Raw genomic sequence first — 71,225 nt, 5'->3', positions numbered from 1 at the left:
ATCTGCATCAGTCCCACCCCCCCCAAGCTCCACCCAGTAACCAAACCGCCACACTTTGCTTTATAAAATCCTTAAACTCCTGTAACTCCGAGTCTGCCGCTCTGTGAGGAGATGAAGCAGCTGATTGATGAAGAACCTGAACCTGAATGTCACAACGGTCCCTCGCTGGATCACGAGTTCAGGATAGATTTTTATGAAATGTCTTTTTTTTTTTTTTTTTTTTTTTTTTTTTTTTTTTTCTTGCTGCTGTTGTTGGTTTTAACCAAATAAATACGGGATGTTTCCACAGCTCCCCATTGTGGCCATTGTTTTGCCTCCCTTCATGTTGGTGCATTTTAAAGGGAGGGAAAGTGGCACAGGTGGAAGTGACTCTTAATTTATTCCTGCTTGTTTCTGTTTGGTTTTGGTTTCCATATTAGGCCAGGATTACACTTTACCCCGGTGTGTTCCTCTGGTTTCTGTTTCATCACTGAATGGTTGCACTGCGGTGGAGACATCACTGCTTTGATTATGTGTCAGTTTAAAAAGTTCCACTCCTGATGTCTGCAGGAGATTTTGCTTTGTGAACAAACTCGATGCCTTCTTGTGTTCTGGATCGAGTTCCTGAGCGTCGACATCCTGAAGTGCTTTAAAGTTTTCTTTAGTGGCACCAAAACTATTAGAAGTTAATTCATGGTGTTAGAGTGATCGCAGGAACCACTTCTGACCGTTCTTCTCTCTGTAAAACTCATTCCTGTGCTAAAGGCTTCAGAAAGCCACAAATGCAGCTCTGCTAGATCTTGTACTTTTAAAATCACTTAAAGCAGTGGGAGCGGTGAGGGAGAAGATCTGTAATTTTTAAAATGCACCAATTAACACAGCTTTAACCTGAAATTAATCCGCCTTTATTTACTCTTATTTACACTAAAATTAAGAACCGTAAAAGTGTAAATATAAACATGGATGGATCTAAAGGTACTTTTTGTATGATCCTCTGAACTTTTGGTCCTGCAAATCCTTAAAGCTTAAAAAGCCTTAAAACTTTCACCACCAGGGGGCAGCATTACACCAGCAGGTGTACTACTGTTTAACGTTTCCTTTAGTCCTGCCCCCTCATCCTGAAGAGGCTTTGCCTTTTTTCAGCCAGGTGTTCTTATCACAGTGTTCTTGATGACTTACCTGGTTAAAGGTTAAATTGACTCACTGCTCCACCCTGTGGTATTATACAAAAGTGCAGCCTACCGCTAACGAGCCGAAGTCGACTTACTCGCTTTGTCTCTTCAACGCGACACATTTTGAACATTTTACTAAAAGCTTTCAGGTAATTTTGGGACTTTCTAGCACAAGAATTTGCAAAAAGTATCCGAAATCATTACACTAACATTTTGTAATTATGTTTTAATGTGTTTAAATTACGTTATTTCTACATTCCTACAGTTTTGCTGCACTTTTTTCAGAAAATTGGAAAATATGGCATTAATATTTTTCAGAATGTTTTAAAGTTGTCTGTAATATTATAACCAAATAAAATGACCCCAAAAATGTAAACTGATTAAAGCCAGGAAACCAAAAGAAATGATAAATGACCCTGTTTTTATTTTTTTGTATTTATGTTAATTATTTGCATTTTTACCACACATTTAACATCAGTTTAGTTTACTTTCAACTCTGCAGCTCATTTAACTGGTGACCTTCGTTTCCTCTGGGATGCTGTACTGTCATGATGTAGTTTAGGATTTAAAGGGGGCGCAGTTGGTCATTTACCACTCGCGACAGTGACACCGTGGTTTAGATTCAGGTCCCGCTGAGGCCACGTGTACATATCAAGTAGAAACGTCAGTGTTTGAGGACTTCAAAGCCAGAGGTCCTCGCAGAGTTTCACCTCAGCTTCTGGGTTTGATGCATCCACATCTGTCTGAATAGGGAGCGAGCGATCGGTGTGACGTCACTCTTCACTGCCCTCTGATTGGTGGAAAGCAGCATTCTTTGACTATAATGCTTGATTTATGAATGAAGCCCCTTTCACAAGTGCACAAAGCCTTTCAGTTCTGCTTTTCGATCAACTTGCAGTTGCTGTAAAAATTAAAAACCTGAAGTTCGTTCTTTACTGTGAACAATTCACAGCAACCGAAGAGAAAGCCAACAAGGAGTCACAGAATTCCCTGGAGTTCTGTTCTCCAGCTTTCCTCGCTAAAGCATTTCCAAAAGTCTTAGTTAAACTGAAGGCGTACGGCTGCCAGCAGGCAGCAGAAATCTGGTGTTTAAAATGGGGAAAAATAATTTAGGATGGACTCCATCGTTACGCTGTTCACGAATTCCAAAGTTTTATGTAAAAATGAGCTGAGAAGGTGCTGCAACAGAAACCATTCATCTTACAGCAAACAACTTCATAAGATACAATTTTTTTAAGACATAAATGCAGTACATAAACAAGTTACTGATTTTTTAATTGTTCCGTGTGCTTGTAGCAAACTCATTAGCCTGATCAGCCTGAGGGGGGCGCTGTGTATAACTTAAACAGTCAGTAAATCGAATAAGGATCGCTATGGAAAGTTGGCGGCTCGCTTGGATTGTTTTCCTGTAACGTCTGTTCATTTTTTTTTAATCTGAAAGTAAAGCTTCTTTGATTGTTTATATCCTCAACCTGAATGATTTTCTCATTGTGCAACCATGGAGACTCAGTAATTTGTAAATAAAGTATAAATATGCTGTACATATGCCCACGACTGCTTCCTCTGTCTGCCTGTAGAGGGCACTGCTTTCTTTCAACTGTCTTTTCTCAGTTCACATTAAATCTAATTATTACTAAAATTTCACTACATTCAAACTGCATTAGATTTTTTTTCTAAGTGTGACTCAAAGCAGGAAGTCCGTTTTTACTGCAAACACAAAAAACACTCGCAGGTCTGGAAATAGGATTTATTCACGTCCATCATCTCTGCGTTAATGTGAACTGGAAAGTCAGAACAATGGCAGTAAAGTCACTTTGGGCAGTTCCTCGGATCATATCGTGTCCCGTCTGCATTCAGACATCAGTTTATGCTCCATTTTCTGCTCCTATAAACAAAAAGCGACAGTTCCTCGCAGATTGATCAAAGAGGAACAAATCCATCGTTTGCATTTTCTGAAGTTTCAGCTTCTGAAACGAGAACTTTTGTTTTAACTTTTGATAGACATAAAATTGAATCTGATAAACATGTTTTAAATTGTTTTGGCTGATTATTAAAGGCAGAATAATCGATATTTCCATCGGTGATCTGATCTGACGTCCTTCGTTGCTGGTCACGTGACTTTCAGCCGAGGGAAACACGGCGCGCCACGTTAAACAGGAACAGAACAACTTATTGGACAAACCCCCTCGGCTGTTGCATGTTGCCATGGCGACAGGGTGAGTGTGTGAGGGGGCGTGTTCTCAGCAGTCCGGGTTTGATTGACAGCTGACGGCGTGGCGTCACTACGTGGTTCTGCTCTTGGAGGCAGGTTCTGTCTCCTGCTCGTACTCGATCTCCACGTAGGATCGCTTCTTCCTCACTGCTGCGCCTTTCGCTGGAGATTTGCCCTTAGACCTCGAAGCCTTCATCTGCACCTCCATCTCCTCCTCCTCCTCACTGGACTCGTCCTGCTCCTCCTCATCACTGCTCGTCTTCAGCTTGTTCATGTCCTGTGAAGATGAAGTCGAGTTATTTCAGTATTTTCTTTTGGAGTTTTATTCTATTTTATGTTCTTAAATCATTCTATTTTGTAAATGCGTAACTGCACAGCTTTCTGTTCGGGAAAAAGGTAACGAAGCTTTTTGAATCCTTTGAGCCAATAATTAGGTTTAAGGTCACATACCATCGAGGAGCTGCAACCACCCACATATGAAAGAATAAAACACATTTCCATGTGTTTGGTTTTATCTTAAATTGTCCCCTGCTTCCTGCTCAAAAATAGCAACTGAGACCATAAACTCATCAGGATATATCAGCTGAGCAGGAGGCTCATTGTCTCAGAGATGATCGGCCCCTGCTGGTTATTATAAAGAATGCAAGTTGGAGGGACCAGGTCAGCTTCATGAATTCCCCCAGATTTACCTCAAAGTCACTCAGGTCACTCTCCTCCACTTCTTCCTCTGCTACAAATTCTCTCTGCCCGACATCCTGCGTGCACAGGAGACCCTTTTAGAATAAAGTTTTATAAACAAATGTGTTTAGTCTGCTGATGTAATGAAAGCCTCCTCCGTCACCTCATCATCCTCCTCCTCCTCTTCCTCCTCAGACTCTGACTCGCTCTCCTGGTCCTGCTGCTCTAGCGCTCTGTCGAAGGCGTGCGCGGGGAAGTTGTAGATATCTCCATACTGAAAACACAAACACATGCGATGTGAGTTCACCTGCAGGATGGTGCTCAGCATGGGCGCTGTGGCGACGGCGGCGTACCGTTCCCTGCTTGAGTCGTTCCAGCAGCTCCTTCTCGATGGCGTTATCGAGCTGAGCAGCAATCAGAGCCTTCTCCTACAAAACACCAACAAAGAAGAAACGACTGTCAGAGCTCCAGCTTAACAGGAAGTTAGCTGCTTCCTTTCAGACACAAACTGACACTTTACAATGAAGCTGTTTGTCAGATCATTCATAACCTGGTGTCAAAAATGAGACGTGAATGAGAAAGAAGTGATGCCCACAGATAAGGAATTAATACAATCTGTTCAATGTAATTCACATAAAAACAGGAGGTAAGGTAGTCGCTGTATTCAGGCTCAGAGCAGCAGCCATGAAGACTTTCTGACCTTTGCAGTTAGACGATTTTAATTAGAGGAAATGTTGAGTCTGTATGAACAGCCTGACACAGCACAAGAGCCAGAAGTCCTAAAATACTACAGGTTCATGTTAAAAGGTTAAGCCATATTTTATTCACAATAAAGACAGAAAACATATCAAATGTTTATTCTGAGAATTTTTTCCACTTTAAGGAAAATAGAAGATCATTTTAAATTTAATGGCAGCAACATGTCTCTAAAAAGCTGGGAGTGAGCAACAAACAAAAGAAACCAGCTGGAGGAAAATTTTGCGGGTAATCAGAACAGCAGCAGGTCAGGAACACGATGGGAACAGGTTCACTAACCTGCAAAGACCTGCAGCTGCAAGCTGTGAACAATTTCAGAATCATGTTCTGATATTTTGGTGGCTTCTGTTTTAATTTTTAATGGGAAAATTCTGACTCCACCAAACGGAGCTGCCAGTAGCTTTTAAGGTGGAACGTTCTCTTGTACGAGTTAATGCAGAGTCAGCCATCCCATCTTAAATATCAGTTTGACAGCTCTTTGTCAGCACTGCCTCAGGGAGGACTGAACTCCTGCCATTTCCTCACTTGGGGAAAAAAGCTCTGCTCTGACCGTTCCCACTCTGTGGAAAACTGGAGCTCAGCTCCTGATTTTCCTGATGTGGTTTTCGAGGTAAATGTCCACAGTGAACTCTCACAGTCTGACTGCGACTCTGATCTGTGCAGCTGTGAGAGGTGCTGATTCGCTGTTTGTAACTTTAAAGTCGTCACGCCTTCATTTCGAGGCGATTTTAAAAACGCTCACCTCTTTCCTCCTTTCTCTGGTCTCCACCTTCCTGCTGAGAGGAACCAGCTTCCTCCTGAAACACAGAAACAAGCAACCTGAGCACAGCAGGAGGAGATACAAACTGCTCGCACTCATGTGACAGCACGCAGTACCCGCTGTACTTTACATACTGCAGTGCGGTCTGAGTACTCACTGCCTCTTGAGGACCAGTTTGCGCATGCGGATCAGGTACTGGGTGATTTTGGTGAACCGCTGTTTGCATTTGTGTCGGATGAATCGAGGCCAGTAGATCAAGTTCTCGTCGATCTGTTCCAGAGCTTTCTCGTAGTTCTTACTGAGTTTCACCTGCACACACGCAGACACACACATGCACACAGTGATGAAATAAAAATGCTTCCAAGTTTTACCGATAAAGCCAAAATTGGAACCAAATCTAGTCTCACACGAGCAGATACTGTTTGAATCATCCAAACTCTGATGTTAGAGTTTCTTTTAAAGAATGAATTCATCATTCAATCAATCTTTATTACTCATGCAAAACCATACAAACCCCAGAATGATCACAGTCCTGCGATCACACAGCTGCTTCAGCATCTCCACAGCTGGCTTTAGTAATTTTATTGATAAACTTGATCAACCCTCATTGACTTCATTTACACAAGATTTCCTAACCCTGCTTTGACCTCCTGCAGCTTCAAACCATCCTGAGAACTTCAGGGCAGATATGTGAAGTCATGGTACATGATGATCCACCATGTTAGCTCCTTGCTCACCTTCTCCCACATCCTGGCAGGAAAAGCCGCCCTCTCGATGACCTTCATGTAGAGGAAACACTGCCCTGAAACACAAACATTCCCCACGTTACTCCTGAGATCTGCTGATCTGGGATCTGCTGTTAAAGGCTGAAGCAGAGCGTGAAGACACACCTTTCTCCTCTCTGATGGTGGCGTACTGGCTGTTGGCGAGCGGGCAGGCCGAGCGGTTACACAGGCCCGTGATGTTGTACTCATTTCGACAGAAGTTCTGACTCTTCGTCCTGGACAGAGAAACGGAGACTGAGGCATTTTATGTTTGTCTCAAACTAACTCCAGCTGCACACGCATCATCAGCATCATCATCACACCATCTCATAGTCATCAGGAAATAGGAGGAAAGTCCAGCCGTCAATCACCTGCATAACTAAATCCAACCTGTGTGAGACTTACTTCACTTTGAAGGAGCAGAACTGCGTGTTTCCGATGATGTCCCAGATCACCTGCAGGAAGCCATCACACACGTTACTGACATCCACACAATCAGCTGATTTTAAAAAGCACCAGCTGCTCCAAAACCTAATGTGTTTTTCCTCTTTAAATGACTCATGTTTTTATTCACGTTTATAACTTAACTTCTATTTATTTTTTACTTGAATAAGTCTGTTTTATGAAGGTACTGTGTGCTGAAGTTTTATGAAGTTATTTGGGATGAATACAGTTCATCATTTTTAGCATGTGGAGCCTGAAATGCGAAGTTCTCTATGTTGTTCACACTGAGCTCACAGAGAAAAGGATGATGGCCGAACTGAGCCGCACACAGGCCTCTGACAGACTCTGCTTTGTTTCATGTTGTAGCGCTCAGTCCGTTTTCTGAAAAGTTAAAAACGACAAAGCTGAGGTTTTTTTTTATAGAATTTGGTGTGACCGGAAAACCGAGCGACCCCGTTGAGCCTCGCGCTGCGTTTAAATGCCTAGTTTATCCCCGGATAAATGAGTGACAGTAACTGCTGCAGCTTCGCTGATAGACCTGCTTAAAATTTTATCTTCGTTCACCTTCGGTGAACCTGATGGACCTTTTCGGAAGCCCTCACCGGCCAGCTAGCGTTAGCATTCAGCGCACATCATCATTTATATGAGTTCGTCATACTTACGTCGTCGTGCTGCATTTCCGGGTCCGAGTGGCTCTCAGCCTCACACTGTTTAAAATAATATTTAATAAGTCACGTTAAACTTATGGTGCTTTTTCCGAGACCTGGAGCCACATGGACTATCAGGCAGACACCATGATATTTGGACGGAAACTGCATAGGATGTGACGTAACCCCGGAGGAAGTATCGCGATGCTTTCAGATGCGGAGCATGCTCAAGATAACAGTGGATATCCCATCCTCTTAGCAGGGGGAGATGGTGGTATTTACACCTGCCAGGACCTGCCATGTCAGTGCTGGAGGCCCAGCAGCACCTCTGCTCCCTCAAACTATCAGAGGACTTCAAACTCCTGCCTGGAGAGCTGAGGAACCTCCATCCTGCACCACCGAGAGCATCCTGAGCGGAAGCATCTCCGTCTGGATGGGGAGCTGCACCTAGTGTGACTGCTCGGCCCTCAGGAGGAGGTTCATTCAGCCAAAAGGACCATCTGGTCCAGCCTCTCAAACCTGCAGGAGGATGCAGATCCAGAGCTTCCACAGCACCATCAGGGAGGAGCTCTCACCATCAGAACAACTGACACCGAGATCTAACCCTACCCCATCATGCCACTGCCAACCATGCCACATGCTGCCACGACACTACCAGCCACCACTCAGCTACCCACCCCTGGACTATGGCTGAGCTACTAAGGATAAGAATAACTTTATTGATCCCAGTGGGAAATTCATATGTCTGACAGCTCATCTGCTATTTTTATGAGAGTTGAAAAGCCTGATGGCTGTGGGTACCAGTGAGTCTTCCAGCACTGATGTGTTTCTGTTCCATAATGATGTTATAAAGTGGGCGATCAGAGGTGTTCAGGATGGCTTCCAGTCAGTTGGGAGGAGAGAGAAACATGATTAAAGTCTCCTGAAAAAAACCTTTGCACCAGCACAGTAACCATGAAAACACCTCTTTATCTCAGCTTTATCTGTTTATCTTGAGTAAACTGTTCTCGTCACAGAGGTATGCATCAGTACTGGACCAAAACAAAACAAAACTGATAAAAAAAAAGTAAAATTTGAGTAAAGATCAAAGCTACCAGGCAGCTACTACCAGTTGAAGCGCATCTTCTAGAACTAGTTAATTAACTACTAGTTAATGATGTTAACTAGCTGTTATTCTAAAGGATGGTTGGGCTTCTTCTCTGTTTGTGCGCATTTATAGTGAAAAACCTGTGACAAAAAAACTGGAATTAAAATCAGTAGAATTACATTTTTAGACTTAAAGCAGATTTCATTTTGTAAACTTCTCTTTGAAGGTGTCCCAATAACAAAAACAACAACATGTGATAACTGAAAACAACAAACACATTAAAGTTGTGAATTGTCACAGAGCCAAACAGCAACAGTGGAAACTTTGTGTCCGTTTCTGGACTCAAACCAACAAAATTGTTACATTTTGCATCTTCATAGCAGACAGAGAAATTTTAATGAGTCAGCTGGCTGATGATGACACATTCTTAATAAAAAATATGACCCATGTTCCTGTTGCTGTCCAGAAAGACTATCCATTCTCTGCAGCTTCACTCTGAATGATTTCCTCTCAAAGACTGTGATTCATGTTCACATACCAATCAAAACCAAGAGCACCTATCTTCAGAGGTGACAAAAGTACTGACATTCTGTACTTAAGTAGAAGTACAAGTACTTCTGTTAAAAAATTATTTGGTTAAAGTTAAAGTACTGGTTCAACATCTTTACTTAAGTAAAAGTAAAAAAAAAATACAGGCTCTGAAATGTACTCAGAGTAAGAAAGTAAAAGTATCTCTTTGGAGGACGTTTCTACCTGCTATTTTTGTGTAAAGCTAACTGAACCTCATTTTATATTATTGTAATAATATAAAATAATACATGAGAATAGAAACGTTATTCCAATCTAAATTTTAATTCTAATGAATGCACTCAGCTTGAATCTGTTATGTAGGACACAAACTGTGAAAGTGAATTTAAACACAGCTCTGTTCTCTGTGTCCTCCATAGCAGAGGGTGACTGTGCCTCCACCTAAACACCAACATGAGGATACTCAGGGGTTACAGTGGGATTCAGAAGGTGGAGGAACCCTAAGATCAGCTGTAGTGGCTCTGCATGGAGAGAAGAATCACAACTTTCTATTGTGAGCTCCAGTAAATGATGTTGGTGTGCAGGCTGTGATCAGCTGACCTGCTGCTGCTGCTCTGAGGTTTACTGCTCTGTGTGGATGAAGTGAACTCACAAAGATGTAACCCAGTATTTCACAGCTATCTGAGCTGATCTCCATCCCCTACACTGACAGCATACAGGCTGTAGAAATGTTGGATTCAGTGAATGAATCTCAGCATCAGCAGCTTTGATTCAAACTCATCTCTGCTGCACTGATGTCACCTGTAACTCTGACCATGAACACAAACACTGTGCACGAACACAGAGCTTTACTGTAAATACAGTACAACAAGCTGACCTGTTTATTACACACTAAACTGCAGTATTTTCATACAGTCTTTGAATAACACAAAGTCAGCATACTTCAGTTTATTTTGCAGTCCTTACCTTTAATTCTAACCTCTCTTCTTCCTCTCCTGTCCTCTTTCTCCATCTCTGAGTGAACTTCTCTCTCTTTGCTCTCCCTGGAAATACAGCAGCTCTTCTTTTAGCTAGCAGACACACTGTGTGACAAACTGCACACACTTTGTGTGTTTGCTGATATTTGTTGAGCATTTAGAAACGTTGCATTTACCTGTCACAGGTTACTCCCTTTCTGCTCGCTCCTCTTCAGTAGCGCTAGCTAAGCGAGCACAACTTACGGACTCGGTCCGGCCCGCTGTAACCCCTGATTATAGCGCTATAAATGAGACATTAATTATATGGGTTTGCGTATTTAATCCCTTTGCACCCGATAAGCCCCGGTGATGGAGGATACGCAGTACGATTGTTTCTTATATGTTATTATTCCTCCGTTTAGGCTCAGATCGTTTGATGTTTGACGGCGCGCTGACCGGAAATGCAAACTTCTCTCTGACGTGTTAAAAAGTAACGAGTCTGTTTGAAAATGTAAGAAGTAGAAAGTACAGATACTTGTGTAAAAATGTAGGGAGTAAAAGTAAAAAGTAGTCAGATAAATAAATACTCAAGTAAAGTACAGATACCTGAAAAATCTACTTAAGTACAGTAACGAAGTATTTATACTTCGTTAATTCCCACCTCTGATTATCTTGGACTCAGCATCATAAAAATCATATAAATGTTTTGAAAACTTTAATCTGATTATTGTTAGATGAGGAAAAAATAATGTAACCAATGGCTTGAAAGAGATTTATGGCTGAAAGGATCAATTCTGCTGATGAAGGCAGAATGATCGTCTCGGCTAACGTGTGCAGTGATTCCCGTCTGTCCACAAACAGCTCTCTGATGCCACTGATAAATTATTGTTTCATTTTATTTGGAAAAATAAGAGACATTACATTAAAAAAAACTGTAATTATGAACATTTATGATTCTGATGGATTAAACTTTCCTGGTTTTACTACAACAGTACCTTTAAAATAAACAGGATTAAACTATTTTTACATGATTACACATCTACTTGGATGCCATTAGAGGCCTCAAATATGAACTTTAATGTGATATGTAAACAAAATAGAACCATTTCCCCAAATCCTGTCAAATGTTGTTGGCGTGATTATTATTTTTACAAAGAACTTCTCTCCACACAGATGCTTCATATAAGATACAAAGTAAATCATTATTTTTTTTAATGTGTGGTTTGATCATAACATAATTTTAGTGTGGAAGCTCCCATACAGACACGTGCTGACACACACACAGAGGGAGGTATCACATAAGCTGATATTACTTGTTCAAACTGAAGACATATACGTGTGTGAAGTCTCACACAGTGACCCACTAATAATTTTAGGTAAATATTACACACGCAAAGTTAGTTTTAATCATACATTTGCACTGGGGGGGCTGAAACCTGAAAACTGAACATCGAAGCATTTCTGGTTAAGTTCATAAGAAAGCTGTTAAAATTTATAACTTCAGTTTTTACTTGATATATTTATTTGTATACCCTCCGCTAATGTTATTCCTATGTATTCAAATACACGTTTGAGAATAAGTATTGTTCATTTGTTATTCATTCTTCGACCAATTTACTTCACATAAGTCGCTGTGATTTGTTTCTCTGCTATATTGATCCTTCTGATCAAGGTCAGACGGGCTGAGGCGCTTGCGTAACAATGAGGCCGCACCTTTCACGGAGAGTCCGTGAACGCACCAATCATCACACTTCTTGAACAAGAAGGATCATACGTCAGCGAACGCGCTCTCAGGCTTCATGAAGCCGCTCGAGCTCTCTGACTGACGGTTCCCCTCTTCACGGCAACGTTTCTGTGGCTGTCATCAGCTCACTGCGCACACGCAGACATGACAGCTCAGACAAAGATTTTTATGTTCATGTTCAAAAAAACCCGAAGAAAGCACAGGTACGTGTGCTCACCGGTGAGATGCATTGTGGGAAAGACCGCGGGAACATGAAGTTGCAGCGACGCATGCGCTCTGGACGGGAGCTGCAGCTCAGCTCAGACTTACTGTTCAAACAAGTTTAAAGATTTAATTCTTCATAAAAAACATAAAACACATTCAGACTCAGCAGGAAAACATGAAAAATGATCAAATAAATGAAAACAGTTATCAGTGTCTTCTGTTATCATTCTAAACTTTTTAAAATTCCCAATCTGACACATATCACCAATAAATAACTGAGCAATAACATATAAATTAGAAAATTAAACTACAGCTAAATACTTTAAACAATGTAAGCTGTAAATGCTGCTGTCATTGTTTCCTGAGCTGAGAAAACGTGTTCAGCTGCGTGATGTTAGAAACAAAAAAATAAAAAACAGGATTTTAATTCAGAACATCTGAGATCCGATTCATCCACAAACACTTTAAAACAATGTTCAGATTTTAATCACAGGCAAAAAAAAAAAAAGAGCTTCAATCACTCACGGAGAGGAGCTCAAAGACAGCAAACATCAGCATTAATGAAAGGAGGACACAGGGCCGAGAAACCTGAAGCATTAAGCAGTCTGTTGCTCAATTTAAAGTAAACTACATCATATTTGGTTTAAATTTTAGTGCAGCTTTCTCCATCATCTAAACCCTGTTTTTCTTGTTGGACCTGTCGCTCTCCACTCTTTTTCCACACAGACACGTCGTTGTCTTTCCCTCGTTTCCCAGTTCTGTGCTTCCCAAACAGCATTCCTACAACTGCACCAAAGCAAGGAATGAAATTCAAACTGATTACATATCAATGGCCCTGAAGCACAGCGAGGAGGACCATAAAACCTGTGAGAAGGGGGGAGGCAGACAAAGTAACTGCCCCCTAAACCTGGTATCTGGCTGTGCCGTCCTCAGCAGCAAGAACTGCAGTCAGGTGTTTGTGAAAACTGGCAGCGAGTCTTTCACATCACTGTGGAGGAACTTTGGCCCACTCTTCTTTGCTGAAGAGTTTGAATTCAGACACACTGGAGGGTTTTCCAGCATGAACAGCCTGTTTAAGGTCAAAGCATCTCAGTCTGATTTAAGTCCAGAGTTTGTTTTCTGAGCCATTCACCGGTGGACCTGCTGGTGTGTTTCAGATCATTGTCCTGCTATATAACCCGAGTGAGTTTCAGGGCACGAACTGATGACTGGACATTCTCCTTCACGATTTTCTGGTAGAGACCAGAATTCATGATTCTATCAATTACAGCAAAGCAGTCCCAGACCATCACACTACCACCAGCAGTGGTTTTCTCTTTGGAGTTCATTCATGGAGGCCATTTTTGCCCAGTCTCTTTCTGGTTGTTGGACCTTAACCGAGCCAAGTGAGGCCTGCAGTTCTTTAGATGTTATTCTGGGTTTTTCTGTGACCTCCTGGATGAGTCCCAGATGCACTCTTGGAGTAATTTTAGTAGCTGGCCACTCCTGGGAAGGTTCCCCACTGTTCCACGTGTTCTCTATGTGGATAATGGCTTTCACCATGGATCTCTGGAGTCCCAAAGCCTTAGAAATGCCTTTATAACCCTTTTCAGATTGATAGATGTCAGTGACTTTGTTCTTCAGCTGCTTCTTTAGATCATAGCTGCTTTTGAGATCTTTCAGCCTGCTTCACTTTGTCAGACAGGTTGTATTTCAGGGATTTCTTGATTCAGCAGGTCTGCAGTAATCAGGCTTAGGTGTGGCAGTGAAACTGAACTCAGCTTTCTAGAAAATGTGGTAAATCACAATTAATTCATGAGTTAACCTTCAGTATTTTTAATGGAGCAATGCAAAATTTTCCCATCATTCTATGAATATTTTCAGAGTTTCAGGCCCTCCAGGTATATGTTGGTGCTTTTTAATTCCAGCATTTTTGAGCCCTCATAACCTTAAGTTCAGGAGATATTCATATGAAACTTTCAGGACTGGAAAACACATTTAAACTGTTAAAAACTGCAACCAAATCAATTTTACACCCACTCCAAGAGTCACAGTCTAGAGACTAAAACTGGTTCTTGTTCTCCAACCACCTTTGAGGATCATTATGATGGGATATATCAGTTTCAATAAAATGAAGTGCTTGAAGCAGAAAGAAGTGAGCGACTCCTGAGTGAAAAAACAGAGAAACAGTTTATTTTAGTAAATAGTGTGAGCTTTTTACTGCTGTACAACACTGGCATCTGTAAGTTGGCACACTTTAAAGGGACGATCCACCCAAAAAACAAATGAAACAAAAACAGAGTTCACACACATCATCACCGCTGCGACTTCTGTACAAGGTCAGCTGCTGGACTCGTAACTGCTGCGCGTCCCGTTTGTCCGGGAATCCTGTGTCATTGTCTTTAATGCCACCCCCACCCCCCCAAAAAAACCCCACATCATTAGGAACACGCGTGGCAAATTAAAATAAAAAAAAAAAAGAGGAAAAAAGAATTAAACAAAAAAGGCACTGAAAGCCACAACAGAAGTCAGCCGGACAACTGAAAACTACACGGACATGCAACTCACATCAATTTACACAGAGCTAATATATGCATGCAAAAACAACACTGCTCTGAACACACACACACACACACACTCACACGCGCGCACACACACACACACACACACACACACTACAGATAAACAGTTTCCTGGAAAGTACAAACGTTTCCTGAACGCATCACTCCATATCAGGGAGGATCAGCATCCACCCGGACACTCGCTTCATCCCCCCACTCAGGAGTCTCACCACGGTCTGCACATCCCACGGTTCATAACTGTAGTGAAGCCAGGTGCATTGTGGGTAACACGCCTAAACATCAAAGTGACTCTAGAGCAGCCGTGGATGGTATTAACAGACTCTGGACTTAAAACAAGTGAAGTCTGCATGGAATGTGCAGTAGCTCGTACCACAGTGAGGAAACACATGTATGCAAAAAGGCGTTCTAGAAGCTACCATCTGAAACATGTTCAGGTTCGTGCGCATGTTCCAAAAACAGGCTCCAGGCGGGTTCTGTGCATCCTTCAGCCATATTTCTCCCTGTGGTAATATCTGAGGAAATCTAATCTGAGCAGATTCAACAGATGATTTAAATCAGTCAAACCTTCTAGAACGAGGACACACACATTAAAAGAATATTGTAACGTGTGTGCAGCTTCTAGACTGCGAACAAGAACAAAATCCTTCAATGGCATTTCCGTCATGTGCAACACACATTAAAGTACAGATTCTAGAAGCAGTCCAATAGAATCTGGACTGAAAATGTCAGTTTGGATTTGTGTGAAATTAAAAACATTTTTTGCTTTTAATTTTTAGAAAAACATTTGAGAAAGCAGAATGAGAACTTCTGCAACCCCAACTCTTGACTTAGAACAAACACGTAAATCAGAACAGTTCTAGAATGAGATCAAGTGGCTTCAATCTACATCAAATGTTCTAGAATCTGAAAACAAAACGACCGCAAAATGTAAATAATGTTTTCCTCAGATGTAGCACGTTATTGGCAGCATCAAACCAAAGATTCGAGAATTTAGACAAAAGTGTTTAAAACGAGCAGGTTCTATGTTACACCCATTTGTTCTAGGATTAGTAAGGCAATTCTGAAAGCTGATTCCAGAATGAACATCTGGGATCTCAACTCTTGACAAAAATCTAAATCAGAATCACTGTACAAGTTGTACGAGGATGAGGACAAGCTCTTGAATCTGAACATGTGTGACATGTGCTGGAGTATTCCAGAATCTTAAGGAAAGCATCATTCAGCACGTTTTTGCAGTACTGATTCCACAAAATCAAACCAAAGACTCTAGAATCTGAAACATCTGATTTGCTTAAATGGGAACTTGAAAGAGAAAATCAAAGCCAATTTTGTTTTCATTAGAATCACAACTTGCAGCTTAAAATACACATCCTACAATCATTCGCTGTCTATTTTTTTGCGACAATTCTGGGAATAGATTCCAGAAACACAAATTCCAGGGTTCCAGATTTGTTAAACACTTGATAGAATATTCCAGAGCTGTGGTCTGAGAATTTGAGATCAAACCTGAAAATGTTCCACATATCAAACAACAGATTCTAGAGTCTGAAGTTCCGGGGGCGACACAAATACAAACAGTAAATCCATTATGTCTAAATCAGATTTGTTCTACAAGCAGAACATGTGAGTTCTTTGATGAGACTGCATGCTATGTAAACAAGAATCTCCATATTCTAGATTGTGAAGCTCCCGCTGAAACTGAGAATTTGAAACAGAAAAAAAAAACAAAAACAAAAAACGTTCGATAGCGCCTCAACAAGTTCCAGAACAGATACAGTGAGTTTTCAACACTAGAAAAAAAACCTTGAGAAATCCTGTCCAAACATGCTCTAAAATCAGAAGCATCTAGACTCAATAGGTGCAGTGTTTAATAAGCAGCACATACTTTGATGTAAAACAGAGCCTAGAACAGCAGCAGAACAGTTAAAAAAAATGTTTTAATCTGGAATTCATATTTCTAAACCAGATTTACTCTTGAATCAAAGAATCTCAGGTTCCAAGATTTCCCTGATCGTTCCAGCCTTCACGTTCTAGAATGTGCAGCTGTGCGTATGTTTTAAAATCAAATCCTGAAAACTCGTTCTCCAACCAAAAGGTGGTGAAATAAATTCTGGATCCACTGCTCTTTACCTAAAGGACTTTGGAAGAAGCATGCAGCTCATATGTTGATGGGACATGTTGTTAAACAACCGATTTTTGAACTGTGAGATGAAAGCACCATCAATTCTAGATTCTACAACAGGAACAAATGATCTAGATCATGTGTCAGTCATGAGTTAGCTTTACAAAATTAAACAAAATGTCACGTGTGGAATCAGAATGCAACGCACATTTTAATGGGAAACAATACTGAAGAACAGATTCTAGTTTAGATTCCCACTCCCAAAGACCCAAAGAAAACCCCACAAAAACAATCTGGACTGAGCATTTGGGTTTTGGGATCTTCTAGAATATTTTAACCTTCATGTTCTAGAAATATATAGCTGGGTAGTTTAGTTGATTGTTGGTTCTACAGCTGAAAGGAGGGTCATCAAACAGATTCTTGAATGGTAACAAAATGAAGGTGTTATAAATTCAAGAGTCCAAAATTGTGACAAATTATGGGACAATAGAAGGGTCTTTGTCATATATTTTGAAGGGAAAATGACACTGAACAGTTTCTAGAAGAGCAGGTTAAGTTCCACATCTGACAGAGTATTTATAATTCCAATCCAGATTTGGCCCAGAATCCAAGGATCTTGAGTTTCAAGATCTTCTACAATATTTGCCTTCACTGCCTTCACTATTGTGGGAAATCAAATAAAATCCTAAACCTAAACACCAAAAGGAATGTGATAAGATGTTAAATTCTGGAATTCTAGTTCTAGAGCACATAAATCCCAACAAAGATTTGTTCTAGAGCTAGAAAATTCAGATTCCACTATGAGAACTGATGTTCTTATGACACTTCCCCACACTAGAAAGACGTAGAAGACAGCTATATACCTAGATGTCCTTTCACCCTGAACATGGAATCTACACTGAAAAGTTCTAGACTGAAATCAGTTGGATCCAGAATGAAAATGCCCTGCTGTGTTTTTTAAAACATTTAGTTTGAGATCTTCTAGTCCTTTCAGGCACATGAGATGTGGTTCAGGCAACATGGCTGTTTATGCTTCGGTTGTTTGGTGACAGAAAAAAAAAAAAAAAAAGAAAAAAAAGATGGCGCTACATCAGCTCGGCGTTTCTAGGCTGTGGAAATAACGATAGCAGCTCTGGGCTGTTTTACAACGAGCTGTGAACTGATTGCCAGGGATGAGTGCCCAAATCCAGAGTCAGTGGACAAGGTGAGATTTGTTAGTTATAGAAACATTATCCTACACACCTGCGAAGTCAGCTGCTACCTGCAACCAGCTGCGAACGTCCTGCAGCTAACTGGTAATAAACAGTATACACAAAACAGAAGAACAGGTAATATACAAAAAAAGCGATCTGGTATAAACAGATATAAATGTGACTATACAGAGAAAAAATATGACACTGGCACAGTAACGTCTACAGCAGCAGAAGAAAAGAGGGGCAAATCTTAAAAAAAAAACAAAACAAAAACTCAACAGATCTGGATAATGTGTTTAAGATCTAGCATCAACTTTAGAGAAATCTTGGAAAATCCCTTTTGTGACAGAGGAGAAATGTTTGTTCTAAGATGAACCCAAAAACTTTTTTTTTTTTAAACTTTCATAAGCAGTATATGAACACTGGAGTTCTATGCAGATGTAAGGAGCAAGTGGAGGTTGAAAATATAGCAAATCACAGCTGGAATGATGTAAAATATCCTTAGACAACCAGATTATAGTCTTCATTCACATTTAAATGTTTCCATACTGCTCATAAATGCCAAATAAAGTTTGCTAATTGTTGCGATTTTAACCTCACTACTTTTTCAGAAATATTTTTGGTGCAGATGTGCTGAATGAAGGTTTAAAAACCTTCAAAGAAACCGACATCATTCCAACCTGGATGCTGAAATCTGGACCAGAAATGCCATGGATGCCAAAGACCAACACGTGGATGATTAGCATCATTAGGTGATACATGTGGGACATTTCAGGGAGAACAAACTGATGATGTTTGATGTGAAAAATAAAGCGATTGTGGGACTCATTCAACAACAAGAAAAAGACAAATGATGAAACCAGAAAGGAAAAAGTCAGTTTTTCCACCGCATCCCACAGTGTCTTTGTTCACCAGCTGCTGACCACCAATCCCAGAAAAACCCAAATCTACGGGTGCAGATGGAGACTGTCGAGATGGTGGCTCCTCAAGTCCCTCCCTTCATTAACCCTTGCAGAGCTGCTCACCCCCCTCGGGTAACGGAGATCTCAGAGGGTCTAACAGGGTTTCAGGTAAGGGAATATTTGTTCAGAAAACCTTGTGTTCTCTCTGCGGGAGTTTCAGGTTGGAGTCCTCTCCACTCCTCTGGTTGAGGAGTCAGATTTATTAATAATTTGGGAACCAATTTTGAGTGTTCTGATTTCGGGAAAAAGTATCTAAATAAAATGAAATCAAAATGATGAGCAATGGATGACTGGAGCTGGTCTGAAGGGTGCTGTCTGGATTTTTTCCTGTTTTTAAGGCGTTTCACCAAAGAAAAAGTTGATTGGTCTGCACTGGTCTTCGCTGGGCAGCGGATTTCTGTGGGGTTTGTTGGTTCTCAGTAAGTCTTTTTTAAGGGAGTTTCTGCTCTTAGGAGGTCTTCACCAGGTCGTAGACGTAGATGTGGAAGTCGTCATCGAATTTGATGAAGTAGACGGAGGGTTTGGCCTCCACTTGGTGGATCACCATTCCCGACCTCTTCCCGCCGTCCTCTTTGGCATACTCGACCTGTTTGCCCACCAGACTATCGACCACCTCACCGGGCTCTCGCTCCGCTGTCACACTGTCGTCTGCAGATACAAACACAGAAAAAGTCACTTTCTAGTCGGTTTTATTTATCGTCTTTGCTGAATTTCCTCTGGCACTCGTGACAATCTCCAAGTAGAGTCCTCTAAATAAAGTGAAATTTTATGGGTTTTTAAAACTTATGATCAAAACAACAATAACCCAAGAGAACACTTTCGCTTTTATGTCAATTAACCGATTCTGCTCATTTCTAGCTCCATATTTTTATTCTTGGACTCGTGGCCTGACTCTAGGCCAGGGGTATTCAACTGGCGGCCCAAAGGCCAGAACCGGCCCATCAGTCATTTTGGACCGGCCCACTGCCCATTTACTTCTATTAAATAAAAATTTTAAAAGAAGCTGTGACTAAACTGTAAGCATGGCATGTTCACACTCCTTACAGGTGATGGCGGTAACGCACCATAGATTACCAACCGCCATTAAACTCGAGAAGAAAAAGAAGAAGAAGAATGGCATTTTATCAGTGTTGCCAACTTGGCGGCTTTGCCACTAGAGCTAGCGGCTTTTCAGACCCCCCCTACCGAGTTTTTTTCTAAAAGCAACTAGTGACAAATTTAGCGAGTTTTCTCGGTATGGTCGGCGACTTTTTGAGAGTTTTTTTGTTAACCTGAAATCCTCCGCTATCGCTGTGTTTTGTGTACATACAGCCTTCGTACTGCATCTGTTCAGATGCTTTGGCATTGCCTGGACCCCCAAGAGTACAGAACTGTTGGTATGTACCGTAAGTCATGTGACCTTAATACCGGAATTGAGTCTGATCGTGTCCTCGTGATGCAGCCGGCAGCTACGACACCGCATTGAGCAGGTGAGAGCATTGCTGTGATACATCAGCATATATGTCTATGGATTTACAAATCCTTCTGACTGAAGGATGGAAGTTTGTTCATTCAGTCTGTTTACATGTTTGTTGTCTTCCACAGGAGGAAGCACTTTGGTGAAGTCTGCTTCACTGCAGACTGGCTTCTACAAGAATCAGTCAGCCTTTTGCTATTTTCGCTCTGTATCTTTTATGTTTACATTTTTATAGGACAGCTGCAAGTCTCTTGTTATGGAGAAAAAAGTATTAATTTATTTGGGGAGCATTATTATTTAAATCTGCCAGTGGTTTATTTTTGAGCAATTTCTCATGTCCATCTACAGCTGAATGTTAATAAGTGTCTGTGTGACATTTGGGACATGTAACTTTGACTCAGAGGTGCGTTTTTGTTTATATCTTTGGGAAGAAAAAATATCAAGATATATTTCGTATATCACCATTCAGGTAAAAAATATCGAGATATTATTTTGGTCCATATTCCCCAGCCCTAGTAGTTCTAAACATATTTTTTCTTCACTTTTTGTCTCTCCAAAGATGTTTTTCCTCTCTCCTACAGCCTCGATTGCAACTACATGCAAATAACCAATTATGCAAATTAGGTGATGATGTCATATAACGACTTTTAGGACATCCAATAGCTACTTTCCTTGCTGAGGAGTTGGCGGGAGGCCAGACAGCAGTTTCTGATGAAAACATGTCGCATTCAAAAGAGAAGAGATTTAAGGTGGACAGTGAAAATAGAAAATTTAACGACAACTGGACCGATAAGTATGCACAAGAGTAAGTGTCCTGAGAAATATGTGGCCCACTGGCAAATAGCCTCATGACAATTTGGCCCATAGAAAAATGTAGTTGAATACTCCTGGTCTAGGCCTTGGCACAGCCCCTCAATTCATCCTGTCTCAAACAAACTGTTAGCTCCTGACTCTTCCACACTAAAAGCCTATTTTCTTCAGATTAGCCAGCTTCTGGAAGCCTGCTGAAAGCCTAATAACAGCCTGGCTTGCTGGCTTGTAGGAAAACTACGCAATAATCTATGTTGTAACTAGAAACCCCTCTGAACACAACACCGTAACCTACAGTGTAATCTGACATACCCAAAAATATAACTGCACATCAAGTTGTCGCAGCCCGCAAATTTTTGGCTGCAGTTTTTGAATTTATCAGTGAGAGAATAACAATCACCATCTCAATATAAGGAATAATAATCATAGCATCAATATAAGGACTTGGAAATGTCAGCAAATCCCTGGAGGGAGATTGCTGAAACTATCGGAAGCTTTAGTCACCAACTTATTTTCTCATGGGTAATGTATCTATATGCATTTTTAAAAAGTAAATCTAAAGCATCTAATAACTAATTACCAAGGATTTCCTTATGTTTTTGCCATACAGTAATCCCTCACTTATCGCGGGTGTTAGGTTTCAGGACCACCCGCAATAAGTGAAAATCCGCTAAGTAGGGACGCTATGTTTATTTTAATACTTATACATTATTTTAGTAGTTATACACTATTTTAAGTTTTTATAAACCCTCCCCACATACTTATACACTAAATATATACATTACTGTACAACACGTACTACACATGTGAAGAACGAGCACCGCAAAAACCCGCGAAACAGCGAAAATACCGCAATAAATGTTTTACACTAATATTGATTGAAAACCCGCGAAACAGCGAGTCCGCGAAAAGCGAACCGCGAAGTAGCGAGGGATTACTGTATATATTGTCGCAATGTCAAATGCTCAAATTAAATGTGGACAAAGCTTTAAATAATCAGGTAAAGTATGTAATGTATAAAACTATAAATAAAGTGTCATAAATGGCTTACAACACTGCAGATCTCAATCACCTATGAGTGAACACAGTTGGAATGATGTAAAATATAATTATTACTTTACATAAACAAACAGCTACATTACAGCGCATTGTCAAAGAAGAATTTTAGCCTGAAAACACAGAAGCACTGCTGAGGTTCTCTGAAGAATCTCTTTGGAGCAGATGTGTTGAATGAAGGCATAAAACCTTCAAAGAAACCCACATCAGTCCAACATGGATGCTCTACTCTGAACCAGAAACTGTTTGGATGCCAAAGAAGTAGATAAAGGCCTACATGTGGATTACTCAAACGCGCACACAGGAAGGAAGCGTTTGATGTAAATAAACCTGCACGCACTGGCATCATTCCCACTGATGAGGGCTTTGATGCAACAACTCGCTGCTCTCAGCACTCAGTTTTCTACTCTACAAGCTCCTAGTTGCTGCTGTGACACCGCCTGAGCATGCTCAGACTCACTGGAGTCGGGCATGATGCGCAGGTCACCCTCCTTGTAGTCGTCCAGCAGCTGGTACATGTAGAGCACTGGGTCCTTCTCGTAGGTGATGTAGAACCAGGATGTCATGATGGGAGCTCGGGCCAGCACCATCCCTCTCCACTCCTCCTTTGGCCCGTCTTCCGTCTCAAACATGTGCTCCACCGCCTTACCGATCATTGTGTCTGCCAGCAGCGAGTCGGTCACGCGGGCCGGAGCTGGACCAATCACAGGACAGAGACAGATGGAAGGGGTGTGGTTAAATCACTGTCATCATCATCATCATCATCATCATAAAGTCATATAGGGTTTTAGATAAAGTGACAGCAGTAATATACTCTGTAACATTCATCGGGGTGGCTGCAGCTCAGGAGGTACACCAGGTCATCTACTAATCAGAAGGTTGGTGGTTCGATCCCTGGCTGCTCCAGTCTGTATGTCAAAGTATCCTTGGGCAAGATACTGAACCCCAAGTTGCTCTCCAATGCATTCATTGGAGTGTGAGTATGTGTTAATGTTTGCTAGAAAGCACTTAAGAATAGAAAGAAGTGCCAAGTGCTTGTATGAATATGGGTAAATAAGGCATGTTGTACAGAGTGCTTAAAGTAGAGAAGAAAAGCTTGCTCTGCTGATCCTGGTGACATTAAAGTTTGAATTTGTGCAAATATTTAGGGCAAGTATTTGCAAAAAAAAAAAAGAAGCAGCCAGAAGTCCCTGATTCATTTTGTAGTGTTATGTTGAAAAGTGTACTCGCTGATATGAGTATCAGTATTACTCCCTGAGGATTTCTTGTATGTAGTTTCAGGACCATAAACTGAAACTATAAAATGGTTCATTCTAAAAATCTGTGACCTGACCCCCTCAGAGTCAGCCAGGTTTCCATACAACAATATGCTATGAATGCTTTCAGGGTTACAGTCCTCGACATACACAGGAGTGGCCAGACTTTGCTGCTTTTTGCATTATTTTTCAGCATTTCTGAGCCTTTCCTATGAGTTCAGGAGATGGCCTTATGAAATTTTCAGGCCTGAAAAACACATTTAAGCTCTGGTAAAAACTGCAAACAAATCCACTCTAAACAACTCCAAGTACCACAACCTAGAGACTAGATCTGTTTTTCAGCACCAGTGTGATGATCCACCACAGTCCAAATGACCTGCAGCAGTTTGATGTCTGTGCCGTAGAGCAGCAGAAGCAAGCTTTACAGTGGATGTCTGATGTGTTTCTGATGCTTCACTGCAGGAAACTGCTGGGTATCAGCATGTGGGACCTGTAGTTGCTCAGAGCATTACCTGTGGTCAGATACCAGGATCATCTCACACCTGTGATTGCAAAACTTCAACACTGAGAAACTCGGAGCCTTCAGTGAACATGTAAGAATGACTTTAACTGAATAGAGAGTGAGAGCAGCAGCTGACAGGTTTCAACATGAGCTGCTCATTAACACAGTGGCAAATCGTGATGTGCGGCTCCTCACCCACTCTGTCGGGCAGCACCTCCAGCCCCCACCACCCGCTCGTCCGTTGTACAGCTCTAGGCCATAGATGCAATCGAAGCCGTCGTATTTGATCAGGTAGAGGGAGGGGTTAACGGGCACCTGGTCCAGGACTGTCCCCTTCCACTGGGACGACTTACCTGAGAGGATAAACATGACAGGTGATTCTGATTCTTTAACTTTGTGACCACTTCATTTCTCTTTTCGTCCATTTTCAATAATTCATTCACAGATATTTTTAATGTTTAATCAAATTTATAAGATAATGAGAAGAATTAAGAGGAAACGGTCTTGTTCAGAAGCATACATGCTTGATGTTCAGCTGAAAAACGATGTGGTGATACTGGCCCATGAATTATATTAATGTGCATCCCCAAAAGTATGTCTCTGAAGCTACTTACTGCCCTCCTTCCAGATGTGCTGGATCCTGCAGCCCACGATGTTCCTCCTGGGCTGAGCGAGCGTCTTACTGGGACCGACGCTGGTTCTTTGCTTCCTGCAGGGATGGAGGAGGGTCAGAGAGGACGAGAGGAAAACTCATAAGGAAAGAAGACAAATATGTAAACAGGAATATAAAGATATATAATAACAAAGCTGTCTGTATAGTCTGGAAGGAACAATGTGACACACCGCTGCAGGTTTCACAGACTTGAACCAGTTTCTTTTTAGCTGGATGACTCCCACACTGTGAATATCTCGCCGTCCTTAAACGGTTTTCTTTTTTTAGTAATTTTTTTGGTTCTCTGCAGATTTTTTTTTTTTTTCATTTTTGGCCACAGCAGCTTTTGTCAGCAGTGGAGAGAGGCAGGGAATGGGGGAAAAATACAGGGGAAGACACGCAGGCCGGGACTCAAACCCGCGCTGCCCGCACCGCAACACGGCATATGTATGTGGTCGCTGGCTTCACCACTAAGCCACCCGCATGCACCTCTGCAGATTTTTTATCATTTTCTAGGATTATTTTCATATTTCCCCCAATTTTACTTACTTATTTTTATTCTTTCATGTTTTACTTCATTTTCTTTTTGTATTTTTATTTCTGTCTTTAAAATTTTCACAGCCTTTTTTGTGGTATTCTTGGCTCTTTTATTTTTTCTCCCAATTTTATCATTTATTTTTTTCTTGTCTAATTTTGTGTGTTTGCTTGAATTTATAATTATATTGTATTGTTTTTTTTATATTTTTCATTTATGTTTGTTCTTTCATCATTCGCTCAATTTTTTCTCCAAATTTTTTTATTTTATAGTATTTATATTAAGTCAGTAATTTATTTTGTTCACTACAATTAAGTCTTTGGAGTATTTGTATTCTTTTGATGTGTTTTTTAGAGTTATGTACTTGTTTATTTCATTATATACTTTACTTTTTTCTTTTGTTTTCTTTTAGTGTTAAATTTTTATGAATTTATTTAGTTTTTACTGTGTAGTTTTATTATTTTGTCATACAGTTGTGCGATGTCCTTGTGCTGCAGTAAGAAGCTGTTTACTTACTTATGCGGATTCTTCTTCTTCATCATGTTTGTGGAGACGCCCGAATGTCCTGAAACACACAAACACGTCATTCTAATGACCAGCTGGTGGTGCGTTCACAGAAACGGGCAGATCTCCTCATTCGTGTACTCACCTCCGTCCGCGCGGGGTCGAGGCGCCGCTGGGCTCTTGAAGGGGGTCTTCATTCATCCACCTGTAGAGGAGCAGCCAACCTGCTCTGGGCTAAATGCTGGGAGTCTGTGTGGAGCTGAGGCTGCCGTGGAGGGCGGAGGCTGAGGGTTTAGGAAAGGAAGGGGACAGGAAGGTGGGAAGGGTGGGGAGAGGAGGGAGGAGGAGGTGGGAGTGAAGGAGCACCAGGAATTAGGCTTGACCCTGGAGAGGCTGCATTCAGGCTGGGTACAGAATAACGCCTGGAAACGACGTCACAGCTGCCGGACTCGATGAAGGAACGATGCGTTCAGTCTGAGGAGGAAAAACCAGAGCGAGAGAGATGCAAATATCAAGATTTTATTTCAGTGATGAATTTAATACCCTGGAAGAGTTTTTAAAGTAAACTTCAATCATCTTTGCATGTTATTTTATTTCTGTTGCTTTGCTGTTTTTTAGTTTCTCTCTGCTCTCTGACGTGTCCTCGCTGCATTTTTATTGCTGTTCTGTTCCGGTTTATTGATCCAAAGAACTGAATCTTTCAGCAGTAAAAAGAGACTGAAGTTATGAGCACCTTTCAGTTCAAACAGCTACCCTTAGTGGCAGCTACAGAACGAATCAACATGAATATGAAGCCAGTTCACTGAAACAGGACGAGCAGCACAAAATTGGAAAAATGTCCAAAAAAAAAAAAAAAAAAGTAAAATTCCAAAAACATTTTAAATTATTTCAAAAATACCAAACTACTTCAGCTGTTCCCTCATCCACAGAGGGATGCTAAAGTGCCCATCCTGACCCGACCCCAGAGGATCTGTGTCCCCTCCCAGGATCAAACCCGAGACCTTTCATGCATTTTGTGAAAACTATATAGAGTTTAAAGAGAAGCAGAACTACAAAAAGATAAAAAAAATACATTATACCAAAACCGTTAGAGAGTACCAGTTTGGTCTTTATGCCTACCCCTCCCAACGGCGCGTACCGGGGGTATCCACCTGGATGGCAGCTGTAGCTGGCAGCTGGCTGCTAAATTCTCTTTAGACCTGAAATCCAGTGCAGGACTGCAGGTACACACATGATTTATTAAATTCCACCAAACTCTGTGACAACAGAGGAAAATGCAGGCTGTATCAAAAAGTACCCGGACCTAACTATCTTTTAATGACACACAGACTGCAATTTAATAAACGTTTGACGATTATACTGCAGTTTATATTTAAGTGATCCTTTCAAGCTCCATACTTTTACTGTTGGACTCTGTGAGAGCAGCTTTGCGTCATCCACAGTTCAAACTAATGCTTCTTTATCTCATCCTGGGCATCGATGCAATGAGATGGTACATTATTATTATTTTTCACATTAAGAAAAAAAAAATCCCAAACTGAACACCTGCACAACAATCACAAATCCAAAGAGTGCAATAATCATGTGCTGCCATATTTCCTGATACCAGCCAATTAAGACTTAACCAGCCTTCCAATTATCTGGTAAATCAACAAAAGGACCACAAGAAGTCAAATACCTTCACCACCTCCTCTCTAGAATGATAAAATCTATTTAAAAACAAAAACGTAAAAAGGTGAAGAGTCTGTGTGAATGATAATGCCATTCTCTGGTAACAAAACAGAAAAACAGGACAGAGCCTGAAAATCCCCTGAACTCGCTGTAACCAGGTCACAAACAGCGGGTGGCAGGAGGACTCGCACCGTGCTGCTCCTGATGTTTGCAACTGTAACCCACCTGCAACAGAAACCACAGACCTGCTGCTGCAACACAAAACGCCAGCTCACACACATGCAGCGCAGTAGTGACGTCACCACACAACGGCAGACTCAGAGAGGAGGAGAGTATGGGGTCACCCAGGTATTTACATCCAGGTGGCTGCTGTGAGGCTGAAACCCACCAGAACCACAACCATCCTTTAAAGTCAGAAACACTATGAATGACTCAAACTCTTTTATCAGTGAAGGACCAGAAATCAAGAGCTGCAGGGAGACCTGCTCTTCTTACAACAAAATACAAATATGAGAAAAAAACATCCTTAAGCTTCACGCTCAGAAAAGCTGACATTTTGTTTAAGATTATGATCATTTGTCGATCTGCATTTGAGCTGCATATGAAAATGTTAATGCAATACTTTTAACATGTGGACTTAAAGTCATGTGTGCACCCGTAAAACCCAAATAAGTGTACCTTGAATATGCTTTGGTAAGCAGCTAAAATAATAGAAATGGTGCTCAACTACATCCTTCAGTGGCCCACAGTTAGTAATCTAATACATATGTCACCATTACACTGTCCAAAGAGAGACAGAAGATGAGAGGAAATAAGCTACAATTATTAAATCATATTTCAAACTGTAAAAAAAAATATAGTTTGGATCTGCTGGCATTAAGAGTTAATTATTACAGATGACCCATTCTGCTCATCCAGCTCTCCTAGAGTAGCTCTGATTTACAATTCAGAATAATCCTTCTTTTTCCTCCTGTGTCTGAAACAAGCCTTTCCAGCTCCTCCCATTTCAGGCCAGCGCTCTGATTGACTGCTCCAGATTTAAACATCCATCCATTCGCTTCCACTTATCCCTTTCAGGGGTCGCAGGGACACTGGAGCCTATCCCAGCTGTCATAGGGCGAAAGGCAGGGTACACCCTGTACAGGCTGCCAGTCTGTCGCAGGGATAACGCTGAGAGACAGAGAACTATCACACTCACATTCAAACCTATAGGCAATTTAGAATCACCAATTAACCAAAACCCCACTAACTGCATGTCTTTGGACTGTGGGAGGAAACCAAGTAGTACCCGGAGAATCCCACGCAGACATGGGGAGGAGAACATGCAAACTCTATAGAGAAAGGCCAATAATTTTTAATGTAAATATACTGAACATGTACACATGCTTTTAGCTGTAACTCTATTCTTTTTAACCCATATACGGCCTCTGTTTTCAGTTACATGTTTCCTTAGAGGCCTCTTTGTGTTCTGGTGTTTGATCTGATAAGACCCAGCAGGTCGCCGTGACCTGTTTACCTTTGTTTGATGCAGGTTTGTGTTTTGTGCAAAGTATAACCAGTTTAAAACGTTCCTCCACAATTTAACTGTTCAGTTACTTTTTACAGAAATCATAAGCACCAAATTGTAATTCACTCAGTATCGTGAGCCAAATACATGGAAGTGGCGACCCCTCACCTGCAAAGGTAATAAGTCTGATTCTGGAAGGATCCGCAGAAATAAAAGATTTTGGTTTTTTTTTTTATTCTGTATTGTCTGATTGCTTTGTTCATAAAATATAAAGCTAAATTTCTAAGGCATGAAACCCTTTTTCTACCTTCCTGGATTCAGTGTGTTTGTTTTCAACATCGTGGAAGTGTTTCCAGCTCGTGTTGTACAGCCAGCATTCCCGTTTGGACGGTTAGCTAGCTCGTCATATGTTGTCTCATTAATGGCTTTCAACATGTTGATCACCTTTGTCTGCTCCCACTAAATGTGGCATCCCCCAAGGCTCCATGCTGGGACCTCTCTTGCTTTCATTATTCATGCTTCCCCCAGCTTTTAGCTAACCTCTATTCATTTTTCCAATTCCTACCATCTACTTCTCACTATTTATTACTACCAACACACAAAGATTTAAAAGTCCAGAATAAAATGGCATTGACTGTAAAGCACTTTGGGTCAATGTCTGTTGTTTTTATATGTTATACAAGTAAGTCACTTTACCTATTTAACTGCAGTGAACAGGGTAGGTAGTTGGCTGGATTTTAGCCGAGATAGAGAAGTACATATCAGGCCAGCAGGATGATTAGGATAAGTTTGCCATGAAAGTTTTCAATGATAATGAAAATTATTTATATTCATTATAACGCTTCAGAAATGTGGCAGAGATTAGTAAAAGGAACTGTTTTGACAAATGGAGACATTCAAGGACACAACAGAACTAAAAGTGACTGTTTCACATACATTTTGCTGGAGAAGTGAGACATTTCCCACAGGTCTGGACACAAAATGACGCAAATATACATTCAGGTTACTGGTTCTGACCAAAAAAAAAAAAAAAGGAACAGCACAACTATGCAGATGAGAAAAGAAAACCAGTAAAACAAAGAGCAACAGAGCAGAAATCACAGCAAAACAATCTGAGGGAAGAAAAGGACAATCTAACATGTCATTAGGCTCAGAGTCTGAAGTGATAATCCCCCCCTCCATTCCCACCTGCTGTGGAGATGTCTAAAACTTTAGCTGCAGAGGTCTGAAACATAACAAAAGTTTGCACAAGATCAAGAGAGTTCAATGAGATTTTCAAAGTTCTTATTATAAAAAAGCTGTTTTTCAGGTGAAGAAATCACCTTGAAATGAGTTCTCAGGTATTTTGGCCTGAGAGTTTATCTGCTACAAGCTTTTCTATTACCTCTAAAATGAGTAATAATGTGTGGGTGTTTATCTGGTGGGTTCCCGGGTACCCCTCCTCAGGTGTTTGCCCCCGGGCTGTGTGGGCAGTGAAGCCGGCCCTGCTAAGTCCAAACCCACATTTCTGAGTTTAATCACATTAAACCGCAAACACACCGGCGTTGATAACCTCCGCATCAAAGGCTGAGAGGAGCGCATTCTGCCCGCTGTGGTGGTGATGAAGATGCAGAGGTCCACAGGTCACCCTCCTCCTCCTCATTAAGCAGCATCCGCACGCTAGATATGAAAATATGCGCGCAGCTAATTGGCTCTTTCCCCCGCAAATACGGCGGCCATGTTGCGCCAGTATTCCGAAAACCCGCAGCGGTGCGAGAAGAGGCGCAGGCGAACAAAGGAGAGGGGAGGTCTGCGGGAGAAACACGGCCGCTGACCGCGGCTCTGCAGAAAAAACCGCAGCGCGGACGCACGGCTCGGTAACCAGCTGCGCGTGAGGGCCCCGCGAGCCGCACGTTCTTACCGATGCAGTGATCAGAGGCCCCGCATACTCCCGATCAGCCCGCCGACGCTCCAAATTGATCCGCTCTGCCTCAGTTTGGCGCTCCGCTGCGTCAAGCTAGCTGCGGCAAGATGGAGGGAGGGGGGCGGGAAAGAGGTGGCGAAGCCCCTTCAAATAAGAGCGTCGAGTGTTGCTGCCGGTTCATCGTTGTGTTATTAAATTAAATGTAAGCCTGTTGTTTGCTCCGTAATGTTTTTAATGAGAAAAAACAATGAAGCACAGACTGCATATAAAAGATGAAAGTGATGCAAATGTTTTAAATGGCCACCAAGGCACGACACATGGCTGCAAAACAATTGATTATCTAATATTAATTTCATGGGTCACTGGGAGATAAAATCTGCATATTCAGAATCACAGACTGGACAAAACAGCTTCAGGACTCATGACCTTTAAGGTCATAGTGCAACCAAAATAAAATTACAGACATGCAAAAATCACATGGTGATTTTAAATGATTATTATTAAATCCGTTATTTAAACAAGGAATCTCATTGAGATCAAGCTCTCGTCTTCAAGAAAGACCCGAGCACAATAGTCAGACATTATACATCTTATACAACAAATACAGCAAAAAGTTACATTAACATCAGAGAATCCAACTTCATAGTTTTTTGTAGTTCATTCCATTTATAACCAGTGAAGTATTTGAATCCAGGTTTTCCAGGTTCAGCGTCAATAAAAGGTACAGCTAATGTTAAAGTGTCCTGTGACCCAACTGTGTTTAAATTGAATTCAGGAGTGGAGGCAGGCAGGATGTCTGGGCAGCAGAGCCTGTAAATAAATAGACAGCGCTGCTCTCTTTGGTTTGTTAGGTTGCACCACCCCACTCTTTCATACAGGACACAAAGATGAGTAAGAAAAGAATCACCTGTGATAAATCGTAACACAATCAAGCACAGAATCGAGAAGCTTCAAGGTGGATATAGAAGTTTACATATAAACATCACCATAGTCAAGAGCAGACAAAAACTGTGGATCGTACAATGATCTAATGATGTGTGAATAAGAAACAAGATCAAATACAATCTTTAACATTGTTAATTTTCTTGCAAGGTGTTTCACACAATTTTGAAGGTCATCCAGGCAAAATCCTCAGTATTTATACCAATCAACAGTTTCAGTTTATGACCATGGAGGGTATGATACAGACTGTAGGCTGGCTGGATACTTTTAGGTGACTTTTAAAATAACTTTATGTGTGATCAGAGAATTTTTAAATGTATCAAAAGAGCAGACTGTAGATTTGTGATGCACAGATCAAGGGGAGAGCCACAGCATATAAATAGTGTCATCTGCATAAAAATGTACATTACAGTTTTGGGTGGCATTGATAATATTGTTTGTGTACAGGGTGAATAAAACAGGTCTAAGAATGGATCCCTATGGAACACCTGCACGAACAGGTGAGGGGACTAGACCTGACATCTTTGGAGACCCCTGAGCTCTATCACAAAAGTAATCATTAAAACCATTTAAGGGATTGTTCATCCAAACCAAAAGAATAATGTTCTAATTAAAACACCATGATCTACTGAATCAATGCTTTTAACCGATCTATGAAAACTGCAGCACTTAAGAGTATCAAGGGCTTCAATAACATTACTGAGTACAAAAACTGCACCTGTTGTGCTGCAACGTGATCTAAGACAGTTTTGAAATGGGCAGTAATTATTTAAGTCACTAGGGTCATAACCTTTATGGAGTGAGAGCACCTGTGCAGCCTTCCAGATTTTTGTAATTTTGTCTGAAGGAAGTGTTAAATTAAGAATAGGAGTTATAGGTGCAGCAATCAGGTGATGGAGATGGAATATTCTCCAGTGTTTTGAAGGCTTTCCAGAACTCAGATGTATTTCCAGGGGTGTTTGTAAAAGAAGACAAACAGGAACAAGATTTGGCTTTTCTACTGAGTCTAATATAGTAATTTCATATCTGTCTAAAATTTTGCCAATCAGACTGCCAACTTCCTGGAAATGATTGAGGAAAACCAGTGACTGGAGCACTGTTTCACAAAAAGAAAACTGTAGGGTGCATATTTATGAAGTATACTGTGCAGAGAATTTTGACTGGGATTGTAAATGTTTTCAGTTTGTTTCAGGTCCACATCCTGCAAATCAGCTAAAAATGTAGTTCATTAAAATGTTTAAAATTCCTTTTCCTTACTAAACTGGGGTACCTGCTAGTCTGGAGACTGGGAATTTTTCTGACACACACTACTGTGCAATGGTCACTGATATCTCGAGGGAAACTGCAGCAGTGGGGTTCTTACATGAATTACTGTGTTTATTTGTTGGAGTGGGCTAGAAATCAGCTGAAGTAAACGAAGCTCTGAGAAGAGTTCTTTAGGAGCCGATCTTTTGGGATAAAGCCGAGTTTTAAAAGCTTTTTTTTCCCCCTTAATGGTTGAAGTTACCATCATTTTTGTTGCTACTCCTCTCTGTCCAGAGACCTTTGAGATTACGCTCATTATGCGCTTTTATTTTGAAAACCACATATCCGGAAGCGGAGTCGGTCACGCGGGCTGCCTTGACGTTACTCTGTGCAGGTTCGCTCTGACGCAAAAAAAAAAAAAAAAAAAAAAAAAAAAAAGCTCTTCCGCCGCTGAGTCCCGCCTTTCTTCCTCCTGCTAAAAAGTGATCCTGGGGGATGCTGGCAGCACGGTTCGCTTCCTGCCAAATGCTGCACCTCTGCGTTGACCTGTTTCCCCTCATAGACGGGACATTGGTGGCTGCGTTTCAATAATCAGTGTTTAAATAATAAAAACGTTTAAATCTGGAGCTTTTACGCACGAAGACAGCCGCTCTTAAGAGCGGCGCCATCACCATGTTGATAAAACTGTCACTGCAGTGTAGTGTATGATGGGGCCCGACAGGGGTCGCGCTTTTTAGGTGTAACGCTCTAGCTGATCCAGAGTCTGATGTTTCAGCTTTTAAATATGTAACAGACACACGAGGTAGGGGGAGGGCTGATCTGGAAACAGATTCTATTAGTAGTTGGAAATGCGTTTTATTTATGATCACACCCGCCCCCGCGGGGCGGTGTTTGTTCCCTTATAGGTGTTGAGAGATGAGAAAGTGTCGACAGCACCGCTCAGCCGGCTTATTCCGGTGAAAACACAGTCACAGACGGCCAAGTTTTGAGAGCGGAGGAATTCGGCGAAAACGAAAGCCGAACCTCCTGCTCACAGTTACCGCTGCTGCGAGGAGCACTGGCCGTGTCCATGATAGCTCAGCAGCGACGTAGCCACAGCTCACACGGCGGGACATTCTGGAAGAGACGGCGACACCCTCGGGAGGATGTCCCGCAAGCGTGAACGGGAGTGAAAATCGTCTTGGCAAGATGTGAGATGACACGGGAGAAAACTGCAACCGAGGCTGCGACATGGTGTTGGTTCGGAGCTCGGTGAGTGCTACGGGGTTAGCTTCGCCGGCTATCATCAGTATGGGCGAGCGGTAAAGGAGGCTGACAGCTGCTGTAAATGAGCGGATTAAACGGTTCGGATGACCGCCGACAGCCATATTTGACTAACCGACAGGAGCTCATTGAGTGAGCCCGACACGAAGCGCTAAAACGGGAGGCTAATTAGCTGTTAGCCGGCCCGGAGACCGGCCCGCAGGTGAGGGTTCAGGCTTCAAGAAAAACAGCGCAAACCGATTTGGTTCCTGAAAGTCCGGACCTGCGCTGAATGACCCGACCTAAAGTACCGAAATACTGTCCTCAGGTTAGAGGTTAAAACGGTTACAGTTAGTAATAGTCCGACATTAGTATAAATAAAGTACATCACGATATGTTCATTTAATGAGTTATTTATTTCATTTAGTTTCAAGTTTAAATTTGTATTATTTAATCATAATTATACTAAAATAGATGTTTGTTTTAAATGTATTTTATTTATTTGATAATTATTGAACAGATTAATTTTTATTTATTTCTTATTTTGCTCATTTTTATAGTCATTTTCACTTATTTTTTCCGTATTTAACTAATTATTTTCCCTATTTATTTTCTTATTGTTTCTGTACTTGAATGATGATGGCGTAGACTGTTATGAGAATTTAAAAAAACGTGATAATTGACATGTTGGAGAGCACAAACTAATCTTTCATTTAGAGGTTGTTTGAAATGAGAGCAATAAAGTGCAAACTCGGAAAATATAGGTTTAAAAAAACTAAAAGAAGCAGATATTAAAATCAGATGTTGGAGTTAAGCTCATGTAGCTACCTATATTCAAAAACATATATGTATAAGGTGAGAAACAAAGCTGGGCTGTGATGATCATCATATCATGGTCTACCTGCAGCCCATCTGGTGCATATGGAGGGAAGTATGTGGCAGAGCTGGTCTGGTAGCTGCTCTCCTGCTGCTGTTGGTCCATTAGAGATGAAGTGAAGCTGAGCGTTTAAAAACAAATACACGTCCGCCGCAGCCGCTGTATAAACGCTTCATGTTGTATTCTTGATGTTAGCTATTCTTTCGTGCTTCTCCTGTTCCCTGGGACTCTGCTGTCGCTCTCTTCCCTATTCCACTCAGCTTGTCAGACAGTTGGAGCTGGATGCTGCTGGGTTTTGGAGGACTGCGTGGGGCATGTTTGGATAGGTTGTAAACCTCTCCCTACACAAACGGATCCTATTGCAGTACCGTTAAACAAGCTTTATCATCCAGGAGCTCTGAGTAGTCTAGGCTCTGCTGAGCCTCTGAGGTCCTCATCATCCCACAGCTGGCTGCTTTCTCCATGTTGAATATCACAGTTACAGTTTAGGGTTCAAGCTGTTTGAAGTCATCTAAAGTGACGTGAAGCTACATCAACAGAGAGGTGGGCAGACTTTGTAGATTTCCTTTGCAGATGTGGTTACTGATGTTTGCACAAAGCCAGCAGCTGTGCAGATTCACCACATGACAGTTTCATTAACACAGGCGACGCTCTTCAGTCCGACTGAACTTGGAGGCCGAGCGCACAGCAGCGTTTAACTCCACAAGGTCGTAACTCCGAAAGCTGCAGCTCCTCTGCCATCCAGCAGAGGCTCCACAGACTTGCATGTTAAAACTTTACAAACGCAATTTACAGCTTGACGTTTAGCTGCTTAGACCAGCCCAAAGACTATGGAGATTTATAAAGTGATACCAGGTGTGAACTTACCTGGACATTCCTTGTCTCAGCCCCAGTAATTATGAGCTATGCTCCTCCAAACTGCTGCTTAAAAGAGCATTTCTTGCTCTGCATGCAGCATACATTACAGGAACAGCAGCTAAAACAGGAGAAGGCCTGATGTTAAAAGCATCATGAGGAGCGTAGTGGCTGCTGGCTCTTTGCCTCGTTAATATATTTGACCTTAGCTTCCTGGGTGAATAAAGGTAAATTAAATACATACAGGTACAAGATGGTACAATTGTGGCAGCAACTCGCTGAGAGCTTCAACAGGAGAACGGATTATTAAGCATAATTTAGGTACTCCTTCAAAATAAAGCTCCAAGTATGAGCAATCTGCTGCAGTCATTTTGTGGATAGCTCTCCTTCCCCTGCTGCTCTTCAGGATGTTACTGGTACCCTCGAACCTTTAACTGGCATGAGGTTAATGCAATACACATAAATGTCTGCTGCTAAAGCATTATTAGTTGACAGTGATCTTTAGTTTATTAAAAATGAAAGAAATAATGCAGCAGTGAATATTTCAGGACAGTGTCCTGTAGATGATGTTTACTGTAGGTTTTAAAGTGTTTTTCTGAGCTCTAATTGATCTTAAAATGGAAGCACCGATAGGAAATGTGCTTTAATGCCATCATGTTGGAGGATGGCATCACAGGAAGTGAGGCTAATGTGTCTGTCTCTGCTCACTGCAGCATGGCCGGAGCCGGGCCCGGGTGACTCACGCCGTTGTGGTGATCTTCTTGGAGTTCTTCGCCTGGGGGCTGCTCACCACGCCCATGCTCACCGTGAGTACACACACCCACACCTCCACACCCTGATCGTAACTGTCAGCGTTTGCTGCCTCTGTCTGCAAGATAGTTTGCATTTTTCTCCTCTGATATGTGATTAAATCACCTTTCTCAACAAAGTAGGTTCCCTGTTTCTGTCTCAGTGGTTTGATTTGTTTTGTAATATTTACATTTAGCACTTCAGTGAAAATGTGACGTTTCGGGTCTTTCTTTTTTTTTTTTATAGCTCTGCTGTCAATGACAGACTGCAGTCAGTGGAGCCGATCGATCTGTCCGTCAGCGTTGTGCTAAACTCGCTGTTCCTCTCTTTTGTATTTGAAATCTTCTGAAACTTTCCACAAATCCTCTTTGGGTAAAGCGCTTCAAAACAGGGGAGACAGAGTTTCAGTTTTTTATTTTTTTTATCATTTATTTTTTTTAAGTACACTTTGAAATTTGTAAAAATAAAACAGGATCAGCTCAGTGATTGCTGACCTACAGCCAAATTAGTTTCCATTACAGTATATCACATATTGTAAAATGAAATATTTGCAGCGGTGCTATGAAGGCCAACAGGTCTCTATTTATTTATTTAATTTTTAAAAAAATCTTTTGCAGAAATGTGTAAACTCTTAAACAGTTTTCAGTAAGTTTTTAAACCTTTTCCTGCAGCATAAAAACCTAAACTGTGGGATTATTAAAACCTCAAAATGTGTGCACATTAAAGCGCAGACTGAGGTTATGAAGGTCAGCTCGTCGGGGCAAAGGATGGCTACTTGCTGTGAAAGTTAAAACTGTGTGTTTGTGGTTTCAGGTCCTCCATGAGACGTTTCCTCAGCCACACCTTCCTGTTGAACGGCCTGGTGCAGGGGGTCAAGGTAAAGGCTTACAGCACAGAAACCTCAAATATCGACCCCTAACGTCCAGCTGTTTTAACCCTTTAGTAGCTGTGAGCTCTTCATGAAGAACCCAAAGCTGTTTTCAGCCTCGTCTACCCAACTTAAAGCTTGCTAATCTTTTGTTGGTTCACCTTTTGTGCTTCTTTACAATTATTTATTAACTTAACGTCCTGCACCTGGTGAGCTTAATTTTTTCTTTTTGCTTTGGATTTAGTGGAACCTGGAAAAATTAAAATGATGAAACAAATAAAAGGGAGACAAAAGAAATTTGGGGGGGAACAGCCGTTCAATGTCACCCGTGAAGTCAGCCTTTCAAGGGGTTTTCAGTGATTGCAGGAAGTCTGTGTCTGTCGGTGCAGATGGGGGCAACATGTGGTGGCAGTAGGCTCTGCGTGTCTGCACAACAGAAAGGGCCGAAGCCATCAACCAATCAGTATCTGTCACATGACACCAAAATAAGACTGGGTTTCTTTTAACCCCTCCCAGTCCAGAGTGAAGGCAGCTGCACGCTGTGCAAACAGTCAGAATTTAATTGCAATTATGGCAAGAGTTATGAAAACAACATTCACTCCTGATCAAAATCTTAAGACCAGTTAAAAATTGCAAGAATTTGCCATTTTGCACTATTGGATCTTAGGAAGGCTCTAAGTAGAGCTTCACAATGCTAAAGAAGAAATCGAGACAAAAACTTTTGAGCAGGGAATTTATAGAAAACTGCATTTACACTCAAACATGAATTTTTTTTTTTTTTCCCAGCTTTTTTTTTTCAAACCATTCTTTTTTTTGGCTTTGCTGCTCTGGTTTTCACTGTTCTCTTAAACCCGCTCCCCTGCAGACTGTGGACTGTTCACTTCAGCTTGACTCAATCTGACAGACGTGGAGTTTTGGAAAAAAGTAAAACAAATTCATCTGTTTGGAAATACTTTGGCTTCTAGAAATTTGGTGAGGAGCAACAAATCCAGCTTTTTTCAGGCGTGCAAACAAGAGATTTGTAGCAAAAATATTCTAGTTTTATCTTTTTGAATTTTTTTTTCTTCCGTTTTTCATAGTTGTTGGAAATTCAAATTATATTTGAAATTAAAAACTGTTTAATTGTTTTACATCACCTTTATATCTGCTGCTTTCTTTTTTTTTAACTAGTTTTTTCCTGTTGATCCGGGGGGGTGGTGTTTTTGTGCTGATGAATCTTTAAGATGCTTTTCCTCATGAATTGTTGGTTCTGTAAAATGTCAGAAAATAGTGAAATGTCCATCACAGCATCCTGAGCACAAGCAGATGTCTTCTAACCAATGTCCAGACCCAGAAAGGATTTTCATAAATGTCAGAGTTTAGTTTAAAATGTCACAGATCCTTTGGACTTCATGGACCTATAGTTTGTGTTTCTGTGTCCGCTCAGGGTTTCCTGTCGTTTCTGTCGGCTCCTCTGATTGGTGCCCTGTCAGACATCTGGGGTAGGAAGTCCTTCCTCCTCATGACGGTCTTCTTCACCTGCGCCCCCATCCCCTTCATGAGGATCAGCCCCTGGTGAGGCAAATGCTCTTTTCTTAATAATCTTTCTCCCGGAGAGATAAACATGAATGCAGACGTAAAGAATTGCAAGTATTTCAGGTTTTGGTTGCAGTTGAAGCTTCAAGCACAACCAGAACATCAAAACACAGAAAATGCCTTATAACACATACGCTCAAAAAAGAATACTTAAAAATTTATTATATAAGTTATCAGTAATATAAATTCAAGTCTTCAAATAGCAGCTGATTTCAACAGGATTAATATTTTATGCACGTTTTAATGCAAGTGAAATGTCTTAGCAGGAGACATTTAAACCCTTTAACAGCGGGCAATCCCCGCCAATACACCTGTTACCTGCCCTTACTGTGAACAGCTGGTTAACGCCGAGCGCATCACATTGAGATGTCTGCTGAAACACATTTTGAAATACTGCAATATGTGACCGTTTATCCTATCAAAAAAATATTCAGTTTCTGAAAGCTGAGAAATTGCACTTCACACCCAACATAGGATTGTTATGGTAATTGTTGCCGGAAGTCTGCAAATGGCGACACTTTTGAAGTTCAAAAATTGCTGGCGGGCCGTGGTACATAAAGGGTTAAAGGCCAGTGTATCTCATTGTGAGGAATGCTTGACAAAATAATCAGCAGAGACCTCGAAGCTTTGAATTCTGAGGGAACGTGGCCGCTCTCGGTGTGTTTAACAACCTGAGGTGACGCAATGAGGAAGAAATGTCGATAACTGTTTAAAATAACATGTTTACTGCTGAGAATCACCATGTTTCACAGCCCGCTGAGCTCAGCTGCCTGCGCAGCAGCTCATACTGCCGCCTCAGGACAGCATCTCTGGATCAGTTAATAGAAACAGAAGCATGTGTTATTTAAAAATTATCTTTATTTAATAGACCGGTGCAGAGAGTTGAAAGGGGGGGGAGTGGAACCCGGCCCCCGGCCCCCGGCCCCCCGGCAGTGGCCTTCAGCGTACAGGTTGACCACTCTCCCTAGAAATGTCATCACAGATTCTTTAGTCATCTGTTGCCAAACACTGGGTGCTGCCCCTCAGCAGGCTTCTAAAAGTTAACCAGTTATCTCGAAGGGGGGAGGAGCTAAACAACTTTTTTCAGTCCTCTGGGCATATACACTCCTTATCAAAATTTTAAGACCAGTTAAAAAATTGCAAAAATTTGCATTTTGCACAATTGGATCTTAAGAAGTAGAGCTTCACAATGCTAAAAGAAGAAATCGGCACAAGACACAAAAACTTTTGAGCAGGGAATTTATTGAAAACTGCATTTACACTCATGATTTTTTTTTTTTTTTCAGCTTTTTTCATCTACGTATAGATGATAAAAAAATTTGACACTCAGTTAATGATCTGCTTACAGGAATATTGGGCTACATAATATTATAAATATCCTATGAAAACAGTCTGAGTCATCAGTTTAAGCAGTGTCATTCGTTCCCAGAGCTGCACAGCAGAGTTTTGGACTCAGTGAATCCATCACTCCTTTCTCCTCAGCTTAAGTGTCCAGGCACAGGCTGTGCATGTCAGGAAAACCTCTGTGGACTCTAATCGGCAGCTTGGTTCAGCTGCTGGAGTTTGAACAGTCACATGTTGATCGTGTGAGCTGCCGATGATCAGCAAACATGCTGCAGACAAACCAGCTGCGCTGCCTCCTCATTCTGCTGCTGTCACACAGTCCTGCCTTTCACCCATGTACCATCGTTACAAGGAAAAGGTCACAGGACTCACCTTAAAAACAAACCAAAACAAACACACCTATGCTGGATTTTCTTCTGGAACTTCAGGCTGTGAGCTGGACTACAACAGCGATCAGCTGATGCATGACTGAGATCAGTCACATGGTTCGTGCATGATGTTTCACTGACTCAAATTAAAAAAAGAGAAAAAAACTAAATTAGGGCATTTCCGTCTCCCAGTTTTATGACCAACATCAGTGTGAATGAGACGCTGCAGAAACTCACGAGACAGTGAGATTTTCCTTAAAGCAGAGTGAAAATGGGAGATTTTTAATCTTTAAAACAGTGGGTGACGAGTAAAGAGAACATCACTGCAGTCTCTAAGTTCCCCAAGAGAAGTCACAGTACAAGCTGCTGCTGTATAAATAAAACTTCATTTAAAAGGTTTGTCAGATTTAATCAGGTCCTTTTCAGCACCCATGTTAACTTTGAACATGATGCAGCTCTGAAAAGTCAGGATTCATCCTCTGAGACACTCCGTATGTCACAGAGAGCCCTGCGCTGTCATTAGCTGACAGCTGGTTCACAGCTGTTACAGATGTGCACAGGAAGTGTGCACATTACACAGAATTCAGAAATAAAATGGTGTACAGTAAACAGAGTGCTTCAGATAAAGTGTTTTATCTTGAGATAAAATGGAGGAATGTCCTGTTTCGTGTGTGCGTGCAGGTGGTTATTTCGCTCTGATCTCAGTCTCAGGGATTTTTGCGGTGACCTTTTCCGTGATCTTGCGTACGTCGCCGACATCACAGAGGAACACGAGAGGAGCACGGCCTATGGACTGGTATGTATACACACACACACTTCATGGCAGATTGAACCCATCGGTGTGTCAGACCAGAAAAATGCGAGCTGTTTTATTTACAAACTTACAAGTATTTTTAAGCTTGAGTCTTAAAAATTGCCATTTATCTCATTATTTTTAATATTATATAATGTATAATACAGTTGAAATTTAGAGAAATTTATTTGCAAAGAGTTAAAAATATTTTAATAAATTGAATTTTTCAGAAATCTTTAAACATTTTAAGACATTTAAAAGTCAGACATTTTATTAATTTTTTATGGTAGTGTGTTCACAAAAATGATACCATACTTTCAGGGTAACTAATGTGTTCAGGGTATTAAATATGCGCCTGTATCAGAGGATCTGCGCTCTCATGTTTCAAAGTGCAGATTTTACTTCCTCTCGCTCATCAGGTCTCGGCGACCTTCGCGGCGAGTCTGGTGACGAGCCCAGCCATCGGGGCCTACCTGTCGTCAAAGTATGGAGACAGCCTGGTGGTCCTTGTTGCCACGGTGATTGCTGTGACCGACATCGCCTTCGTGTTCTTCGTGGTCCCCGAGTCGCTGCCGGACAAGATGAGGCTGACGTCCTGGGGGTTCCCCATCTCCTGGGAGCAGGCCGACCCCTTCGCTGTGAGTCATCGTTGTCCTCCTCTGTCGGGCTTTATTCCAGCAGCACTGCTCATCTTAGACAAAAACAACTTTAACACATGATCCGTGTTGGTTCCTGTGCTGTGTTCAGTCTCTGCGTCGGGTGGGGAAAGACACCACAGTGCTGCTGATCTGCGTCACCGTGTTCCTGTCCTACCTGCCTGAGGCGGGACAGTACTCCAGCTTCTTCCTCTACCTGAAACAGGTAACACAAAGACAGGTGTACCAGAACTTTCTTCTCCCAATTTCAGTCAGTTGTGAGCAGAATGTGTTGCACGGACTCAGGCTTACATGTTAAAAAGCCTTTGAACTGTGTCCTTTACTCACTAAAGTGGTCATAGGCAGGACTTTACAAAGATGAGGGTGATGCGTGATGGCTGAGTCTGATCGAGAGGTTTACATTTTAAAATCAGCAGGTTTATAAATCTTCCATGTTTGATCCTTCAGTGTTAAAGGCAGTGATTCTCAAAGTGTGGCCTGCAGCCCCCTGATGCACCTCAAGGGTACTGCAGGTGGGCTGCAAAACATTTTTCAGTTATTTCATTTGGTTACTTTAATTTTGTAATTTAGTTTAAAATTACCAATAAACATTTTTAAAAAAGAATAAAAAAAAAAAAATGAAACAGTGAGATGTTCTTTATTTTTAAATTTTGTGTGTTTCATGTCTTGTGCAGAAGAAGTAAAATGAAGCTTTTAATGGAGAATCAACACCAACAGGCTAATTATTAGAAAATAAATATAATTCAGTGAAAGCACCAAGAAGGAAACGGTCTGTCTTTGGCAGTGATGGTTTTTCCTCATCGCATTTCTTCTTTTTTGACTCCTTGTGTGTCTGTCTTCTTCAGGTGATCGCGTTTTCTCCTGCAGCCATCACTGGTTTCATCGCCATGGTGGGAATCCTGTCTATAGTCGCTCAGGTACGCAGCCGCCCGTCACACACGATTCCTCAGAGAATCAGACTGTCTGCTAATATTTCACAACAGTCACCTGAAGGTGCTTCATCAGTTACAGACCTAACGGTATTGGAGAGAAACCCCCACAGTCAGTAGTGGTGGGAAAGCAGGAAGGAAGAGTCTAGATTCTGATGTTTCAAAAGCTCTGCGTGCGCACTGAACCTTCGTTCATGCAGCCATGAAGGCTTTAACCTTCTGTAACCAGCGAACATGAAGTAAGCTGAACTAAGTCAGAGCGCATGCCTGGTTTTATAAAAGCTTTGCTTTGTTTGGTGACAGTGGGCTGTTCAGATTCACCAGCTTAAGCTGGCAGAAAGTGAGGAGGAGGAGGATGAAGGCCTTTTTGGCCAGTCTGCTCATTGATGTTTTTACTAGGGATGCGCTGATCCGATATTCAGTATCGGTCCGATCCTGACCTAAATTACTGGATCAGATATCGGAAAGAAATAAAAAATGCAATCAGAGCTATTAAATAGTGTTTTGCCCACATTAGCTGCATTACAGTTCTCCGTTGTCGTCGTCTTGTGCGTTTGTGGTTGACAAATCAGCTTAGAGCTGCATTACTGCCACCTACTGGAATGGAGTGGGGATCAGGAGTTAGAAAAAAAACCCCTTAGATTCCTAAAAGTTCTCCGGCGCTGCGACGGATTCCCTTTGACACTGAGTGGATCATCGCTGACATGTTTTTCCACGCCTCCACTGCTCTCTGCCGTGTTTGTGTGTTGTGCTCGCTTGTTGTGTTGTGTTGAGAATTTCAGTTGTTATTGTTTTTATCTTTCCTTCAGCTCGCGGACATACTGTTAGCGAGCGCCGCCGATTGTCCGGTACCGGAAGGACCCCTTCCCCGTCAAAATATTTTTTTATACTTTAATCCCTGATTAGTAAATAAATATAGACCTGCAGTAGAAACGTATTTAGGAGAATGCTCGTGAATATAAAGCATTACAAGATTACGCTCCTAGTTTTTGCCCCTCCTTCTTAGTCTTGTACCTGGGACATCTAAAAGATTTAGATTTTGTTGTTCGAGAGACTTTTGACTTATGAAAAATGAATCCAGGCATTTAAAAACATTTTATTTATTTATTTTTTAAAGATCGGATTTGTATCGTATCGGCAGATATCCAAACGTAAAATATTGGTATCGGTATCAGACATAAAGTGTTATCGCGCCATCCTTAGTTTTTACGAGCTGTGCACGATGTGATTGGCAAACACTTGTTGAACTTGATGCTGATGTGACACTATATCAGTGATTGCGAGGATGTTTTTACTTCTGACATCCTTTAATTGAAAGTGCAGATTTATTCATACCTGCAGACGCCTGATTACATTTTTATTTAAAATTTTGCACGGTATTTTTTTTTTTTTTTTTTAAGACTGTGTCATAAATCTGTTTTCATCCTAATTTATTTACTGTACATCACGTCCCGTCATGTTTCTGTGTCAGACGGTCTTCTTCGGGGCTCTAATAAAGACCATCGGGAAAAAGAACACAGTTCTTCTTGGCCTGGGTTTTCAGCTCTTCCAGCTGGCCTGGTATGGCTTCGGCTCTGAGCCGTGGTGAGTCCCATGCCTGTTTCTATTTCCTGTTCTCTGTGAATGATAAAGTCAAATAGATCTGACTTAAAAATTCACTTAATATAAAATCGAGATCTCTGCTCACATGCTTACAGGATGATGTGGGCAGCAGGAGCTGTAGCAGCCATGTCTTCTATTACCTTCCCAGCAATCTCTGCTCTGGTGTCACACAGCGCCTCACCTGACCAGCAAGGTGAGTAACACCTGACTGTCCGAAGCAGAATCTGTCCCTCTTCCATCATCTTAAAAATGCAGAATAGTGAAGGAGAAGGTAACGGCTGAAACTGAGAGGCCCCTCTGTGTGTTCAGGTGTGGTTCAGGGGATGATCACAGGTATCAGAGGTCTGTGTAATGGTTTGGGCCCAGCTCTCTACGGTTTCATCTTCTTCCTGTTCAACGTGGAGCTGAATGACGTGGAGCCGGTAGCAGGAAGACCCACAGCAAGCGCAGAGGTGCGTACCAAATGAGCCTCACTGTTTTTGTTCAGGTTTTTCCTCTTATCAATGAAGCGTCTATTCTCTTTCCGTCTGTAGAAGCTGGTCGTCCCGGGCCCTCCCTTCCTGTTTGGAGCGTGCACCGTCTTATTTGCTCTGCTTGTTGCCTTCTTAATCCCCGAGCACCACCTACTGGCTGATGTCAAGACCTGCTCTGCCACCAAAGGCAGCAGCACCTCTGCTGCACGTGCTCAGAATGTCAGCCCTCTGACTTTGCCCGCCAGTGACACAGAGGACCTTGAACCACTCCTACAGGATAGTGTCTTGTAACTTGTAGCCTGCCTGACCAATTACAGAGCAGAGACCTGTCTGCAAGTCCTGCCCCTTTTAGACCCCCACCCCTCCTAAATTGCTGGGGAACGTCGGGCGGCAGCCACCCTGTCAAATCATTTTTTCATCACTCACCTTTTATTCCTCCCGTTCTCTGCACTTTTCCCAGGTGTGTTTGGGCAGGTAGAACCAAAGGGCTTTGAACTTTTAGTGGGACGTTCCCCAGTAAGAGTCGGGATCTCAACTTTATAACACAACAGCAGAACAAATGAACTTAAATAACCCAAACTGATTGTGTGGGATCCCAAATATGTTTCTTCACTTCATTTTAGGTCACAGGCCAATCACACGAGGACGGGACCAGTAAAACCAAAGTAACTTAGAGCTGTCAGTCTGGCTGCCGCCTGCACACACTGACACCACCCATCAGGGGTGCAGAAGTGAGGACATCAAATGCTTCTCACCGTACTGGACCTGCAGTGGACATGGCTGTAAAGCTGACACTCAAAACCACAAAGTTTTGTTTTGTTTTTTTTAATGGAGGGCGAAAGGTGGTGAGGACGGGGAAGCCGGAGCTGTACAGGACTGTGGGATACGATACTGAATTAAGATGAGATCCTGGTGGGTTTTTTTTCTATCCGGATCTCCTTCCTAGCAGCCGTGGTAGTCAGACTTCCCCTCACATGGAGCATGTGCAAACTCACACTGGCTGTGACATCACCACCCTGTCGTGTCAGGAGAGAAATCAGAGTAAATAACTGGTCTGAAGTGCTCGTGCAGAAATGGGAGGCAGGAGTGTGAGAAAAACGTGCTCAGGGTCTTTCCGGCTCACTATAATTTGAGATTCTGTATTTTAACAACTGAGGAGACATTTGGGCTCTTGATTTATTCACTTACTCGCTCCCCATTTAGTGAACTGGCTTCTCACAGCAACCATCTCAGATTATTTAATCATTTGATCTTTCAATTTAGTAAATTAGGCTTTTTAATTTACACAATTTACTAACCTCTTGATTCAATTATTTGACCTCGATTTAGGAAACATTCAATAATTTAGGCTCACATTAGTAAACTGGGTTTTCTACTGTTTGAGCTTGTTATTTAATCTTTCACTCTCCTGATTTAGAAAAAAAAATGTAATGACTTAATTTAGTAAATTGGGCTCTCAGTTCACTAATTTGACCGCTCCTTCAGATTAAAATTTCTTCAGTTATGACCCCTATATATTTTTATTATTATTAAAAAAGTTGAGGTCTCAGCTAAGAAACAGAAGCTTTCTTTCAGTAATTTTGAAGCTTCTGCTTGTTAAAGAGAGTCCTACAGATGGTCTCTTGTTTTGCCTCCTCCCGTCCTGTAGAGGGCAGTAAACTCTCCAGAACCCTGAAGCTGAGTTTTATGAAGTCTGCAGGGTGAGAGTTTTTACAGTTCATTAATGGATAAAATTGACTGAAAACTACATGTTTAACTGAGCCGCAGTGGATGTGTGAGGGCTTTAAGGATGAAGAGCACCTCCACCTTGTTTTTCTCCATAACTCCTCCCAGGATCTTTATCTCTCCTCCTCCTCCTCCTGTTCGTCTTTTTTAAAACTTGAAGTTTGTTGCTGTCTGACCTGAAAGTGCTCTCCCCACCCACCTGCCCCTCCAGGTCAGTCAAACCAAACGCTCCGAGTTACTGATGTAGTCTGAACCTTTCCGGTGGTGACCAACAAAACGATGCCGTGTTTTATTGTTTTTGCTTGTTTCTGCCTTTGTTTACACGCTGACAACGAAAACCTGCAGTTTCTCTTCTGGTTAAAGGTGGAAAAAAACCAAAACAAAAACCCGATCACGTGCTTAAGTCGAGCTTTCTCCCAGATTAACAAACACTCCAAACAGAAGCCGATGGATTGTTGGAATTCCGTCTGCTCCCCGTGCAGCTTTCGAAGTTCGTCTCCATCAGCTTTTAAAGCTTCACCCTCGCATTCAGTGATTGGGTCATGATTTTTTTATGCTGTCTTTAAACAATGTTAGGAAATATCCTGTTCATGTGGGCTGTCTGAGCCTTGATTGCAGGTGATGAAGACAAAAATGTTTTTCGAAGCCGAAACATGAAGATCAGCCTGGAGGTGTCGCTCTCCGTCTGCATCCTGATCACAGCTGCAGTAAATCAGATCACACAAGAACACGTTTCAGTTTCTGTTCTCGATTTTGGTTCTGCATTGATTTCCTAAACCAGGCTTTGACTGTAGATTTTGATTCTCGTGCTGTTCTTCATCCTCTAAGATTACCGATTTGGGTCCTTGATTTATTAAACTGGACTCCTGATTCAGTTTCTGAGGTTCTGAATTTAATGATTCAGGTTCTGGATAAAGTGCACTCCAGATTAAATAATTTGCACTCTGGATTTAATAATTTTGGTTTTGGATTATGTAATTCAGTGGAGTTAGTCTGGATTATAAGATGAAATGTTTGATGCTGCAGTTTTTTTTTTTTTTTAAAGATGTTTGGATTATTCTGCATGTACAATAGATTTTGTTCAGACTCTTAATTTGAATTTTCATCTTGAACTTAGTCTGATGTGTTAAGCCCAGATTTAGAGGGAATTTTGATTTTGTGATCTGGACTCTGGATTAAGTGATTGAGGCTGTATTTGTTAAACTGGGCTCTGTGTTTGAAATTTGGGTTCCCAGTTGTTTTCTGCACAGAGCTCAGACTGTGGATTTATTCCCGTCTCTTCCACTGGAGGAACATTTTGAAGGTGTCTCTTCATGCCCAGTATGAACAGGATGAACAAACACCAGTAAAACCAGTTTCAGAGCACATGTGGGGAACCCAGCTGTTGTTTAAAGACGGATTAAAGAAACGAGTGACCCAGAGACTGACAGCGCGGATCAGATGGCCTGTCTGCACGCCCGTTATTGTAAAAGGAACCTGCACTATGCTGCATTCAGGTTCTGCGTACTGTGTGGGAGAAATCGCTTTTGACTGGTTACACGAAAAGCAACCCAGAGTTCTTGTTGAGACATGATGTTGCTCCATAATTCCACCTTTGGGTCATGGTTCGTCTGTTTTTCATGAATGCAGCATGAACTTTGTCACATCTGCAGAAACACCTGAGCGTCTCTTCATGAGGTAGATGATGGTGCGTAGCTTCAAGAAGCACACAGCGCCTGTTAGAGAAGCTCTCGGCTTTTTTTACATGAATAATCTTTAACCTTTTTAACCTGTAACTCTCGATTCGTCTCTGCATTTCTGTCAGACGCTAATGGCGCCCTGTGTGCCGAGTGTCCTCAACATCTCATCGTAGCTCCTGCTTTCATGATGCTGCCTTCACATCTCACCATCAGCTGCAGCAATTCCAAAGTCTCGGACTATGTAGCAGTTTTTTCAAAACAAAATGCCTTTTTCCTGGATTATTCTGGATTCTTCAGATTCTTGATTGTCATTCAGACGGGATTTTGTGTCTTATGCAGTAATTCCAACCTTGATTTGGGTTCTGGATTAAATAGCTCAGACTTTAGATTAAGTTAATTAGGCCCCAGATTTAGTGATCCAGGGTCTGGAGTAAGAAATGTTGGATCTTATATCAGTCGTTCCCTTATTTCCTGGATTAGTCCGGGTCATTGGGTGCAGTGAGGATTCCCACCCCTGGGGATGGGACTGCTGTTTTTTTTTTTTGTGTGTGTGGGGGGGTAGATCAGACTTCTGTCATTTCATTGTTTTTAGTTTGATATAGAAATGTTCTCTACTTTTTAAATAATTTTACAGTTAGTGATTCAGTAACTGAAGTCAAATGTCTTGTTTGCTTGGACGATGGAAGCTGTAAATCCTCTCAGAGGGAAGTTTGATGTTGTCGTGGTGAGGTGTGAAAGCTGAAGCTCCAACATGGCAGCCAGAGAAGACGGCGACCAAACTCGACTAACTGAAGTGTTCAAACTCGTTCTGTACGAGTACAGTACAGATCTGAACAATTTATCTGATAATTAAAACCAAGAAAGGTGACTTATGCAGACATTCCCAGATGTTCCTCTTCTGTGTAGATGATGCAGAACATTTTGCTGATTGCTGCACTTTAATTTCTCTGAACGTGTGCCTCGAATCACTCATGTTCATATCAGTTTTATATTTAAACCAGGAGATGTTACTCCATTTGCTTTTGCTCTTTTATTAAGAACATAATTTTGAATATATGATAACGAGAATATTAATAAAGAGAAGTGTATGAAATTTGAAATGTAGTTTGTTTTATTTCAGAGTAAGGATACATTTGTGTGACTTTTCTATTTTTAATTTTAAGTTTTATATTTATAATGGATTTTCTTAATTTTAGTTTCAATCATTCCTAGTTTGACAGAATTTATTTAGATTTTATTTGAATATTTATTTGATAAGTTCAGTTCAATTTTATTTACATAGCACCAAATCACAACAGTCGCCTCGAGGCGCTTTATAATTTAAAGTAAACAACCTACAATGATTACAAGAAATCAGATTAAAAAGCAGTTAAATCAGAGCAGGATCGGGTTTGGGATCAAAAACAGACTTTATACAAATGGAAAACTTGACATCTTATTTTGTGCTGCACACTAGTGAGTACTGCTGCCTCACAGCAAGGTCCTCGATCACCACCTGGCCGGGACCTTTCTGTGTGGAGTTGGCTTGGTCTCCCCATGTCTGAAACTCTTTTTTTCCATCAATATTTAAAATCAGTAAGCATTCAGAAGCACTTTTGTACCATTTCTTGGGTCAACACACACGATCAGAAGTTTATCTTAAGTGTTCTGAGTGCAAATCGACCAAAACGAAACTTATTTCAATTAACTTTAGAAAGTTTGACAGAACCACAACCGTCATTTTAAACACTCAGATCTTTGCTTTCAGTTACAGAAACTCTTAAGACAAGATTATTTTTTACAAACATTTATTAAATAAAAAACTAATCAAAAGTCAACATCCACAAATGGCTGAAAGCAGCTTCGGTCAAAAATCACCTCCAAATACAAAAATAAAACCTTATTTTTCACAGAAGAATCACTGTGTTCATAATACACAAAATGTTCTTTTTATACATTTTAAGGCACAAAATTACTCCATTTTTATTTGATGAACTTTCGCTGCAACACGAAAACACAATTTCAAACAAAAATATTACACTCTGTGTACTTAATACCATCTATTAAATCATGTGAAACATAAAATATTTCAACCTTTTTCTCTATTTGGTCTCAACTTTCACACTTTCAGCAAAGAATCCAGAAAAACTCCAAAAACCTTTAAACACAGAAATCATCGCAAAAACTCTGAGAAATGTCACCTTCAAAGATGAATCTTTATAAAACAGTAAAGTTTGCTCTGGATCATAGAGAAATTAACTTCAGTGTGTTCTTATTTATAAATCTGGAAATCTAAATTTGGAATGAAAAACCTTTTTAATGCAATATTTTCACGTATTAATATTTTTAAAGCACAACAAAAAAGAATAGAACTGATAAATAAAAGGACACAAATGGATTTGATATTTGTTTCCAGAAATTCCTTCACTGATGATTAAAAGCTACAGAAGTTCATTCCTGCCAGAAAAGAAGAAAACGATGAAATGACACAAATAAAGAGAAATTAGAATTCAGAGTTGTGATAATAAAGTCCACATCCTGACCGTAGCATCTTGTGTTCATTAAAATGATTCACGTCCATTTTTCATACTAAATGATAAAGTTTGAAGACACATCAATTACACAAATCTGATCAAGCAACAAGTGACAGAAATGTGAATTAATAAACATTTTAACTTCCTGTCTCAGACTTTAATAAAAATATTTTCTTTAAAACACATTTTCACATCGTCGACAGCGTTAACTGCTGTTAGCATGCTAGCATCTGGCAAAATCCAGTTTTGAGTTTTAATTGTTTTTTTTGGTTTTCTAATATTCAGTAGCTCACATTAAAATTTCTCTATGCTGCCATATTTGAGTCACTAGTGTTATAATGTCAGCTTAACCTTCCTCCTCCTCTTCCTCACAGCAGACAGGAAATGGAGACCTTGGTGGTTGCGTAGGGGACGGTTTCTGGTGTGGGACACAAAAAAAAACATGTTGGGCCGGGTTTGACTACAATCAGTTTGATCACATACACTGAAATATTACAGTAAATTTAAACAATACTAATCGGATCCTTGGTGACAATGAAATATTAGAGATAGAAAAATTATATTTGAAGTGCAATTTGGAACAAAGCAAATAATATCTTCTCCCAAATGAAGCCTCAGTTATGTGTTATTCATAAAAATGTTTGTTCTCAGGGAAGTTCAAAAATGATCTGCTGCAAACACAAATAAATGACTTTAAGTTCTTAAATTCTGACCAATAACCCTTAAAAAACAAATTGAAAAGTGCAAAAACTAATAACTGGTGATTAAAATAAAAAATGTATTTAAAGCATCAAAGCAAAAGATGAATCACCACTCTGAGCAGTAAACACTAAAGTTTTCTAACAATATTATCTTTATTTCATATTTGTTGATAAATGGCTGTTACACTGTGACAGAGACAGATTTAAAGAACGAAGCTTTTTGCCCATCCGTCGCTGTTGCCGATGCTCACCTCTGTCCTGCAGCGAGCTGATGTACGCCTCGATGAACTCTTTCTCACCGCTGTCCTTCTTCACCTCCTCTGCCTCCCTCTGCCCCCTCCACCTCCTCATCTTGTCCACTTTCTTCTTCTCCTCCTCCTCTTTCTTCCTCTTCTCTTTACTTGCAGGGTTGTCGTAGAGTCGAATGAACCTGAAGAAGAGCAGAGACAAACAGTGAAGTCCGGATCCATCAGAGTTGCCTGTGTTTGTAGAACATCTCCACCATGACCTTTGTACACCTGTGCTGTTTGTACATGTTTGGGGTTTATAACTTTATTTTTAGTGCCCTCTGTGGGTTGTATGGATCATCAACTTCCTCCCGCCTGACCATCTCAGATTTTCCCATGAAAGAATTCCAGGTTAAAGATCCACATCTTAATAGGAATGATGCAAAATTAAACCTGCTGTCATTAGCTTTCTCAAAGAAAATCCTTTTATTGATGAAGGTCGGGCTGTTTTAGACATTTTACTAGCATCATTTTTTTTTTTTTTTTTTGAGAGTCCTTTGTGAAACTGTTGGTGAAACCATCAGTGTTGCAGATAGGGGACCTATCACAGCAGATTTACTACAGTAAATAAAAGAGGTCCAAGAATGGATCCCTGTGGAACGCCTGTACTGACATTAAGGTGACATGAAACATTTCAAGACTACTGCCTGAATGCTGTAATCTATCCATTCAAATGTAGGTTTTTTTTGAGTTATAAAAGGTGCAACGTGATACTGATGATTAGTGAGCACTTCAGTAATGTTTAAGTCCAGTCACTGCGGCAGCTGTTCTGAAGGTAAAATGTTATCCCACTGCAGATGCACAGATGCAGTTTGAATCAATCATTTATAAGGAACTCTAAGGTTTTTGTTAAGCAGGACAATTTCAAGATGGGTCAGTAATCGTTAAGTTACTGGGGTCCCCACCTTTATGTAATAGGAGCTTTCAGGAAATCTGGAATTTGATCTGTTCCAAAGGATACATTTAAAATATGAGCTGTTGGATCAACAGTTTCACTTCAGTGTCCTGATTTTTTTCTGATTGCACTAATCACATAAAGCATGAAAATGGGGAACTGGTGTGGAGGTGGGTTGCAAAGTGGCCTGCAGAGGTAGCAGCAACTATAAATAAGTTAAAGCACTTAGATGACATTTGGTGGAAGTCCTGACTGGGCCTGAACTGGATTCTGTGTGGGTGTGGTCTTTGTACTTGATTTTGGGGTTGTGGCAGAGTTTGGTTGGGATGCAGGTGAGCTCATCACCGCTGACGACAATCATCTCGAGCGTAGCGATGTTGGTGAGACAGTGAGGGAGGTAAGTCAAGTTGTTCTTATGGATGAACAGCGTGACGAGCTGCTCCAGCCTGCAGAGATAAACAGAGTTTTTTTATGAATGGACCTAACCCTCCCAAAATACTCAGGAAGAGCTGATTTGTGTTCTCAGTGCTGAAGCCCAGGCCCAGATGATCTACTTGGTAATCCACCTGGAATTAGTGATGACATCATCAGTCACCTGTCCATGTCCTGTGGCAGGTCAGTCATGCTGTTGTTGCTGAGGTCCAACAGCTTCAGGCTCGTCATCCTCAGAGCGCAGATGGGGATTGAGACAAACCTGTTCTCTGCGATGTCCAGTTGAACCAGCTGTTTCAGGCTGCTCAGCTGCAAACAGATGAAACAGTGACATCATCAGCAAAACATCACATCATTGACGTGATGACATCACAACTAAAACACAGACTGTATATCCAGGTCTGAAAGTCAAGCCAATCCTGAGGTTTTTTCCTCATGTGCAGCAGGGGACGATGCTGGTGGTTTAAGAAGTCTGATTGGATAGACAAAATGAGCGTCCTGCTCACTTGATCTCTGAGCACAATGAAGTCTTTCCTGATGAGGTCTTGGCTGCTGGTTTTAGGTCTTATTGAATAAAACATGAAGTTATTTTTTAAGTATTTTAGAAAGAGGAAGGAGCAGAAAATGGGGGTGGAGTTACAGCTTGACTGACAGGTCACGACTGTATGAGTGTGACCTCTGAAGGGAAACCTCGCCACTGTAAAAAGCTGAAGCTGTGTTAAAGAACATTCAGTTTTAGCTGTCACTGTTACTAAATACCTGAATGACAGATTTTATAGAATATTTTTTATTTAAAGGAACAGTTCAACATTTTGGGGAATATGCCAGATTTGGTCTGTGATGGCACTTCAGGTGTTCACTATAATCCTACTGTCAGTTCTGCAGAGCATCAACCTCGAGGCCTGAAAAATGCAGTAAAACCCAGAACCTGCAGTTCCTCTAACTCAAGGCACCAACAGTGAGCCAGTACAAATGTACAAACAGACAGAACCAACATCTTCCGATTTCAATGATTCATGTTTGTCTCCTTAATCTGAACAAAGAAAAAGGGTAGAAACTCCAGGAAGCTCTCATTACATTCCTGGATGTAATTCTCATTACATCCAGGAATTTCCTCTAGTGTCACTTCAACTCTCCAATGTTGAAAAAGAAAATAAGCATCTTTCTGGAAATATAAAACCCTACCAACCCTTTCACTTCTACCAAATGAAGGAGCTCCCAAATAATCTAAATGACAAGTTTAAGTTTTTGTAAGACCAAACTGGTGTCCACTTCAGGGACTGATAAACTTGAATTATTGGCAGAGTGACTCATCCCGCCTCTCACCTCAAACGGCAGCTCGGACAGGTTGTAGTTTCCAGTGAGTTGGAGCCGCTCCAGGTTTTCACAGTTTCCGAGCTCTGGAGGAACTCTGGACAGTCGGTTGTAGCTGACGTTCAGCTCCCTCAGTGCTGTCAGCTTACCTGAGGACACAGATGGAGGGCATTTGAAGAAAAAATAAAAAAAAGTAGATTTAGGTGTGCATGGGACATTTCAGTACTGTTTCCCATCCTTAGATCAAAGAAGATTAAATGGAGCTGGATCTCAGTTTGAATAGAATAGAATAGAATAGAATGCCTTTATTGTCATTATACAGGATGTACAATGAGATTGGAGATTAGACTTGGTTCGTGTTTGACTCACCGATCTCAGGGGGCAGCTCAACAATGGTGTTTTTGGGGATATCCAGCACAGTGAGCTGGGTAAACAGAGCCAGGTAGTCAGGCAGCCGGCAGATCTTCGTCCCCCTGACATGCCACTCCTTCAGGTAGGTCATCCACTGAAGCTCATGGGGAAAATTCTGCAAATGATTTTGTTATTCACACTGGTTTCCTGATACTACGAGACGTGCAAGCCACAAACCTGTTAACTAACTTACCATCCAGCGTTCTCCCTCCAGCTGGAAGATCAGTTTCCCCTCATTGGGATCCTGCTGGATGTTCTGTTCCTGCTGCTCGTCTGTTTCCAACAAATATACATCATAAGCAGCAACAGATACAGCAAATTTTAAAAATACTTTTTCTAAATTTCTGTGGTTAAAACTCATAACTGTTCGTCCACATCTGCTTTTTGGAAGCTTTTAAAGTTAGAAATTAATCCTTTAATTATTAAATGGTTTTCATCTCTTTTAACAAATACAAATATCAAATATCGACAAATATCACAAAAAGTCAAGGTGAATGACATATTATCAACAATTAAATACTGCAGCACAGAGATGCCCCAAGGAGCGGTGAGTTCTCCTCTCCTTTTCACCTTGTACACTAATGCACACAGAGGGAACCAGATTAAAAACAGGTAATTACACTCTTGGATGATGTTATTACGCTGTCTGTCTTGAGCAAATGACTGCCCATCTGTAGGAGATCAAGGACTTCAAAGTGTGGTGCGAAGATCACTATCTTATTTTGAACACTGAAAAAACTAAAGAAATTATATGTAACCCTAGAGGAATATGTGCACATGATCCTTTGGTAATCAATGGATGTGTATTAGGTCAGCTCACATACACATTTTTTTAAATGGAAAGAACATGTTGATTTCTTATGTCAAAAATTACCACAAAGGCTCCACTTTATTCATAGACTAAGATTGTTTGATGTGAATTCCAAGGTTATGGGTACTTTTTTATCATGCTGTGCTGGAAAGCTTGATCAGATTGTAGGCTGATACGGCTCACTTACAGTAAAGCTAAAGAATTGAGAAACTTGTAAAAATTGCCATGAAAATTGTGGGAAATACTGAGTACCAGTCTCTCCCATCAAAGTATGAAACAGTTGTTGCACAGCAGGCTTATAGGATTGTTAAGGATTCATTCCATACTCTTTTTACAGAATATGAGCTGTTACCTTCAGGGAGATGTTACAGAGCAAGTAGCTGTAAAACAAACCTCTCCAAGCTCTCATTCCTCCCAACATCTATTGTATTATTGAAAAAAGACTCTGCACTGTTTAAAAGGCCCGGAGCCAAACCAACATGCATGTGAGTGTTGTTAGAGATGAGCTTTTATTATTACTTTGTAGCTGCGAATTGCAGCTGTGAAACGCTGTTTATCCAAGACAAATTTTTCATGTGGGACAATAAAGTTTCATTCATTCATTCATTCAATGTTATAATGAACTGAAGCTAAAAACAGAATATTAAGAAGCAACTGCTTTGCTTTGAGACATCAGCTGACATTGAAATAGGGCCCAGCTGTACTTTTGTGTAGGGCCAGTTTGTACCACCAGATGGTGCATTGAGTCAGTGTAACCTTTGAGACCTTTGAAGCTAAGGTAGTTTTCGAGCTACTGGAAATTAAAAAAACAGCCAGACCGCCACCCCTCAGAACATTGTTTAGAGCAGAATAATGATGGCAGCTGGCGCTGCTATTTTTTCCTGTTATGAAGTGGATCTTTCCCCTGGAATTTTTTTTTCAAGATCTTTTTAGGGGGGAGGTATTTGATCAACTGGCCTCTTTCCATTGGTTGTAACATGATTCAACCTGTCTGTGTGCAAGTGGTGAGACAGTTGTTCATGTGAGGGAGAATTTGATGTACAACTTTGAGGCCTCAGTGGTTAAATTTTTTCTAACATGTCTAAAATGAGCAAAACTAAACTCATAAGTGATTTATATGATTACTATGATTTTCAGTCTGTTTTGGTGCCGTTACACCTGCTGGGCCGTTGGACCGCTCATGCACAGCTGCATTTCTGTGGTATTTACCTGTGCACAGCTGTATGTCCGTCAGCGTTGACCTCTCCAGGTAATGATGCAGCACATTCAGCTCGGTGGTCTTCAGGGTCTTACAGTAGATGCGATACTGCCACTGCTGGTCGATCCTGCACACACAGACGTGTTAGTCAGGAATGAGAAGCATTGCAGAGTTGTCAGATTTCAGAAGCCTGGATGTTCCCGTTCATTCTCCAAACTCATGACCTTTCGGCTGTCTGCAGACCAGACTCTGACCGGTTCCACTGATACTGCCTTATAAATAGAACGGTGTGTGTTCATGTTGCTAAAATCAGCCATGACTCTCATAGTTCATGAGTAACAACAGTCCGTTTGGGTCTGACTCAGTCAGGTTCAAAAGCTTTATTTACTTCAGGCACATAGACAGGATCGCTCTGATTTAATGTGGTACATTTTAAGTAAATGTATTAACAAAGGGCACAAATTCAAAGTTCTGCCTGGGCTGCATTAATCCATATATATATTTTATATATTATATATTATATATATATATATATAAGAAAGCTCTTTACCATGCATGGAGGGTTTCACTTCAAATCCTGCATCCTGAGGCTGTACACTAAGTGGAAGGAAGGTGGCCGAGGACTAGTGAGTGTCAGAACCACTGTCTTGGATGAAACAACGAAGATCCATGAATACATCAGGAAGATGGCCACAAAGGATCATGTGCTTAGTGAGTACCTCAGGCAGCAGAAACCTGAGAAAGAAGAGGACGAAGAACAACAACCATCATGGAAGGACAGGCCTCTGCACGGCATGTACTACCGGCAGATAGAAGAAGTGACTGACGTAGAGAAATCTTACCAATGGCTGGACAAGGCTGGACTGACAGACAACACAGTGGCACTAATCACCACTACCACACCAGGCAAGACCGCAGGTGCAGGCTGTGCAGAGATGCTCCTGAGACAATCCAGCACATAACAGCAGGGTGCAAGATGCTAGCAGGCAGGGCATACATGGAACGCCATAACCAAGTGGCCGGCATAGGATACAGGAACATCTGTGCCGAGTATGACCTGGAAGTCCCGAGGTCAAAATGGGACACGCCCCCAAGGGTGGCTGAGAACAACAGAGCTAAGATCCTGTGGGACTTCCAGATACAGACAGACAAACTTGTGGTGGCTAACCAACCGGACATCGTAGTGATGGACAAACAAAGGAAGAAGGTCGTGGTGATGATAGACGTTGCAATACCAAGTGACGGGAATATCAAGATGAAGGAACACGAGAAGCTCGACAAATACCAAGTCCTCAGAGAGGAGCTGGAAAGGATGTGGAAGATGAAGGTAACAGTGGTCCCCGTGGTAATCGGAACACTCGGGGCAGTGACCCCCAAACTGGGAGAGTGGCTCCAGCAGATTCCTGGAACAACATCCGAGATCTCTGTCCAGAAGAGCACAATACTGGGAACAGCTAAGATACTGCGCAGGACCCTCAAGCTCCCAGGCCTCTGGTAGAGGACCCGAGCTTGGAGGGCAAAATAGACCGGGGATTTTTTTTTAAATATATATAAAATGCAGCTTTTCAGCCTCTTTTAGCTCCAAGCTTAGCTTTAATTTCCTTTCTGGTCACACTATGGTAACCCCAGAGCACACAGTCAGAGACACACAGCAGCACTGCAGAAATATCATCAGTCCTGTTGATAAAGCTAACCCGACTAAACAATTAAGATTAAACTGTTGATCAGGGCTGTCCATCAGCCTGGAGGAATCTGAGCCTGGTCCTCTGTACTGAGCAGCTTCAGCTCTGTGATGGTGATCACTGCAGCTCCTTTCGCAACATTTCTGCTGCATTAAACATTAAGCTTTGCAAAGTTCTGCGTGGAATCTGTTAGATTATGTACATGGACACAAGCTGTCACATGTTTTTTAAACCTCCTAGAAAGCAGGTAAATGAAGCTTTGAACTCACACTGTGTGCTTTTTATAAAGCTGGCTGAGTGGTTTTTCAGTGCACACATCCAACCAAACAGTTCTCTTCCAAAACCTGAGTAATTTTTAGACCCTAAGCCTCCCCACCAATGGGAGTAGCAGTAGTATTAAAATTTAAGGGTTAGAATAACTTCATGCAGATTTTTTTGCCTTTAAAACTTTTAAAAACTTCACTTTGTGTACAAATCAGCAGATAAGACAAAAACCTGTCTGTGAATCAATAAATAAAATTTAGTATTTTATGAAACTGCAGTGAGACTCTGTGGTAGCTGTGTGGTACCTGTGCTGTGGTTTGGCCGAACAGCCTGTGTGCTGCTGTTTTCCTTCAGAGTTCACTCGTCTAATAGATTTTCACTGTTCTGGTGAGCTGGCCCAGAAGGAGCACAACAGGCCCAAACCGTGACGCCACCACCACCGCGTTCCACAGATGTGACGCTGCAGTGGAATTTTTTATTTGAATTCTCAAGATCCAAAACCACCATCACAACACCAACCAAGAGGTTCTGTAGCAAAGTGGTTCATACAAACACCACCACACCACCTTCACCCACAGAAGACTCCGACTGGCCGGCTATGTCCTTCGAATGGAGAACCACGAGATCCTGACAGCAGTGACACTGGCCCAAACAACAAAGAGGACATCTCTAGAATACTTGGAGAAAAACATTTGTATAGGACCTGAAGGTGCTGAACATCAGCTTGGAAAGAGCCAAGACCTCCAGAAACACTGGAGGTTGCCTGTTTCCTGATATGTTGTGCAGCAATGGAGGTCTAAGTCTTTTGGGAGAGCTGTGGAGAATATTTCACAAACCTTCATATCAAACCTTCAGATCAGGTCCTGCCACTGACTTTTACTAAAGAAAAAGAGCCTGTCATGAATTTGAACGAATGAGGTTTATGTTTTGACCTAATCTTGGTCTTCTGGCTCATTTTTGGTGCTGCCAGCTGTTTTGTGAGCCAATTGTGGCCCAAATGAAACAGCACACCTGACACCTGGCTGAGTTAAAACAGCCTGACCCCCCAACTCCATGCACCATCAGTGAAAGCTAAAGATGCCACAGAGAAACACAGGCCAAGCATTCTTCATCAGCTGTGATGTTTCTCTGTGTCTTACCTGGCGAGGGCGCTCTGCTCAATCCTCTCCTGCTCCTTCTTCTGCCTCTCTTTGTGTTTTTTTACTCGGACCTCCCACATTCCTCTTAACAGTGAGAGATCGTAGACTGGGACATCCAGCTTCCTCTCCAGACCCATCTCTGCTGCTGAGGAGAAGGAGGAGGAGGAGACCAGGGTCTGAAGATCTGAAGATATCAAACAAAATTCACAAGTCTTTGTTCAGGCACCAGTGTTCCTCAGATCGTCCTGTAGTGCAGTAAAGCAAGAAAACAGTTCTCCTGATTACCTTCGATTACAGAAAAACATTCAATCCTTTTTTAGAAGAAAATTAAAAAGTGCATTTGTGGTGCATATAAAGGATTTGTGATGTACTCACTGCAGTAATATTAAAATCTATAGAAACTGTTGTTTTAGCCGTCCTAGATCCAGTTGGTAGATACATTGAGCTGAAGGAACCGAGCTGCAGTTCAGATGTTCTTGAGGTGTATTTAGTGTCAGTGCAGCTCTGACCTACATTCGGCCACCCAGCAGGATGTTAATGTGTCAGGATCAGCCTCTGCTGGGTGTGCTGTCACTGTCTCACTGGCTCTGAATGAGGCTTAAAAAGGTTTGAACAGTGATCAGAGTAAAAACAGTGAGTTTATGTGTTTCATGTTTCTGCTGCCTGTTTTCATTAGCCACAGTATTTCTTACTGCGTGTGTTTGCGACACTCTGTTGCTTATTCATCACGTCTAAGCACACCTGTCGCTCTTCTTCTCGGACTTCACAAGTTAAACTTTAGCCTTCATATACATTTTTGAATAATGTTGTTAAGCACTTAATCTTAAAAATCAACTCAGTGTGAATTCTGACTGTTCAGACTGTAACATCTAAGCACTCACTTCTTTCACATTTTAGTCTTCTTAAAGAAGAATCAGTTTAAATTATGTCACATGGAGATTTCCAGCAGAAATGTATTTGTAATCTCTTCCTCTTTTGTTGCTCCACAATTTTGTAAAAATAATTATGATTCAGTCTGTCTCTCTGTGTTAGGCCTGTGACAGGGTGGCGATAAGTTTTTGGACACCAACACATTTTTGCGGTTTTGCTTCTGCACACCACCACAAATCAATCAATCAGCATGTGATTGAAGTGCAGACTTTCAGCTTTAATTCACAGGGTTTCATAAAAGTAGAGCATTAACTGTTTAGACATTTGTATACACAGTCTTCCATTTGCAGAGGCTCAAACATAATTGGACAACTGACTGACCTGCAGTTTTGCAGCTGCGTGAGGCCTGCTCCCCCATTATATCATGACAAATTAAGATCCAAGTGCTGAACCTGTTTGGTAGCTGTTCACTGAGACAGAAATATGACATCCAGAGGGATGTTGGTGCAATTGATAGAGGCCATCAGAGAGAGAACAGAAACTTAAGGACAGGCCAAATCAAAAATCTGCTTCTTTGTTAAAAAGAAGAAATGCACTGAGCAGCTCAGAAACAACAAAAGGCCTGAAAGACCACAGAAGACAACTAAAGTTCATGATGACTGAATTGTTTCCATGGTGAAGAAAAAACAACTCGACAACATTTAACCAGGTCAGGAGGAGGCAGGAGCATCACTGTTAAGGTCTGCAGTCAAGAGATGCTTCATGGATGATGTTTACAACAAGATGCAAACCTTTGGTTACACTCAGGAACAGGATTCTTCACTGGGCAGGTGAGTCACCTGATCTCAGCCCAGCAGAGCAGCTTTTCAGTTACTACTGAAGACAAACCTGAAGGCAGAGACCCAAAAACAAGCAGCAGATGAACATGCTGCAGTAAAGGGCTGCAGAGCCTCTCAAAGAGGAAACAGCATTCATGGCATCTGGTCACTGACTGCAAAATCCAAATACTGAAAACAGACAGGAGGCTGCACGGTGGCATAGTGGTTAGCACTGTTGCTTCATAGCTTGAAGGTCCGGGTTTGAATCCACCTTGGCCTGGGCCTTTCTGTGTGGCATTTGAATGTTGTCTACATGGGTTTTCTCTGGGTACTCTGGTTTCCTCTCAAAGACATGGGGTCAGGTTAATTGGTGATTCTAAATTGCCAGAGGTGTAAATGGTTGTCTGTGTCTCTGACAGAGGCAGACAACTTGTCCTGTGACAGCTGGGATAGGCTCCAGCCCCCACCCTGCCCCTGAACAGGATAATTGGAAAGCAGGATGGATGGATAATGAAATCACTTTAAATTTAAAATTATGTTAGATTGTCCAGTTTTTTAGCTTCTGAAAATGTTGGACTGCGGTATTTCCTGAACAGTTAATGCATAAATTGAATTAAACCCCTGAATTAAATCTGAAAGTCTGCGCTTCAGTCTCACATCATTTTTTGAAATCCTTTGCAGGGATGCACATAGGCAAAAAACTGTCTTTGCCCAGAAAATTACGAGTCTAATTGGAAATCTTTTGGTGAAAGTTGTTAAACATTTTATTTTAAATGGGACCAGCTTGCTATGAATTCATTTGATTTTTTTCCCCAGATTATAATCATCTAAATGTTCAGCTCCTCCACTGCTGCTGCAAACTGACCTAAAATATTTCAGTTTGTGTTTCACTGAGAATTTTAGCAAACAGTTTTCCTTTCTCACTTCTCCACAATCTTCTGTGAGGAGTTTTCTTCTTTTGCCAGCAGCTGTCTGTCTTTGTCCTCATCCCCACTCTGCACTGATATCAACAACATCTTAAAGAACAGATAGGAAGCTAAATACTGTGGGATGAGTGGGAACAATGTCTAGAACATTTACAAAAACTCTCCAACAGGACAGTTTAAATATAGACTCAAAGTCAAAATGCTCATCTCCAGACAAACGTCCTCCCGTCGTTCACTTTGGCTCTAAAGTTATTCATATATGTTAAATATGATCAACAGTCGAGCCCTTTCTGGTGGTCTTTGGGGTTTCTGTGGCTTTAAGAAGACTCACCAAACCAAATGTTTGCTCTCGTACTGCTATCACAGCAAAGAAAAAAGAAAAAAAAGCTCTTTTCATGTAACGGAGGAGCCTGTGATATAACTGGTACTTGGAAAGGATGACTTGCATTTTAAAGCAGGGGTGTCACTCAGCCCACCTGAGACTTTTCTGAAGGCTGAGAAACTGTAATGAATCTGCTAAGAATTAAATTTTTAAATAAAATGCTGATGTTTCAGAAATTATGCCATCCTGACCACACAGGAGTGAAAAGTCTATAAATGTTTCTCAATCTCAATAAGTTGTTTGAATCATGAAGATGTTAAATAGAAAAAAAAAGCTCTCTTAAGTGAAGGTTTTTTTCTGATGTGTAATCACAGGAGAATCACTGAACTGTTTTTGTGATTTTCACTTTTTTAAGTTTATGAATTTCTGGCCCACCTGGATTCAAACTACACACCGCTGAACAAACTCAGCCAATAATGATTCAGTTTGATTTTACTCCTAAAATGAGGAGATGAAGGAGCTCTACTCTCCATGTTCACCATCAGTCTGAACATCACCCCTCGACTTTCAGAGCTGCTGACCTGAGTACGGTCCGAGTGGAGGACACTTCCTGTTGCTGTGTGTACGGTACCTGTGGTAAATCCAGAGCAGCACACTGCTGAGAAAATAACGTGTTCTTACCTTGAGACCTGCTCCCGTCCGGCCGTCAGCTCACTTTAACCAACTTGTTTACTGACACTGAAACTCACTCACACACACACACACACACACACACACACACGGTCAGATCACAGCTCTGTGTGTTTGTGTGTGTGACCCATGCTGCTATTTTTACCAGCTGAGATGTGACTCTGTGTCACATGACACCAGAGCCTCAGCCCCCCTCATACACAAGCATTTATGTTTGTTATGATCATTATAAGGGGTGTTCCTGGAGACTAATTCCTTTGTAGGACTAGCCTAAAACTAAGATTCACTCAGGTTTAATCTGAGAACTGTTTCATGGACAATTTCAAAACCTGAGTAAACAAAGGCATTTGAAACCACTGCTCACATTCTTCAATAATGAATCATAGTTTAAATGCTGTCTGCCTCCTGGCCTCGTGCATTATGAACACTGCACGTCATACGTATCTGTGATCTCATTCTTTGACCTCCAAACTAACCAACACAAATAGGCCTAAGACAAAAATCATGCCTAGGTTAACAGACTCATGGTGTTTTTCTACAATTATGTCGTGGTTGAAGCGCCATCTGGTGGCAGATGGCTGCATAACATTCAGGACACAACAATTTACAGGCACTGGGCATCAATTAAAATCTTAATAATTAGGTTTAATGACTAGTACAATGAAGTGACAATAGTGATGATTAGCTGTGTACCTGACCAGTTGCGCACTTCCCTAATTATAAGCCCCAGGCTGCAGTTTCTCTGCTGTCCAGCTGAGGCACCTCAGTGAGTCAGTCCCCATAGACTCCCATGTTAAAACTTTCCAGGAGAAATAAACATGATACAGAAACTGCTGAATTTCACCTTTGTGGGACAATAAAGGCTGTTTTTTTTTTCTTCTTCTTCTTCTTTTTGGGAGAAAAATATTATTGATAGCAACCCTTCTGATTGAAGGAGTCTCCTCCATACTCATCCTCACTGTGCCTGAAGGTAAATGTTTTGTTACAGCACAATGACAGTTTAATTTTTTTCTGCTTATCATGTTTGTTTCTTTATTTCTCAGGATATACCATTGCTGTTACAACTTTAGCTGTTATGTCTGTTTTTTTCCAGATATGGGCCGGCTCTATATGTATCATCAGGAATTGTTTCCAGCATCGGTTAGGAAAGCGTTCACAGTTTATATTCATGTTTGTGAAAAATGTCCTGACAAAAGCAAAGAAAAAGCTAACTCCCAACCAGGGTTATAATAGTTTTGGATTTTACATTATAGTTTAGTTTTAGTTAGTTTTTACTTTTTTTTTTCTCTAATTCAGTTAGTTTTAATTAGTTTTCAGAGTGGTTTTTCTCGTTTTTATTAGTTTTTATTTTTGGTTTCATGCTTATTTTTAGTTAGTTTCAGTTAGTTTCAGTATTAGTTTTAGTATTTTCATACCTAATCAGGTGCAAGATTCAAGGTGCAAAAGTGACTATTGTGTAATGAAAACTTGACAAAAAGATATCATTTAAAGAAATATAGTCAACAACCAGCTGTTCACAAGACATGCTAAATTTGTGTAATATTAAGGACACACATAACATCAACAGGGAGAAACAAAGAAAAACATGAACTCCCAAACTCAATAAATTCTACAATAAACTCCACAATAAACTTCAGCATCAGTGCAGTAGATTAACAACACCTACATGTGGTGTTTGACAAAAACAAACTCTTTGAAGGAGTCAAAGCTCAAATCCAGCTGCATCCTGATGTTCTCACCACCTGAAGCTGCTTCTGTTTTGGAGCTAGCTTGGTTAGATGCTGCTAATTAAACTTGCAGGGTCTTTGCGGCCTCTGTACACAACCCACGGAAGTTGTCGACCTCATGTCCACATTTATGCTTGTGTAGCTGGATTGTGTGTGTTAATTACCTTATGGTCGTGTGCAGGTGTTTGTACTCAAAGAACCTCCACACGGGACTCTGCCGCAGCCATTACTTTGCGGACCAGCGCGGTGAGCGCACGCACATGCGCACTCACACAGTTGTCCTGTGGCGCTCCCAGCTTAAACTCGGAGAGCGGAAACAATGATTTCATATCAATCCACAAGGCTTAAAAAAAAAAAAAAAACAAGTAAATGAAAGTCAGTTTATCGATAATTTCAGTTAGTTTTAGTTAGTTTTGTAAACTCACAATTCCGTTTTAATTAGTTATCGTTTTTTACTTTTAATTAGAGTTTTTATTTATTTCAGTTAACGACAATGTTTTTTCAATTTCAGTTTTCGTTATTTCGTTCGTTTTCGTTAACTATAATAACCCTGCTCCCAACCAACTGATCTTTGGCATCCTCCTCTGTCACACCAAGCCTCTGCATGTCCTCCTTCACGACATCCTTGAATCTTCTCCTACCACCTGGCAGCTCCACATTCAACAGCCTCTGTCCAGTATATCCACTATCATTCCTCTGCACATGTCCAAATCATCTCAGCCTTGCCTCTCTAGCTTTGTCTCCAAAATGTTCAACCTGAGGTCCCCCTTTGATTTAAACAGATTTTAACATCTTCAACTCTGTCATCTCCAGTTTGGCCTCCTGTCCTTTTGTCAGTGGCACCATCTCCATACATCACAGCTGGTCTCACTATCATCTTGCAAACCTTCCCTTTCACTCTTGCTGCCATGCTTCTGTCACAAATCACCCCTGACACTCATCTCTGCCCACTCCATCCTGCCTGCCCTCTCTTCTTTACCTCTGTTGTGTGCTGTCCATTGCTTTGGATGGATGACCCCAGGTATTTAAACTCGTATCACCTTCACACCTTGCGTGTTCACCTTTGCACTTGTCTCCCTCTCATCCACATACATCTATTCTGTCTTGTGTCTACTGACCTTTGTATTCCTCTTTTCTCCAGAGCATCCCTCCACCTCTCCAGGCTCTCTTCCACCTGTTCTCTACTCTTACCACAGATCACAGTGTCATCTGTAAACATCAGAGTCCACGAAGACTCGTGCCTGACCTCACCGGTCAGCCTGTTCATCACCACTGCAAACAAGACGAGTCTCAGAGCTGATCCCTGATATAATCCCACCCCGCACCTTCAGTCCATCGCTCACTCCTACTGTACACCTCACCACTGTCTCACTGCCCATACATTGGCACACATACCGTAGATGCATGCCCTGCACCACCTTCACATACTTCTCTGCCAGTCATAACTTTCTCATGCAGCACCACAGTTCCGCTCTTGGCACTCTGTCATATACTTTCTCTTGCTCCACAGAAAAACACAGTGTAACTTCTTCTCATTTGCTCAATTGACCATTTTCTTAACCACTTGTTCAGTTCAGGGGACTGGAGCCTGTCCCAGGTATCGGGCAAAGACGTTTTTTATTTTGAAAAGCTGATACCTAAATGAAACCCACAAACAGATTTCTTTTGAGGCTTATGTGTCCTGTTTGCCCCGTTTATGGTATCATAAACGTGTGTTTATGTGGCAACAGGTAGCCTGGTAATTAGTGAATTAATTATTTGAGGTATTAATATTGTGCTGTGGGGCTTTGAGATTTACAGAATACACAGAGGTCTCTACCTCAGGGCTGCGTAAGGGGCCAGTTTATCCAAATGAGCAAAGCTGCATATATAGCAGAAAAGTGGAAAACAAGGATTTGTCCAAACAGGTGATGATTACATCGGAGGACACGGAGGACCTGATCACATCAGAGGTAAGCCATCTGTGTCTTTTCCTCACCTGTGATTGGGGGTGGGACAGATACTGGAGAAGATGCAGAGTGCAACCTGTACAGGTGAGCTGACAGTGCATCACTGTGTCACACAGCAGGAAACGCTCTGCAGCAAAGTCCTGAAGACAGAATGGGTCATAAGCACCGTAACACAGACAGTGAAGAGGCAAAGGTTTAAATCACCGGCAGCTTTGGAGGAAATTGCTTCTGAATTTGGTGATGTGCCTTATACACAGGTGCCATGAGCTACCTGAGGAAATCTGTTAAGTGCATGAAAAGTAAAGACTCAGCAGGGCTCCAGGCTGAAAGGTGGCTGTGTGAGTCAGCTTTTCTCTGTGACATAACAAAGCATCTTAATATGTCCCTGGATGGGACCATGTGATTATGTGTGCGACTGTCCAAAAAAAAAAAATCAGACCAGGTCTCCATCACTGTGTTCGGAGCTGCGCTGTTTGCTGAGAATCTGGAGACAGTTTCAGCAGTTTATGCATCTGTGAAGTGCAGAAATTCACATCACAGTTTTTACCTGAAAAATTGGAAAATTTTCATCAGCTTGATATATTTAAATTTTTCCTGATGTTATTTTTTAAGAAGAATTTTATTTAAAGTGTTGAGGAAAATGCTGCTGCATCCTGGCTGTTCAAATTCATATTGCTGATTAAAATTATTATTTTTAATCCTGTTCGGCCTGCGACTCAGATTGTGTCTTCAATTTTGGCCCATCCTGTGACTGAGTTTGAGACCCCTGATCTACAATAAGGAAATGGAGCTGAGCAGCTTCCATTTTTATGCATCTTTTCCCAGTAGTGACCAAAGTAAAGCTGTAGCCTACACTTTATTTATTCATACAATAAATCTATTGATTTATGAAAGAAATAAATGCTAAAGCTCCATCCTTGTATGAGATGAAGCCCAGTGAGGAACCACCTACTGAACGCCTGTCATTGTCTGAAGAATTTGTGCCAGTCATAGTAAACTGTAAAATTAAAATCAAGAAGAAAAAGAAGAAAGAAATGGGTTTTTCAAGAAACCGCTCAGAAGTCTTTGCTGTTGCTCTGGCAGTCCCACCACAACTGACTACCTTTCATGTTTCCTTTCACCCACTTTTTTTTCTTCTATCCTTCTGTCAAATCATAAGATTTCAATAAATATTACCATTGCTTCACATCTGTTACATTGTAAATTCTTTGCTTTGTTAGTGTCTAGAATGAACTTCTGTTCATAGCAGGACATCAGTGTCATCATCAGGACTTAAGAACATGAGGAAAAGCAGCATTTACTCTCTGCAAAGCTGATAAGAACCATAAACGTCTTCCAGCATTTCCTGCCGTGTGTTTTACAGTTAAGTAGAAGTTTGCACGATATTTGTCTAGAGCTGTCTCAGTCCAACACAATAAAATGTTCAAGTCAGAAAGAGGAAGCACTTGGATAGTTGCAGATATTTGAAAATATGCGCAACTGTGTGTATTGGGACAGAAGCACAAGTTCCAAAAAACTGGATTTTTAGATAAATTGTTTTAAGAGTCACTCCATGGAAATGTCAATTTTTCTGTCTGTAGCCTTTACAGAAACGTTACATTTGAATAAAGAGCAGCGAAAGGAAGAGCCGTGAGCCTCTGCGTCTGTGCGCACCGCCAACAAGAGTTACAATTTGCTGCCATGTTGAAACAAAACAAAACAAAATGTTATTTAAACAATTACAGCTCCTGGAAACATTAATTTGGCGTTTTTTTTTTTTTAATTTTTAAATGATAAAGCATGATTGTCAGCATATCAGTGTGCATCCCATGTCATGGATGTACGTGTGAGCCTGTGCCAAAACACTGTCAGCCAAGCAGCCTCCAAGAGGATCAAAACAGAGTCTGCAGTAGGTTCTGGCAGGGCTGCTTTATAGCACACCTGAACTTGACATGCTCAGGTGTGCTACATCTGAGTTTGGGTGAGCTCCACCTACTAGTTACCTGAAGAAGGTAGACACCAGCAATAAGAAGACAAGGCCAGTTGTGTTTTTCATTATTTTAACATTTTTCCACTTTGCATTTTATTATGTGCATTTTGTGTTTTTGGAAGGCATTTTTTATCGCTGATTTTTGTGATATACAAACAAACTTGATTACTGTAATTCACATTATTAAACTGGACAAGATTGGACAAGATTGCTCTGTATAGATTAAATTGAAACATCAGGGGACAAGATGTACTTTTTGGCTTTATCGCTGATGAGAGGAATGATGTCATGAAAACCAGCTTGTACAAGACCAAATGACGAAGGCCAACCCACAGCACTCAGACTCTGTTTGTGTGTAGATAGTGGCAGTATAAAAATGTTACAGTTAGAGAAGAACACAGGCTCAGGAGGGGGAGAGACAGAGCACACACACAGGCCTGTCTCTTCCTGAACAGTCTGAACCAGGAGGAACCTCCACAGATTAAAGAGGAAGAGGAGAAACTCTGCAGCAGTCAGGAGGAACAGCACCTTGCATTGAAGGAAGAGATCAATGCCTCTCAAAACTGCCCTGCAACTGAGAGCCGAGATCAGGATGGAAGCAAACCTGTGAGAACAGAAAGAATCATAAACACAGAGCTGAAACCAGCAAACACACACCACAGAATTCAGACAGGCTTTTACAAGTATTACTGCCATACATGTCGGAAAGGTTTCAGTCAGAGTAGAAACTTTTTGCTAAATTTGTAGTAAAAACTTTGTTCAAAACAGTCTCTTGGAGCATCACATGAGAATCCACACAGGTGAGAAGCCGTACTCCTGCACAGTATGTGGGAAAGACTTTAGCCAGTGAGGGAACTTGAACTTCCACATGACAAATCACACGGGAGAGAGGCCGTATGTTTGTGAAGTGTATGGCAGGTGTTTCAGCCTAAAGCAGAACATGTTGGTCCACGTGAGATGTCACACAGGTGAGAAGCTGTACCCCCTGTAACACCTGCGGACAAAGATTTAATGATTCATTAGCATTTAAGGTACACATGAGAGCTCACACAGGTGAAAAATTTCAGTCTTGAGACACCTGCTTTATTTATGCATTTGGGAAAGTTTTCAGCTTGAAGAAACCTGTAAGAATTTATAAAATTTAAAAAGTTTAGATCTACCAGATTTATGTGGCAGGCATATCAGTGTGAGGTAGCATCTGCAAAAATCCACCAACAGGATTGGGAGGTTAGCAGCGCTTCCCACTCCTGGTGGCATTAATTTAGAAACAGTTTCATTAATGGCCAACATGATCCACCAACAGCAGCAGACATTAGCAGACACTAAATCAGTCTGGCAGCTCAGGTGGAGTGCAGGAGTTATTCAGACTGCTTTATTACAAATTACCAGACAAAACTTTGATTTAGCTCAATCCATCTCTGTCCTGGAGTTACTTTTACTGTGTCACATGTGAAAATGCTCTGATTTTGATCTCCATGCTGTGTGAGGCTGCAGGCATTTATTAAAGTCAGTCACCTGTCAGCATGAGTGTGGGTCCCATTAATAACTATAATACAACAAAAAAAGTTTGGAACAGGTGTGTGTGTGCCCAAACTTTTCATTGATGCTGTGGCTGGGATACAAGAGAGAAGTAATACCACATACTGGGTACTGTCTTGGCTTCTGCTCTGTTAGGGGCTCGGCTATAAACATTACAGCACAGAGTCAAAGTTTTGGCAGCCCTT

General features: G+C 41.3%; 5 protein-coding genes and 1 non-coding gene across 6 annotated transcripts in view; 2 read left to right on the top strand and 4 right to left on the bottom strand.

Annotated features, from left to right (window-relative positions):
• The window catches only part of LOC115775931 (ras-related protein Rab-14-like), a 10,606-nt gene extending 7,914 nt beyond the window's left edge, over positions 1-2,692 (top strand). Inside the window, exon 8 of the mRNA XM_030723459.1 lies at positions 1-2,692. This exon is cut by the window's left edge and continues 1,923 nt beyond it. The gene's annotated coding sequence lies outside the window, so the exon portion shown is untranslated.
• mak16 (MAK16 homolog (S. cerevisiae)) lies at positions 2,651-7,570 on the bottom strand. The gene is made up of 10 exons (XM_030723458.1): positions 7,428-7,570; positions 6,727-6,776; positions 6,448-6,557; positions 6,295-6,359; positions 5,715-5,866; positions 5,540-5,594; positions 4,395-4,469; positions 4,205-4,315; positions 4,053-4,118; positions 2,651-3,640 (listed from the first exon to the last, which is right to left on the bottom strand). The coding sequence occupies exons 1-10, from the start codon at positions 7,440-7,442 to the stop codon at positions 3,434-3,436; spliced, it is 906 nt and encodes a 301-aa protein (XP_030579318.1). The 5' UTR covers positions 7,443-7,570; the 3' UTR covers positions 2,651-3,433.
• A 4,084-nt stretch (positions 7,571-11,654) lies between these two features.
• Positions 11,655-11,752, bottom strand: LOC115776106 (small nucleolar RNA U13). The gene has a single exon (XR_004019423.1). It is a non-coding gene; the product is annotated as a small nucleolar RNA U13 (small nucleolar RNA).
• A 2,329-nt stretch (positions 11,753-14,081) lies between these two features.
• Positions 14,082-30,738, bottom strand: spinb (spindlin b). The gene is given in 9 exon segments (XM_030723577.1): positions 14,082-19,417; positions 22,552-22,785; positions 24,045-24,072; positions 24,074-24,091; positions 24,093-24,202; positions 24,464-24,558; positions 25,553-25,601; positions 25,686-26,014; positions 30,619-30,738. Coding segments are annotated over 8 exon segments (786 nt in total). The 5' UTR covers positions 25,738-26,014; positions 30,619-30,738; the 3' UTR covers positions 14,082-19,217.
• Positions 30,739-33,743: 3,005 nt separating this feature from the next.
• LOC115775928 (hippocampus abundant transcript-like protein 1) lies at positions 33,744-49,676 on the top strand. The gene is given in 13 exon segments (XM_075074355.1): positions 33,744-34,059; positions 36,496-36,588; positions 37,385-37,408; positions 37,410-37,448; positions 38,866-38,993; positions 41,408-41,522; positions 41,939-42,157; positions 42,267-42,380; positions 43,021-43,092; positions 44,576-44,688; positions 44,802-44,899; positions 45,016-45,158; positions 45,240-49,676. Coding segments are annotated over 13 exon segments (1,410 nt in total). The 5' UTR covers positions 33,744-34,038; the 3' UTR covers positions 45,471-49,676.
• Positions 49,677-50,434: 758 nt separating this feature from the next.
• Positions 50,435-65,115, bottom strand: lrrc2 (leucine rich repeat containing 2). The gene is made up of 10 exons (XM_030723564.1): positions 63,848-65,115; positions 60,231-60,414; positions 57,157-57,272; positions 55,330-55,409; positions 55,095-55,251; positions 54,738-54,874; positions 53,575-53,720; positions 53,273-53,425; positions 52,049-52,227; positions 50,435-51,514 (listed from the first exon to the last, which is right to left on the bottom strand). The coding sequence occupies exons 2-10, from the start codon at positions 60,365-60,367 to the stop codon at positions 51,465-51,467; spliced, it is 1,155 nt and encodes a 384-aa protein (XP_030579424.1). The 5' UTR covers positions 60,368-60,414; positions 63,848-65,115; the 3' UTR covers positions 50,435-51,464.
• Positions 65,116-71,225: the final 6,110 nt, after the last annotated feature.

This window comes from Archocentrus centrarchus, unplaced genomic scaffold (genome assembly GCF_007364275.1).
Source record: "Archocentrus centrarchus isolate MPI-CPG fArcCen1 unplaced genomic scaffold, fArcCen1 scaffold_26_ctg1, whole genome shotgun sequence".
NCBI classification, from domain to species: Eukaryota; Metazoa; Chordata; class Actinopteri; order Cichliformes; family Cichlidae; genus Archocentrus; species Archocentrus centrarchus.
Note: the sequence above shows the minus strand (reverse complement) of the source record. Positions and strands in the feature narration are given on the sequence as shown.

What these genes read in the sequence shown, in the direction of transcription:
- mak16 (XM_030723458.1), bottom strand. An exon ending in AGGAGGAGGAGGATGATGAG is followed by an intron (nt 4,119 to 4,204) that starts GTGACGGAGGAG and finishes CTGTGCACGCAG; the next exon opens with GATGTCGGGCAGAGAGAATT. An exon ending in GTGACCTGAGTGACTTTGAG is followed by an intron (nt 3,641 to 4,052) that starts GTAAATCTGGGG and finishes TCATCTTCACAG; the next exon opens with GACATGAACAAGCTGAAGAC.
- lrrc2 (XM_030723564.1), bottom strand. Translation starts at nt 60,367, where the DNA reads ATGGGTCTGGAGAGGAAGCTGGATGTCCCAGTCTACGATCTCTCACTG. An exon ending in TGTCCGAGCTGCCGTTTGAG is followed by an intron (nt 53,721 to 54,737) that starts GTGAGAGGCGGG and finishes ATCTGTTTGCAG; the next exon opens with CTGAGCAGCCTGAAACAGCT. An exon ending in CAGCTCGCTGCAGGACAGAG is followed by an intron (nt 51,515 to 52,048) that starts GTGAGCATCGGC and finishes GTCCCACACCAG; the next exon opens with AAACCGTCCCCTACGCAACC.